The sequence below is a fragment of the Macrobrachium rosenbergii genome, unplaced genomic scaffold (assembly GCF_040412425.1).
Source record: "Macrobrachium rosenbergii isolate ZJJX-2024 unplaced genomic scaffold, ASM4041242v1 13908, whole genome shotgun sequence".
Classification (NCBI taxonomy): domain Eukaryota; kingdom Metazoa; phylum Arthropoda; class Malacostraca; order Decapoda; family Palaemonidae; genus Macrobrachium; species Macrobrachium rosenbergii.
This window is the reverse complement of record NW_027100725.1, coordinates 1,489,162-1,561,250: the sequence shown is the minus strand read 5'-3', so window position 1 is coordinate 1,561,250 and position 72,089 is coordinate 1,489,162. Positions and strand designations below refer to the sequence as shown.

Here is a 72,089-nt window from a genome sequence, read left to right as displayed (position 1 = left end):
TTCCCATTAAACTCATCCCTCCATCCCTGATGAAATTCGACAAGGCTCTCCATTGCTCCAGTATAAGGTAAAGTCCTGATTTGCGGTTCTCTCGAAGTGTCACGTATCTTTAATCTTTCATTGTACTTTCATTTTCTTTTCCGAAGCGCGAATTATCACAAAGACCTGACTCACTTAGCACAGTGTGAATTTTGATGACAGCATATCGTAACAGAATCGAGTTATCTTGGCACTTTCTGTGCAACCCTCGATTCGCCCGAAATCGTTATGATTATCCTTGTGTAACCGCTGTCATTGTGTAACTGCAGACGGTACATCGCCAGCTGTGGAAACATCTGCTTGTCTTGTGCTTCTTGCAGTGGCAAGGCCACTACAATCAATTCTTCAGTATCCCTTTCAAGAGGATTAATTATAGACTCTTCAATATTTGATCCAGTACTAGAATAACTAACCACGTGGCATACTCCTTTTGTATCTGCCTATCATACCCCAGTCTTCTGATTGACGTGTTTAATTGTAAATACATTCCATTTAAAGTAAACCCAAATGTTTATCTGCAACAGTCCCTTGTTCAAGTACGACCTTCAGCCCAAATGTTCTATTTAGTTTCCTACCTCACCTAGCAATTGCAGTCAGATTCTCAAGTTAAGCACCCTGTTCACAAGCTAGATCCCCGGATTGGACCCTGAACAAGGAGTACAGCAAGTAGGCCAGGTAAGAACGTTATATATATATATATATATATATATATATATATATATATATATATATATATATATATATATATATATATATATATATATATATATATATATATATATACCTTTTCAATTCATGACATCCCACGACAACTTTGCAGTTAAAGACACCATTCGTTTGACATCAACAAGAGTTTGTACACTTTTATTTTTTACTTCATATATTATGTGTCAAATTATTTTCAAATATAACCATTAATTGTTATATATCTAATAAGTAGGACAATATTCGTATAAAAAAACATAATTAAAGAAATATTAAAACGAAATCTTTTCTAAAGTAGGGTCACAAGGCTACCAAATGATAAGTAAAATAATATTTACATTGGAATTTCACATTAACAGCCCCCAAACATTCTTCATGGAAATATAGCTAAAATGATACTCTAGTTTATTCCATGGACTTAGAGTTTATCCAGCATTATCACTGACCGACTTATGTTAGGGGTCACTTGACAATGAAACTGCCAGTGAACAGAAAAACGGCACTGGAGGCAGGCAGTCTCGGCAGTGTCTATGTTTTCCTCTTTCCTTCCAGGTATTGTTGGGGTCCTTTAGCGATGTCCCCCCATAAAAGAAAAATGTTTTTTTGTGGTCAATCACTATTATTGTCCAGTCCTTGAATCCTAAATGAAGTTGAGTGTTTTTTAAGATAGAAGTGATTACATTATAAATTGCTGTTTTACCAGTCAAGTTTGCTCTGCCTTCTCCCTCTAACAGTAAAGGCCAAAGTGGCATGATTGATTTTTTATTTTATTTGAAAATAATATTTCCAGGTATGTAGCATTTTAAGCACATGCTTTTTTTCTGGCTAACGGATAAAAAAAAATATATGCTGTAAAAGAGTATTGTCGTGCTTAATGGTTTTGATTCTATTTCTAGTGTTTGGGCAGTTTTTGGGTATAAGTATATAATGCAAACGTAAGATTAAGAATTAAAATTTATTACCCTTTCTCAATATTAACGTCATACTTAATATTCACAAGATAAATCTTTTAGTATCTTGTGTTTTCAAGTTTAGGATAACAGTGAAATTCAATTTTATTATGCCTTGAAGGTCATAAATAACTGACTTTTTAAGGAAATTGGAACACTCAGGGTACGCACGTTTCCAGAAATGAACAAAAAACCAAATCGTAACAGCTCCATAAAAAAAAACAACTTAAAAACCAGGACCAGCATTCGGAAACAGACGCATCAGTTATCATTATACCGCCATGTGATAAGAATATTCATGGGAGGAACAATGTAATGCGCCAGCGGTCTTGTGGAGACCTTGTCACGCGTTGGCTAATTGGAACATGATTTTCGTTTTCCTCAGGTTTCAGTTAGTCAGTTTCCTAAAACAATTATTAGCTTCTCCTGGAAATTTCATTATGTTCCAATTATAATTCATATTTTGGGATAATGTTCCTGTTTCTCGTCTAGTGCTAGTAATCCGACTGTCCGTTTTATTATCAGATATTGTCATACTATGGCCATTAAAACTTTCAGTATTATGGGATGCTATATGCTTTGTGAATTCGATGGTTATATATATATATATATATATATATATATATATATATATATATATATATATATATATATATATATATATATATATATATATATATATACATATACACACACAGTACAAGTATATGAAAAGCTCATAGATCACAGGTATTTTAAGAATTACAATACACAGTAGATTTTTTATTAATAAGTGTGGCTAGAGGCATTGGTTCCTCATTAGACAAGTGGGTATCGTTCTCAGCTAGCACTCTGCTGGTCCCACGTTCGATTCTCCGACTGGCCAATGAAGAATTAAAGGAATTTATTTCCGGTGATAGAAATTCATTTCTCGTTATAATGTGGTTTGGATTCCACAATAAGCTGTAGGTCCCGTTGCTAGGTAACCAATTGGTTCTTAGCCACGTAAAATAAATCTAATCCTTTGGGCCAGCCCTCCCTAGGAGAGCTGTTAATCAGCTCCTCAGTGGTCTGGTTAAACTAAAGTCTACTTAACGGCATTGGGAAGAACAATGAGAGAATGTTTAGCTGGTGCCTGAGGCACATCCTGATTAGTAAAACTGTATACATGTCGAATCTGTCGGATATTCTTGAGACACGAGAACATTCATATGTGTGTTTTTTGGGGGGGAGGAGCCCCAGGACATGAAGGTATTAGGTATGAAACAAATTGATAATTTACACAAAAAAAGTCCCTATAATATCTAGCAGGGGCTCTTTCATGTGTAAATTATCAAAATGGCTTGCAGACCTATTATCACCCTTTCTAGGAACCTTCTCATCCTTCCACGTCAAACATCCAGAGGATTATATGAAAAAATTTAACAGTTTAAATATCCCCTCTAATAACATCAAACTGCTCAGCCGAGACATCGAGTCATTATTTACCAAAGTCCTGATCGCTGACGTGTTGTCTTTTCTAAAGAGGAAGTTACAGCCATATGAAGACCATTTTCCTCATGGCATAGATAAAACTCTAAAACTAATCAATCTCTGAGTAACTAATAATGTGTTTTCTTTCAATGGTAATTTTTACAAACAAAAATTTGGCAGTAGCATGGGCAGTCCCCTATCCCCGCTTCTAGCAAACCTGTACATGGAATATTTTGAAACAGAAATTTTGTCGCCTATCAAACCTCGCAATATTATCTGGCTTAGATACGTAGATGATATTTTTACTTTCTGGGACAATAGATGGGAAGACTTCAGTGAATTTTTTGATATACTAAATTCGCTAGTCCCGACCATAAAATTCAAAACAGAATGGGAAAAGGAAGGAAAACTGCCGTTCTTAGACGTACTAATCATAAGAGAACTGAACAGTTATGCTTTCACAGTATATAGGAAACCCACTTAAGCTGTTTCTTACAGTCATTTCCTTAGCTACCACGATGTCTCCGTAAAGATCATGGTAGGGTGCAACCTATTCCTATGGGGACTTAAAATATGTTCAAATGGATACCTAGATAAAGAATTCAACACAATACGTCAACACCTAACGCAACTGCTCTATCCACCGCACATTACCGAGAAGGTTATTAGCAAAGTGAATAAAATATACTACAGGGGTCCAATTCACAACAGTCAAATAGATTTTAATGCCAAAATAAAGCTTCCATATGACCAAAACATCCAAAATGCTACAGAACATCTCAGGTCGAATAATCCTTTTATTTTCCATTATCCCAAATCCATCAGGAGCTCGCTCATTAATGTATACTTGAATAAAAAAAGGGGAAGAAGCAGGAGTTTACAAGATTCCATGCAGCAATTGTAATGAGATTTGCGCGGGGGAGATGGGTATCTCCATCTCGCAAAGAATAACAGAGCACAAAAGATCAGTGCGTTATGCTTCAGAGAGTTCAGGGATTTTCCTACATATTAGGGATAAAGGCCATACCATAAACTGGAGTGGGGCAGAGCTGGTTTTCAAAGTGGCTGTCCGTACAAAAGGAAAATGCTGGAATATGCTATCATCAATAAAGCCAACAATGTGAACCTGTCAAGAGGACATTGGAAATCGGATGACATCGATGAGTTAATCCTCAGGCTTCTTCTTAAGAAGGTGTTTTAGAAAACACGATCACCAGATGCATTGCAAGACATGAGGTAACAAAGCCAAAATCACAAGGGAGTACTTTTATTTCCATCCTTCCTGGGTCAATGGCCACCTGCATGCCAACGAAACTTACTGCCACACCTACATATGTTTAGTATATATACCCTTGTATCTATCATCTGTCCATATTTTACCAGTGAACAGGGGCACAGAAGGAAGTGCTCGAAATATATGGTTGAAACATTCATACAGTGTTTTATGGGCCTTTTTATCTTCATATTGCACTGTTGTATTACAGTAAAAGACACACATGCATATATATATATATATATATATATATATATATATATATATATATATATATATATATATATATATATATATATATATATTTATATATATATTATAATCAACAATAAGTCGTGCACAGCGCACCTCCCGCCCCCTCACCTAATTTACCCTTTGTTTATTGAGAACCGCATGGCCGATCGTATTTGACCTAGAAATCTGAGCCTGGTTATCAACATTCCGATCTGTCCTTCTTTTTACCTGGAACAGATATTGAGATGACACGGATAAAAAAGGGCAAAGAGAGGAGACTTAATGCCGCTCCCTTTTAAGAAGCTTAGCCCAACTAAGCGTCGTAAACGGCCTTTCTAAAGGCAAATTAAGCTGCCTGAATTGTCTTACCTCCGCAGGAAACCTGGGAAGAGGCCACTGAATCGTTGAACACCTGGCCAGTGACGAATTGGTTACACACAGCTCCTACCCCTGGCCGCGTGCCTTAAAAGGAAGAGAAGCAGTTAAGGAGTTAGTTAGTCAGTTGTTGGAGCAAGAGTCATGCAGTAACCGTCCTCGAGTGACAACCATATACACTGGCGAGCGGTACCCTTTGCTGAGAGCCGAATTCTCCCCCGTCCGACTCCAGACTCCAGTCATCCTCGAGGGCACCGCCATACGTGTGATCGTCCCTCGTCCTTCTTCGTCAGAGACCCGCTTCCCCTATGGTAAAGTGCGAATGAAGACTTTCAGTCACGACAGTTTACCTTTAGAAAGTTTGGAGTACCAGCATTTCACTTCTGTCCTTGTGCCAGTTCATCCAGTGCCATTTCCAACGTCCGGTGTTCGAGCGTAAAGTGGTCATTCATTCCTCGAGTCTTTGGCACCCTCAGTGCAAACTTGAGTCATATTCGGTGTTATATTGTTCCTTTACTGGCGTGTAATGTGTAAATCTCTCTTGCAGAGGGACCTATTCGCAGTGGACTCATCTTGGGCTGTGCCAGTGGAAGGATCTTCAGGCGTTGCAAGCCCTTTATCAAGTTACTTATCCATTTTCCCTTCAAATGCTTGCTTTTGTAAATATAATTCTTTAATTTATCCCAAGTGTTTATGCAACATTTCCTTATGAAGTAGAGCCTTCAGCTCCTAAATTCTCCCCTTTTTTATTTTTTTTACGATTTCCCTTTACACAAGTCAGAACTCCAAGGGCAATTAAATAAAGTTTCTTTTGTCAGCCTGTGAAATACCATAAACCCAGGGAAATACGTAAAAATGGCGACCTTGCCAGAATCTCGTTTTGCAGTTGCATTTTCCCTTGCTTCATTGCATTTGCAACTCGCCAGATCAGCTATTAGCAAAGCTAAGCTGGGTGCGAGACAAATTCCGAACCTGTTACCAAGAGCGCAGACCAGGATACTTCCATGTAAATAATGTGTTTATCTTAGCAAAATTTTTTTTTACAATCGTGACTGTTCCTAGAAATTAGAAATAGGGACGCATGTATTCACTGAGAGAAGAGAACCGCTGTATTAGATTCATTAATGCATGCCTTTCAGGATAGGTAGTTAGGAAACAACCAGTGATAACCATCCTTTGCTTCGAGGAATAGTGTGAATTTCCTCTGTGTTAAAATCTTTGCCACATTTTTTGCTTCGAGGAATAGTACGAAATTCCTCCGTGATAAATTTTACTTCGCATTTTGGATTAGCGAATTATCTAGGCGCGAATAAATTCCCACGTGGGACAGGACGAGATCAGCTTGCATTGCTGAAATACCTCTCTCAGTTTAGTTAAAACTCGAATTAGGTGTTAGTAAAGCGAAATTTGAACTCCGCTTCTAGGGAAAATTACTAGGTCAATTTTACTGTTATCCTCTCATCCTGGGAAATTCCCTGGAGTCACAGACGGTCTATAAATAGACGGGTTCATTCACACAGAATCTAAAAATAACTCTGGTGAGGGTCAGGTGACCTTCACCCACCCCCCGCCCATGCCCGCGTGTGTACCCTCTTTTTCTCTCAGCAAAATTTTTTTTTTTAGGTTTTTCCTGTTAGTAATTTCTAAGTCCTAAGGGACGAATCGTATTTCAAGTCCTACGGGTAAACCAAATAAAATTCTATGTCGCAAGAGGTGAGAATTTCTCAACCAAATTCCAAGTCCTGAGAGACTCCTAATAAAATTCTATGTCGCAAGAGGTGAGAATTTCTCAACCAAATTCCAAGCCCTAAGAGACTCCTAATAAAATTCTACGTCACACGAGGCGAGAATTTCTCAACCAAATTCCAAGTCCTAAGAGACTCCTAAAAAATTCTACGTCACACAAGGCAAGAATTTCTAATTCCTATGGGAAAACCAAATTCCAAGTCCTAAGAGACTCCAAAAAAATTCTATGCCCCAAGAGGTGAGAATTTCTAATTCCTACGGGAAAACCAAATTCCAAGTCCTAAGAGACTCTTAAAAAATTCTACGTCGTAAGAGGCGAGAATTTCTAATTTCTGCAGGAAACCCAAAATCAAGTCCTTTTGAGACATTATATTAGTGTATTTCACACACATCTAAGCCCTTACGGGACTGATCATTCTAGTTCATTAGAGCAACGCCTTAATTTCACGCCACAGCCGGCCAAGTCAGAGCTTGACATAAAATCCAGTTACATCTTCCGAGAAATATTAAACTTTAACAAAGTCTCCTCAGACTTATTGATCAACTATCTTATTCAGACAGATCCATTCTCCTGCAGTCTGAACAACTGAGTGTTTCAAATTCCTGCAATTGAGTCTTTTCAGACAACCGGAGTCTTCTCAGACATATCTGATTCGCTAGAGAGTCCAGTCCATATAACCATTATTTCAAGATGGCTAATACCAGAGCCCAACAAAACGAGGACTTCAAATTCTACATGTCCGCTGGAAAGGACATGGGACTATCAGGGCAAGCTCTGAGAAACTGGGTTCAAGAGCGAGTGGACGATGCCAAGGCGGAGAGAGAGAAAGAATGGGTGGAGAGAGAGAGAGAGAGAAAGAGTTGCCCAAGAGGCAGAGAGGGAGAAAGAACGTGAAGAGTGAGAGAGAGAAAAAGAATTGCCCAAGAGGTGGAGAAAGAGAAAGAATGTGAAGAGAGAGAGAGAGAGAGAGAAAGAATTGCCCAAGAGAGATGAGAAGAGTTAGAACGTCAAGAGAGAGGGAAAGAATTGCCCAAGAGAGAAGAGAGAAGAGAGCATGGTAAGAATGAGAGAGAGAACGGGAAGATCGAGAGCGACAGCGCCCATGAGCTCCAGATGTTAGAATGACAGAAAGCCAACCCCCGCCCCCCCTCTGGCGGCGGGAATGAGTGCCCTCAGCCAAGCTCACTCGTTCATGCCAAAATGGACTGAGTCCGAACCAGAAGTATGGCTTGAAAGGGCCGAACGAGTCCTGGAGTGCTGCAACCTCTCCCCCGCGGAACTCTCCTTGGTTCTCACTAAATTCATGGGAGGGAAGGCACTCGTTGCCTACCACGCCCTTTCGGCAGAGGATAGGGGAAACTGGGAAGCCGTACGCCAAGCAGTTACTAAGGCGTACGAGATTACCCCCGAGTGGTGGAGGAGACGTTGGAGAGAGCAGCCTAGAGAAGCAGGCCAGACTTGGTCCGATTGGGCGTACCATTCGGAGCGGGCGTTAGCCAAATGGCTCGAGTCCGAAGGAGCCACTAGTGCCACTGAGGTACTCGAGAGATTTAAATTTGAGCATTTCCTGCGCTACGCCCCTCCTGCCCTCGCCACTCATGTAGTGGAAAAAGCCCCAGCAACACTCAGCGAGTGTTGCCAGATAGCAGACATGTGGGAGACTCACCACCCTCAGGAAGGATCCATGGGGCGGAAGATACATCCCCCGCCCCTCCTTTATCAAATTCCCACAAAAATGGAAACTCGGGCAAGCCCTTAACTTGCCATTATTGCAAAAAGACGGGGCACTCAACTGAGCAGTGCCGAAGCAAGAAAACAACGCCTCTCTCTCCCGGACAACCACCCAATAACTCGTCTGCGCCCTCCACATGGCCAGCTTGGAAAGATTTTATCCAGGCCTTTTGCATGGCATGCAAGGTTTATGGCCATTCTCCCACATGGGTGAAATGCCCAAACAATGCTAAATCAAATACTCCCGCCATCGCCTTGGCCGTCACAAACTCCAAGTCATGAGGCCCTCCCGCTGAAGGCCCCATATATGTGGCCCCTCCCAGAGGCAGCAAGGCGCGCGCCGAGTCACGGCATCCGAGGACTCGGGCGCACAAATCTCCCTCATATGTACGGAAAGAGTTCCCTATGGAGCTATCATCAATAGACGAAAACTCGTCACGATCGAGGGAGTAAATCAGTTTAAAATGATACTCCCTATGGTCCAATTGAGAGTTACAAGACCTCATCAGTCAAAAATTTGCAATCTTGCAGTAGCAAGCCATCTCCCCGGAGGCTATGACGTCATCCTGGGACAGGGCTTTCTGTATCTGTCTTGAGAACAGACTGGATGATGAGGATTTAACATTCAATTGCTGAGGGATGTTACCTGACTTTGTATTGGCATAGCCACTAGAAGGATTTCCAGTTGTAATGTTCCTGAAATTTGGATGAGATCTGAAACCTGTGCGTTGTTGGTTCTGGTACTTGACATTATAATTTCTTTTGCTAGAAATTATATTAAAATCTTCGCTCAATGTAGCAGCTTTGTCAAGTTTTTTAACCTCTCTCTCTCTAAATAGGCTCTTATGTGTTCAGGAATTCCTCTAAGATATTGTTCTAGACTACTAACTCCTCAAGTTCGTCCATAGATTTAACTTTAGCAGCCTCCAACCATCGTTTAAAACATCTTCTTACTTTGTAAGCATAATCCAAGAAAGTTATCTTGTCATCCTTTCTCAAAGATCTGAATCTTTCATTATAATATTCAGGGTCATCTGGTAAATTTGTAGCACATTATGTTTGAGTACCTTGTACTCTTTACACTGATCAGCTGATAAGGCTAAATAGGCACTTCTTCCTTTACCAATGAGAACACTCTGTAACAAGACCGACCATTTATCCTCTGGCCATCCCATACCTGTAGCTACTTTTTCAAAGTGATCAAAAAACTCATCTGGAGCTTCTTCTGTAAATTTTGGAATTAATTTCTGCACTCTTACTACATCAAATACAGGGTCTGAATTACCTTGAGTAGGGTTAGACGGTGTTACAAGTAATGTGGATCGAGCTTTTATTAACTCCATCTCCCTTTCATGTCTTGCTCTTTCTCTCTCCTCTTTTGCTCTTTCTCTTTCTTCTTCTGCTGCTTTTTCTTCTTCTCTTTCCTTTCTTTCTCTTTTCTCTCTATGTTCTCTTTCTCTTTCTGCTTGCATTTTCTCTCTTTCAGCCTGTATCCTCAGCTTAATCAAATTTTCTTCTGCTTCTATACGTCTAAGTTCTGCTTCTGCATCACTTTTCTCTTTCTTTTGTTCATTGTTTATCTGTAAATTCTGCCTCAGCTGCATTCAACAATTCTTGCGCCTTACCTAACTCTTCATCTACTTTACCAGAGTCCATCAATGCTTGGATTGCAATATATTTGATTTGTGCCTTAATCATACCACTAGACACATTGCCCCCACATGCTGCTGCTAAAGCAATCCACAGTGCCTCTCCTATCAAAATATATCCCTAACACCACCAGTATAAACCATAAACCAGAGTGATATTTTGTTTTGTTCCACGGGTCTCTGGGCACCAAACAATATTATGTCACGATGCGTATCAAGTACCTGGTTATTACACAACTAATCTCAAGATTCAAAAATATACCTCACTTCAGCCAGATACCTGAACTCTCAAAACATTAATTGTTACGACTGAGTACTCTAAAGGTAACAGTGATCCCTTAAGAAAAACTTAATTACTTGAAAAATCAAACTAAGTCTATCAGAATATGTGTGAGGTATCAAAAATTAAACTAGAAATATTCTAGAGTAGAAGGGCATCACTCCATCAAAAAACTCTAACTGTTTCCCTGGTCTTAATTCACTTTAGCAAAACTAAAAGAACAAAACATGTTTATCACTTTGCCTTATGCACACACAATCAATCCTATTCACTGGTGATCAATAAATGAAACTCTGTTTTTCTAAAAATGTTAAATACAAAAATTTATTTTCAGATTCAAAGTTTATAACTAGAATTCACAATTAATTAGAATTCACAATCTGAAAAATTTACTATTAGTTGAAAATAACACAAAACTCAATGTATTCTTGAATTAAATTATGAAACAAAACTAATTCACAAAAACTTTATCAGGAATTTAAATTAATCAAGTAAAATTTAAACTATCAAGAATTACTCAAGATTTAAAAAGAAAATCTCAATAAATGAAATCAAGTATGCAATGTTAAATTAAGTATGCAATGTTAAATTAAGTATGCAATGTTAAATTAAGTATGCAATGTTAAATTACCAAGAAATATTTACAATGCTATGTAAATAAATGTTACATCACAAACATAAAAAAATGTGAAAATATAAAGAAATTGTAAATAGAAAAACACACAAAAATACACATAAGATTTATCAATAATGATTTCACTTGTTCAAAATTTCCTAACTTATCATACCACAACTTCTTAACTTATCATACCACAACTTGTGAAAACCTCTGTAAATCACTTGCTGCAGCTGCGTTACACAATACACACTTTTTTACCAGGCGCCGTTACGAACTAAATAACTTTGCTAAATTCAGATCTCAAAAGTTAATGTTAAAAGTGACCACAAAAAATTACGTTAAAAGTAATCTCTTCCTAATTAGGAATGAGAGAGAGAGATGGAACCAAATCGACTGGTCTCAGAAATCAGAATGAAACAAATTTTAGGATTCCAGTAACAGTGAAACAATTACGTGATGTCATTAAAGCATTTTGGGTGTGAGATACTAAAGAAGCTTCTAGAAGCAGGGAAGTGACGTCATTAAAGCATTTTGGGTGCGAGATACTAAAGAAGAAGCTTCTAGAAGGAAAGTTACGTCATCCCAGCAAAACGTTTTGAACGCAATCTTACAAAACATGACGTAATTGATCAGGACAGGTATTCTTTCTCTCCAAGTGGCATACGTGACTCGAACAACGCATGTAACAACATGAAATCACTCGTCTTGAGCCCGTATGGGACGAATTGGCGTTTGTTTTGCAAATCTGTCATCGCTAACCCAAAACAAAGCGTTCCCTCTTGTCTCAACTGATGACAACTGAAATGAAACAAGCCCTGGTGGACACACACACGTGTTCACATACTACGCTTTTACCAAGAAAGATATTCGTTCTAAATTACGTTACTATTAAAATTGTATTAACAATTCTAAATTACGCTATCAAGTAATCATTAAGTTCTTTTGAGATCTGATGCCAAACTAAATATGACACTTCAACAATCATTATCATTAAACATAACACATGAAAAAAAAGTAAATATGTCAAAATTATAGGAGGATATACATATTACAAAGGCAACATCATGAATATATATATATATATATATATATATATATATATATATATATATATATATATATATATATATATATATATATATATATATATATATATATATATATATATATATATATATATATATATATATATATATATATATATATATATATATATATATATATATATATATATATATATTTTCATGATGTTGCCTTTAATACGTATATCCTCCTATAATTTTGACATTTACTTTTTCATGTGTTATGTTTAATGATAATGGTTGTTGAAGTGTCATATTTAGTTTGACATCAGATCTCAAAAGTACTAATGATTACTTGATAGCGTAATTTAGAATTGTTGTTATAATTTTAATAGTAACGTAATTTAGAACGAATATCTTTCTTGGTAATAGCGTAGTATGTGAACACGTGTGTGTGTCTACCAAGGCTTGTTTCATTTCAGTTGTCATCAGTTGAGATAAGAGGGAACGCTTTGTTTTGGGTTAGCGATGACAGATTTGCAAAACAAACGCCAATTCGTCCCATACGGGCTCAAGACGAGTGATTTCATGTTGTTGCATGCGTTGTTTGAGTCACGTACGCCACTTTGCGAGAAAGAATACGTGTCCTGATCAATTACATCATGTTTTGTAAGATGCATTCAAAACGTTTTGCTGGGATGACGTAACTTTCCTTCTAGAAGCTTCTCCATTGTATCTCGCACCCAAAACGCTTTAATGACGTCACCTCCCTGCTTCTAGAACTTTTGTATCTCGTACCCAAAATGCTTTAATGACATCATGTAATTGTTTCACGTATTACTGGAATCCTAAAATTTGTTTCATTCTGATTTCTGAGACCAGTCGATTTGGTTCCATGTCTCTCTCTCTCTCATTCCTAATTAGGAAGAGATTACTTTAACGTAAATTTTTGTGGTCACTTTTAACATTAACTTTGAGATCTGAATTTAGCAAAGTTATTTAGTTCGTAACGGCGCCTGGTAAAAAGTGTGTATTGTGTAACGCAGCTGCAGCAAGTGATTTACAGAGGTTTTCACAAGTTGTGTAAGGTAACGTGAAATTTTACTTATTGATACCATGGTATGATAAGTTAGGAGGTTATGGTGTGATAAGTTAGAAATTTTGAACAAGTGAAATTATTGATAAATCTTACGTGTATTTTTGTGTGTTTTTCTATTTACAATTTCTTTATATTTTCACATTTTTTTATGTTTGTGATGTAACATTTATTCACATAGCATTGTAAATATTTCTTGGTAATTTAACATTGCATACTTAATTTAACATTGCATATTTAACATTGCATACTTAATTTAACATTGCATACTTAATTTAACATTGCATACTTAATTTCATTTATTGAGATTTTCTTTTAAATCTTGAGTAATTCTTGATAGTTTAAATTTTACTTGATTAATTTAAATTCTGATAAAGTTTTTGTGAATTAGTTTTGTTTCACAATTTAATTCAAGAATTCATTCAGTTTTGTGTTATTTTCAACTAATAGTAAATTTTTCAGATTGTGAATTCTAATTAATTGTGAATTCTAGTTATAAACTTTGAATCTGAAAATAAATTTTTGTATTTAACATTTTTAGAAAAACAATGTTTCATTTATTGATCACCAGTGAATAGGATTGATTGTGTGTGCATAAGGCAAAGTGATAAACATGTTTTGTTCTTTTTAGTTTTGCTAAAGTGAATTAAGACCAGGGAAACAGAGTTTTTTGATGGAGTGATGCCCTTTTACTCTAGAAGATTTCTAGTTTAATTTTTTATACCTCACACATATTCTGACGAACTTAGTTTGATTTTTCAAGTGATTGATAAATAAGTTTTTTCTTGATGATCACTGTTACCTTTAGAGTACTCAGTCGTAACAATTAATGTTATGAGAGTTCAGGTATCTGGCTGAAGGATATTTTTTTGAATCTTGAGATTAGTTGTGTAATAACCAGGTACTTGATACGCATCGTGACATTATATTGTTTGGTGCCCAGAGACCCGTGGAACAAAACAAAATATCACTCTGGTTTATGGTTTATACTGGTGGTGTTAGGGATATATTTTGATAGGAGAGTGACCACATAGTTATTTTTTGCTTTGTATTGTGAATTATTTAGTTGAGTAACTTAGAGAATATGGCTCTGTTCAATGTTCAGAGGTTTTTAGCAGCTCCTTCCATCCAAGAGTTATCTGAATCCAACCTGACTAAGGCACAGTGGATTGCTTTAGCAGTAGCATGTGGGGGTAATGTGTCTAGTGGTATGATTAAGGCACAAATCAAATATATTGCAATCCAAGCGTTGATGGACTCTGGTAAAGTAGATGAAGAGTTAGGAGAGGCACAGGAATTGTTGAATGCAGCTGAGGCAGAATTTACAGATAAACATGAGCAAAAGAAAGAGAAAAGTGATGCAGAAGCAGAACTTAGACGTATAGAAGCAGAAGAAAATTTGATTAAGCTGAGGATACAGGCTGAAAGAGAGAAAATGCAAGCAGAAAGAGAAAGAGAACATAGAGAGAAAAGAGAAAGAAAGGAAAGAGAAGAAGAAAAAGCAGCAGAAGAAGAAAGAGAAAGAGCAAAAGAAGAAAGAGAAAGAGCAAGACATGAAAGGGAGATGGAGTTAATAAAAGCTCGATCCACATTACCTGTAATACCGTCTAACCCTACTCAAGGTAATTCAGACCCTGTATTTGATGTAGTAAGAGTGCAGAAGTTAATTCCGAAATTTACAGAAGAAGCCCCAGATGAGTTTTTTGATCACTTTGAAAAAGTAGCTTCAGGTATGGGATGGCCAGAGGATAAATGGTCGGTCTTGTTACAGAGTGTTCTCATTGGTAAAGGAAGAAGTGCCTATTTAGCCTTATCAGCTGATCAGTGTAAAGAGTACAAGGTACTCAAACATAATGTGCTACAAGTTTACCAGATGACCCCTGAATATTATAATGAAAGATTCAGATCTTTGAGAAAGGATGACAAGATAACTTTCTTGGATTATGCTTACAAAGTAAGAAGATGTTTTAAACGATGGTTGGAGGCTGCTAAAGTTAAATCTATGGACGAACTTGAGGAGTTAGTAGTTCTAGAACAATATCTTAGAGGAATTCCTGAACACATAAGAGCCTATTTAAGAGAGAGAGAGGTTAAAAAACTTGACAAAGCTGCTACATTGAGCGAAGATTTTAATATAATTTCTAGCAAAAGAAATTATAATGTCAAGTACCAGAACCAACAACGCACAGGTTTCAGATCTCATCCAAATTTCAGGAACATTACAACTGGAAATCCTTCTAGTGGCTATGCCAATACAAAGTCAGGTAACACCCTCAGCAATTAAATGTTAAATCCTCATCATCCAGTCAGTTTTCAAGACAGATACAGAAGACTAATGTTGTCTGCTACAAGTGTGGAAGAGTAGGACACTACAGTCGAGATTGTTATCAGACACAACAGCAGACCAAACCAGTTGGTCAAGTGGTTAAAGGTAACCAGGTGAAGCAAACTACGAAGAGCAGTGTGGGAACGACTGAGACTAAACAAGCAGAGTGTTTAGCAACCAGTGGAAATGTAACTTCAAGCAGTGAGTGGCTGAGCAGCTTGGAGGCTTTTAAGCCATATATCTATGAAGGTACGCTGACAACTCAAAGAGGAAGTGTGCAGGTACCAGTCAAGGTATTACGTGATACGGGGAGTAACCATAGTGTGGTAGTTCGTGGTGCTCACCCACAGTTGGAGAAGAATCTCACCGGAGATTCAGTTATTTTGAAGGGTATAGGAGGAGAAGAGGTAACTCCTATATGCCGCTTGCATTTGTCCTGTGAATTGGTGACAGGAAATGTTGATTTTGCTGTAAAGGACTCACTAGCTGTTGAAGGTGTACATGTTTTACTGGGTAATGAAGTTGGTAGTGTACCATTTGTTCCTTTTCCTATAGTGACAGACAAACCGTTAAGGGTTAGTCCTATGGTAGATTTAGAAAAGAAAAACCCCCACCTGTTTCCAAGTTGTGTAACTACCAGGAGTATGAAGAGAACTATGTCTGCAAGTGAAAATACTGAGGATTTACCTGCACCAGAAGAATCAAGTGAAGGATCTTTAAGATTAGAAGAACTGTTCCAGGAAAGTGAAGTTTCCCCTAGTGTTAGTAGTGAAGAGATTTCCCAAGAAGAAGAGGATCCTGTTGTTATTGAAGAGACTCCGAGTAGTCAAAGAGTTCCTGAAGATAGTAGTGAAACTGTAGAAGCAGAGTTAGCAGATGTGGAGAGTTCAGCCCTTGAAGTTGGTCAAGTGTCAAGAGAGAAGCTAATGAAACTGCAGAAGAGGGATACAACGTTGGCTGATTTGTTCTTCAGAGTTGTTGATCAAGAAGAGATGCAACAAACCTCTACCTGTTATTATCTAAAGGAAGGATTGCTAATGAGGAAGCATCGACCTGCAGATATACCAGGAAATGCTGAATGGGGTGAATATCATCAAATTTTGATTCCATATCCATTGAGAAAACAAGTTGTAGCAGTAGCGCACGAGTCTGGACATATGGGAATCAGGAAGACTGTTGAGAAGGTTATGAAGTATTTTTTCTGGCCTGGACTTCACAAGGACGTTAGCAAATTTTGCAGTGTGTGTCACACATGCCAGATAGCTGGAAAACCGAATGAAACCATTCAGAAAGCACCCCTACATCCCATAGAAGTTAGAGGAGAACCCTTTAGCAAGGTAATTATAGATGTGGTTGGGCCACTTCCGAAAACAAAGAAAGGAAATGAATATCTATTAACATTAATGTGTCCAGTGACTAGGTATCCTGAGGCGATTCCTGTAAGAAGTATAAGTGCAAAGGTAATTGCTGAGAAGTTGGTGGAGTTTTTCTCCAAGTTTGGAATACCAGAAATTGTGCAAAGTGATAGAGGAACGAACTTTACTTCAAAATTATTCCAGGATGTGATGAACTTGTTAGGAGTAAAACAACAGTTATCAACTGCTTATCATCCAGAGACTCAAGGAGCCTTGGAAAGGTTCCACCAGACATTGAAAAGTATGTTAACTAAGTATTGTAATGAATCAGGAAGAGAATGGGATGCTGGTTTACCTTTAATGTTATTTGAAGTTAGGAATGCTTATCAAGAAAGCATGGGATGTTCACCAAATGAAATGATTTTTGGTCGAGACATTAGAGGTCCATTGAAGATTCTTGCAGAGAATTGGGAAGAAAATCAAGAGGAAATCCAAGGAGAATATGTGAAGAACTTGAGGAAAAGATTAAGAGAAATTAGAAAATTCTCTTTAGAAAATTTGAAAATAAGTCAAGAGAAAATGAAAAGGAAATATGATGCTAAAACTAAGCTAAGAAATTTTAGTATTGGACAGCAAGTTCTAGTGTTCTTACCAGTGAAAAGATTTCCCCTTACCAATAAGTTTCAAGGTCCTTATAGGATAATAGAGAAGTTAAGTGATCAAACTTATGTGATTGAAACACCAGGAAGAAGAAAACGACAGAGGAAGATACATGTGAATCTTTTGAAACCTTACTTCTCAGAGACTAAAACTGAAACAGTGTCAATAACACAAACAACTTCATCTACAGAGGACGATGACGGCTACGAATTAGGAGCTGAAAACAAGATGAACAATTCTTCAATATTAGAAAATTTGGAAGATAAACTAAAACATCTGAGTGTTGAGCAAAGTAGTGAATTAAGTGAAGTTATTCAAAGTTTCCTGAAATTTTTGCAGATGTACCTAGGTGTACCAATCTGACAAAGCATGAGATAAAGATCAGAGAAGATGGAAAACCTTTTAAAATGAGAGCTTATCGCTTATCGCCTTTTCATCGAGATGTTTTGAAGAAAGAAGTTGAATATTTGTTGCAGCATGGATTAGCAGAACCCAGTTCAAGTCATTATAGTTCTCCTTGTGTGTTAGTGAAGAAACCAGATGGCTCATTTAGGATGTGTACTGATTATAGGAAACTGAATTCCATCAGTGTGGCTGACAATTATCCCTTGCCTCTTATTGATCAATTACTTGATAATATTGGGCAAGCCAAATTTGTTTCAAGATAGACTTGTTGAAAGGATATTATCAAATTCCGTTAGATGAGAATGTTAAGTTGCTGTCAGCTTTCATTACTCCTTTTGGACTGTATCAATACACTGTTTTGCCGTTTGGTCTGATGAATGCACCTGCAACATTCCAGCGAGTGATGGATCAACTACTAGGATCAATAGAAGGAGTAGGTGTATACCTTGATGACATTGTGATTTATTCTAATACATGGGAAGAACATCTGAAGATATTAAGGAAAGTGTTCAAGAAACTTTGGGAAGCAGGACTAACAATCAACTTACAAAAAGTGAGTTTGGAAAGGCAACTGTACAGTACCTAGGATTTGAAGTTGGAAAAGGCCTTCTCGCTCCTATTGACGCTAATGTAGAAGGTATCTGTAAGGCTACCCCTCCTGCTACGAGGAAACAGCTACAAAGATTTTTGGGCATGGCTGGATTTTATCGCCGCTTCTGTCCAAATTTCTCAGCCGTAGTAGCTCCCTTTAACTGACTTAACCAGTCCTAAAAGAAAGTTTGATTGGACTCCAGAATGTCAAGAATCATTTGAGAAGGTTAAAGCCATATTAACTTCAAGACCAGTGCTTCAAGCTCCAGACTTCAATAAAAAGTTCGTGATACAAGTTGATGCATCCGACTGTGGAATTGGAGCTGTTCTACTTCAAAAAGATGACAACAGAATCTTACATCCAGTATGTTTTATGTCTTCAAAGTTGAAAAGCACCAGAAAACATACTCAACAATTGAAAAAGAAACATTAGCATTAATCACAGCATTGAAAAAGTTTGAAGTGTATGTGAACCGACCTAGGAATGAAGAAATTTTAGTATTGTCGGATCACAACTCAATCTCATTCATCAATAAGATGAAAAATAATAATATGAGACTGACCAGGTGGTCTTTATGCCTGCAACCATATAATGTAAGTGTTAAATACATTTCAGGAAAAGATAATGTCATAGCAGATTATTTATCCCGTTGTGAATCGTTGGATTCAAACCCGGGATAAGTAATCTTCTCGGGGGAGGAATTTCATGATGTTGCCTTGTAATACGTATATCCTCCTATAATTTTGACATTTACTTTTTTCATGTGTTATGTTTAATGATAATGGTTGTTGAAGTGTCATATTTAGTTTGACATCAGATCTCAAAAGTACTAATGATTACTTGATAGCGTAATTTAGAATTGTTGTTATAATTTTAATAGTAACGTAATTTAGAACGAATATCTTTCTTGGTAATAGCGTAGTATGTGAACACGTGTGTGTGTCTACCAAGGCTTGTTTCATTTCAGTTGTCATCAGTTGAGATAAGAGGGAACGCTTTGTTTTGGGTTAGCGATGACAGATTTGCAAAACAAACGCCAATTCGTCCCATACGGGCTCAAGACGAGTGATTTCATGTTGTTGCATGTGTTGTTTGAGTCACGTACGCCACTTTGAGAGAAAGAATACGTGTCCTGATCAATTACGTCATGTTTTGTAAGATGCGTTCAAAACGTTTTGCTGGGATGACGTAACTTTCCTTCTAGAAGCTTCTCCATTGTATCTCGCACCCAAAACGCTTTAATGACGTCACCTCCCTGCTTCTAGAACTTTTGTATCTCGTACCCAAAATGCTTTAATGACATCATGTAATTGTTTCACGTATTACTGGAATCCTAAAATTTGTTTCATTCTGATTTCTGAGACCAGTCGATTTGGTTCCATGTCTCTCTCTCTCTCTCTCATTCCTAATTAGGAAGAGATTACTTTTAACGTAAATTTTTGTGGTCACTTTTAACATTAACTTTGAGATCTGAATTTAGCAAAGTTATTTAGTTCGTAACGGCGCCTGGTAAAAAGTGTGTATTGTGTAACGCAGCTGCAGCAAGTGATTTACAGAGGTTTTCACAAGTTGTGTAAGGTAACGTGAAATTTTACTTATTGATACCATGGTATGATAAGTTAGGAGGTTATGGTGTGATAAGTTAGGAAATTTTGAACAAGTGAAATCATTATTGATAAATCTTACGTGTATTTTTGTGTGTTTTTCTATTTACAATTTCTTTATATTTTCACATTTTTTTATGTTTGTGATGTAACATTTATTCACATAGCATTGTAAATATTTCTTGGTAATTTAACATTGCATACTTAATTTAACATTGCATATTTAACATTGCATACTTAATTTAACATTGCATACTTAATTTAACATTGCATACTTAATTTCATATATTGAGATTTTCTTTTTAAATCTTGAGTAATTCTTGATAGTTTAAATTTTACTTGATTAATTTAAATTCCTGATAAAGTTTTTGTGAATTAGTTTTGTTTCACAATTTAATTCAAGAATTCATTCAGTTTTGTGTTATTTTCAACTAATAGTAAATTTTTCAGATTGTGAATTCTAATTAATTGTGAATTCTAGTTATAAACTTTGAATCTGAAAATAAATTTTTGTATTTAACATTTTTAGAAAACAATGTTTCATTTATTGATCACCAGTGAATAGGCTTGATTGTGTGTGCATAAGGCAAAGTGATAAACATGTTTTGTTCTTTTAGTTTTGCTAAAGTGAATTAAGACCAGGGAAACAGTTTTTTGATGGAGTGATGCCCTTTTACTCTAGAAGATTTCTAGTTTAATTTTTTATACCTCACACATATTCTGACGAACTTAGTTTGATTTTTCAAGTGATTGATAAATAAGTTTTTTCTTAAGGGATCACTGTTACCTTTAGAGTACTCAGTCGTAACAATTAATGTTATGAGAGTTCAGGTATCTGGCTGAAGTGAGGTATATTTTTGAATCTTGAGATTAGTTGTGTAATAACCAGGTACTTGATACGCATCGTGACAATATATATATGTAATTGTAATAGCCACAATGCCCTCTTAACTTCCTCAAATTCTCCGCGCTTTTTGGGATACGCTTGTCACTACAAAGCCTTAAGATCCAAGAGCAAGGAAACATACCTGTCATTTTCAGATATATATATATATATATATATATATATATATATATATATATATATATATATATATATATATATATATATATTGTTACGTGTGTGTCTTGGCTGATCAGTTATTGGTTAATTTACGTAAAGTTTCACGGCCTTGCATGCCAAGAATACACGTAACCTGCCTCTTGAAGCCACGAGTTAGCCTCAAAGACAGACGTTAATTAATCAAAGGTCACCAGTTAAGGGTAATTAACCTTAACAAAGAATGTTCAAGGAATAAAGACTTTATGATAAACGTCACCAACTGCGGATGCAGAAAAATCTCTACTTGTTAAGATGCTATTAAATGCAAAAAAAAACACAGAGTATTAAAAATGACTTGCTTGCCTAAATCCCCAAAACTTACTGGGATAATTCGGCGTTCTCTTTTGTTATTATATTTTCCACGGCAAAAACGTCCGTCCGCGTAAGGAGTGGCTACTGGGACAATGAAATGGATTTGTGTGGTTCGGATGGGACCAAATTTACGTTACTGAAAAATGTATTTCATGGTAAAATTACTATTTCCGTCCGTTCGCTATTTCACTGACACGGTGTTTTGAATGATTCCCGCTATATGAAAACAATAACGATCGGATACGTTACCGACACGATTACTAAATTACTTTGTGTACAGGAAATGGGCTCCGCGGATTCGGCCTTCGAATCCATTACTTGGACGACTTAACTCGAATGGTCCGAACGCGGTAAAAATGCCCTTTCTCACAACGTTACAAATTATGACTCGCTCTGTTTTCAATGCACCCTCTTACCTACGCTAATTCTCACTATACCTGTTATTTTAACTATTCTTCTTATTGCTTATTATTATGCCTGGCTCCTTGTTTGGAAGAGTAAAATGGAATTCAATATCTGACTTTTATCTTTGGAATTAATGTAATTAATTTCCTTTTCTCCAGATTCTTTCTCTAAAATTTACTTTAGATCCTGGCAAGGTCGCCAATGTTACGTGTGTGTCTTGGCTGATCAGTTATTGGTTAATTTACGTAAAGTTTCACGGCCTTGCATGCCAAGAATACACGTAACCTGTCTCTTGAAGATACGAGTTAGCCTCAAAGACAGACGTTAATTAATCAAAGGTTGCCAGTCAAGGGTAATAACCTTAACAAAGAATATTCAAGGAATAAAGACTTTATGATAAACGTCACCATCTGCGGATGCAGAAAAATCTCTACTTGTTAAGATGGTATTAAACGCAAAAAAAAACCACAACGGTTTCCCCAAACAATGAGTGCTAGGCATAACGAATACCAGAGTATTAAAAATGACTTGCTTGCCTAAATCCCCGAAACTTACTGGGATAATTCGGCTAACGCTAAACAATATAATAATTTGACTTAATCTAGACTTCGTATCAGCGGTTACCCTAAATGGTGGCTGGAGAATGAAACAAAGAAAGATTGGGAAATACAGAAAGAGGATAAAAGAATGGACGAAGTTTCGAACAGCACACAGACTTTACCTTATGGACGAAGCCTTGTCGCGCATACAACGGACGTGCTGAAGTTCGTGTAGTGTTTCTTGCTCCACCATTCACTAATAAAATAATAGACAAAGGCGGTGACAGAGTCACCTTCCAGACGTCTGCTCGAGTCGGCGGCTAATTTCTCTGCCTGTTCTCTGACTGGCCTAAGTCAAAAACAGGCCTACTGTCATGCCCTAGGCGTCTACGCTCTGTTAAAACATTCGCCAAGAGAGACAGGTAGAAAGGAAAAAAGGACTTTAGGACCACCTATTTTTAAGGCTGATATGGAAATTTTCCTATAGGGGGAAATGCCTAAATGTTACCTATCCTTTCTCCACGCGAACGTTACAATTTAAACTTGCCTACGTGATTTGGCCGCTACAACGGACATTGGTTCCTCGGATAGAACTACAAAGAAATACATTGAGGGTGAACAGCAGTAATATTTATAAATATATATATATATATATATATATATATATATATATATATATATATATATATATATATATATATATATATATATATATATATATATATACATATCCACACACACACACACACACACACACACACATATATATATATATATATATATATATATATATATATATATATATATATATATATATACAGTATATATATATATATATATATATATATATATATATATATATATATATATATATATATATATATATATATATATATAATATATATATATATATTACAGCTGAACAGACCCATCCTCACCATCATAGCCAAGTGGGCAAGTGGATTTTTATTGCTTTTTTAGGCTAAAATATAAATGTAGAATCTACTGGTCACTTTTTACCACATACATATGTAATTGTAATAGCCACTGGAGTATAAATTCGATTTTGTAAGTGTACAAGGCGTCAATTATAACTTCATGAAATCTATCAAGATAGTATTTATCAAAAGCTTTTAATCCTGATCTAAATTATACACATGAATGTTGTCATTCCATAATGATAATAATAATAATAATAATAATAATAATAATAATAATAATAATAATAATAATAATAATAATAATAATAATAATAATCGCTTTTATATAAAAGGAAAATGATATTTTAACAGCATATTTCAAGTGAAAAAAAAATAGGAAAGAGTGAATTTTTAATCAACCTCATTTTCATTCTCTGAGTTTTAAAAATTTGAAAATTGAAATTTGTTACCAAGTATTTCTATAGAGAAAGCAGGAATTCCGCCCACCCCCTCAAAAAAAATAAATTAAAATAAAATATAATATAAAATCTTCTCATTTCACTTGGAATGGCTTCGTAGAAATCCTTTCCCCGATGAAGAGCCCAGTTTAGTGTGTGGACCTTTTTCTCTATTTAATCCAGTTATTATACTTTAGATTGTACATGTTAAATACGGCTAAAGTGGCATTTGATTGTCTAGCTTTGCAATCAACGACTGAGTTTAAAATAAAGCACAAGGTCTGGACTTGACAAAATCCTTTATTAATGCATGGTCGTCCTGAAAGTGATCATATATCTGATTAAGATATGTTATTTGCATTTTGTCTTATGCTATACGACGAGTCGCTAAATAATGGTTATGAAACGAGTTGGGGATGTATTACAAAAGCAAAATCACAGTTATTCAAATATATCATGAGTATAATAGCATATATTACGATATGTAGAATATATATATATATATATATATATATATATATATATATATATATATATATATATATATATATATATATATATATATATATATATATATATATATATTTCAGAAAAATATGGCTGCTACAAGTTTTAAAGGACACATATATGCATTTCATAGCTTCAATGCTTTAAGATGTGATGAAAGAATTTATGGAGTCAGATGGAAGTAGGTCGAGAGACTCGAGGTAAAATCTTTGTGTTCAACAATATTGCCGGTCAGGTGATCTTCCGAAGTGTTATGTATATTCGTGAGTACGTGCGTTAATTTGATCTAGATTACGCCAAAATCTGCCCTAAAAGTGAGTTTGATCGTTCATTAACGTGATAGAACTGCAGTTGTCTAGACGTAGCTTTGGAGAGGATCCAGGCTTTAAATCGGCAGATAAGGTAGAGTTTGAAATCTCTGTTTTTATGGGAGAAAATTGAACTTGTGATTTTTACTATGATTTTCTAATCATTATGAACTTTTGAACTGGTGTGGGAGATTTAATATGAATATTCATACCTCTTTTATATTATTGTTTTGTCATGTTACGTTTGCCATATCTTGGCTATGCATTTTACACTTTCCATTATTGTGTTTTGCATTTCATATATTTTTGGGAGTCTTCTATCATGTTTAATTCTTCCGACAGATGTCTGTGGACAGATGTCGGTGGACAGAGTGGATAGTGTGGACTGTTTCGAATAACATGTGGTAGACTGTTTTTTTGACATGACTAATTATTGATTTGGGGAGTATGTGTGAGTTTGGATATTTTCAGGCTATTAGCCATAGTGAGACTTCTTTAATCAGAAGTGTTTTGCAGTTTAGAGTTTAGTTATCTAACTCGATATTTCATTTATTATGCATTTTAATCTTTGCTTTGTTTTATTCATTTCTTGTTGGGTTATTTGAATAATAAACTTATTTTTGTAGAAACTATTGCGTTTCTTTAAATAGTCCATTTAATTGATTTGGTGAGAATGAGTGCGATTCGGGTGGGTGAACTTCGGAAAAGATGAGAGAGAGAGAGAGGCGATACACGGAGAGAGAGAGAGAGAGAGAGAGAGAGAGAGAGAGAGAGAGAGAGAGAGAGAGAGAGAGAGAGAGAGAAAAAAATAGATGTAAGTGTTGTCGTGAGAGAACTTTCATACGCCTCCGTTTAACATGAAGAAGAAAGATCGTAGAGCACGTTACGTTACACTTTCAAAAAAGTGTTAATTCTGTCCTGGTTACATATACATACATACACACACACACACACACATATATATATATATATATATATATATATATATATATATATATATATATATATATATATATATATATATATATATATAGTGTGTGTATATATATATATATATTTTATTTATATATATATATATACAACATATATATATATATATATATATATATATATATATATATATATATATATATATATATACATATATCCATATACAGTATATACAGGGTGTTTCGAAATTAGAGGCCCACCCCCTCTACAGCATAAACTAAAATTGATATGGACAAAAACAAAAGTAATTCAGAACAGGTATTTATTTAAGTTTCTCTCTGAGTATTTAATATTTTGTGTGGCCTCCATCTGCATGTACCTCTGCCTGCATTCTTGAGGGGTATGATTCAGCAAATCACAAAAAAGCTGGCACTCAAACTCCATTTCCTTGAGCACTTCGGTCACCTCTCTTCGCAGGTCGTTGAGGCTTGGTATACCGTCATAGTTCACTGTGCACACTTCAAGATACTACCAATGTTTTCACACACATTATGGTCAGGGGAGCTACCTGGAAATTCACTTGACGAGAAGAAATCGATACCACTGTTTCGAAGCAGCTCCTGTGTCTGAAGAGCCTTAAAACATGGTGCCTTATCATGCAAAAATGTGACATCTTCAACAGATAACACATTTTCAGGATCTTTGAAGAAAGGAAATACTCCACCAGTAAGCACAGTTTATCTGAGGTATTCGCCATTCCATGACTGTCCTTTTTCTTTGATGATCCACATTAACCGTTTGGCTGTGAAACAGAGAAAAATTCCCAAACATTCAGGAAATATTTATATAACTATATAATTTGTTTTCATGTACAAATCGTAATCATAGTTTCAGTGATAGGGCATCCAATCCACACTTCCAATGATATTGAGTCTTCTTTTCAGAATAATTTGCTTAAATAAATCGAATTTTTTTCTTGATTTTACAAATCGTCACTTTTTGTAGGTGGTGCGGAGTCGGGCGTCCTCTTCAGGGCCAGTGAGCATCCAGAGGCCCCGCAACCCCAGTTTATTCACCAGCCTAGGCCTCCTCCAGCAGTCACTTTTGGTAGGTGGTGCAAAGTCGGGCATCCTCTCCAGGGCCAGTGAACCAGCGGCCCCCAACCTCTGTCAATTCACCAGCCTTGGCCTCCCCTGATGGTCGCTTTTTGTAGGTGGTGCAAAGTCAAGCATCCTCTCCAGGGCCAGTGAACGTCCAGCAGTCTGCCAACTGCTATCAATTCGCCAGCCTTCGCCTGCTCCAGCATTCACTTTTTGTAGGTGGTGCGGAGTCAGGCATCATCTCCAGGGACAGTGAACGTCCAGTGGTCCCCCAGCCTCTGTCCATTCGCCAGCCTTGGCCTCCTTCGACATTTGCTTTTTGTAGGTTGTGCAGATTCAGGTATCCAATCCAGGGTCAGTGTATGTCCAGCGGCCCCCCAACCACTGTCCACTTGCCAGCCTTGGCTTCCTAAGGCGGTTGCTTTTTGTAGGTGGTGCATAGTTGGGCATCCTCTCCAGGGCCAGTGAACATCCAGTGGCCCCCCAACCACTGTCCATTCGCTAGCCTTCGCCTCCTCCAGTGGTCGCGTGTAGGTGTGTGGACAGTGATCTCTCCAGGGCTGTTGAATGTCCAGTGCCCTCCAACGCTGTCCACTTGCCGCCTTGGCCTTCTTCAGCCTTAGGTGGCAAGGGATGTCAGGCATTTCCAAGGCCAGTGAACATCCAGCGCCCCGCTAACTGCCGCTCGGCCAACCTTGGGCGTGTGCATGCTTCCTCCGATGTGGTGAGATTGCTCATGGTATGTGCTAGGCTAGCGAACGTCTGGCGTGGCCCCCAACTGCTGTTCGCTACCCACTAACTTTGGGCTGTCTATGCTCGGGTGGTGGCGAGAGCTCGGCCTAAGGACAGCGTTCCAGCTACAAACGCCCAGCGCCTCAACCAATGTCGCCACCGCCACCTTAGCGCCCGCGTTTCCGCATGGTGGCGGAGAGCCTTGGCCTGATGGTCATGTGCCAGGGCCAGCAAACATCCAGCAGCCCCCCAACCGCTGTTTACCTGCCAACCATGTGTGGTAAATGCTCTCCAAGTGGTGCCAGGGCCAGTGAACGCCTAGTGGGCATTTGCCAGGCCCAGTGAACGTCCAGCGGCCCCCCAACCACTGTTCACCACAACCCATGGTGCATGCTCCCAGTGCGGAGAGGTTGGTGAAGGGCATGTGCCAGGCCAGCTTGGAACCGTCCAGCATCCTCAACTACTGCCCACCCACCAACTCGTGTGCGCGATTCAGGTGGTGGCGGAGAGTCTCAGCCTAGTGGGGTGGTGGCGGAGAGCCTTGGCCTGATGGTCATGTGCCAGGGCCAGCAAACGTCCAGCAGCCCCCCAACCACTGTTTACCTGCCAACCATGTGTGGTGAATGCTCTCAAATGGTGCCAGGGCCAGTCAACGCCCAGCATCCCCCCAACCGCTGATCGCTGCCAGCCTTGGGCAGTATGTGCTTTCCGGGTGGTGGCGGAGAGCCTTGGCCTAATGGGAATGTGCCAGGGCCAGCAAATGTCCAGCGGGCTCTCGATGCTGTTTGTTCGCCAAATCTTTGGCGATGCGTTTCCAGTGGTGGTGAGAGCCTTCGCTTAGTGGTCATGCCAGGCTAGCAACATCCAGGCAGCTCCCTTAGCTGCGTTCACTGCCAATCGTGGGGAAAGTGTGTTTCCAAGTGGTGCCAGGGCCAGCCGAACGCCCAGCGCCCCCCAACCGCTGTTCACCCGCGAATGGACGGTATGTTTCCTGTGTGGTAGAGAGTTTTGCCTAGTGAGTATGTTCCAGGCCATGAAGTCCAGCAAAGGAGAGTTCTGGCCTAGTGGGTAAAGGTGCCAAATGAGAACGTCCAGCCGTGCCCCCACCCGCTTGCTTGCCCGCCAACCTTAAGCATGCGGTTTCCAGGTAGTGTGAACGTTACCTGGGTGGAGGCCAGCCAGCGAACTCCAGCGCTCAAAACATGCTCACCTGCCAACCGTAGGTGGTGCGTGCTCTCCAGTTGGTGGCGGAGAGGCTTGGCCTAGTGGTCATGTTCTAGGGCCAGCGAATGTCCAGTGAGCCACCAACCTTGGGCAGTGCCTGCTCTCCAGGTGGTGGCAGAGAGGCTCAACCTAGTGGACATGTTCCAGGGCCAGTGAACGTCCAGTGGCCCCCCAACTGCTGTTTGCCCACCAACCCGCGGTGTAAATGCACGGGCAGAGAGGCTGGCCTAGTGGGCATGGATCCGTGCCAGCAACATCCAGTGCCCTCAACTGTTGCTCACAACTGGGTGAACCAGTTTTCGTGTGGTGCGCCAGAGGCTCAGCCTAATGGGCATGTTCCAGGGGTAGCGAACGTCCAGCCCCCCAACCGCTGCTTGTCCACCAACCTTGGTCGGTGCATGCTCTCCGGGTTGTGGTGGAGAGCCTTGGCCTAGTGGACATGTGCCAGGGCCAGCGAACGTTCACCCCCTCGACATGGGACCACCTTGACGTGGTGAGGGGGCTCTTGAACCCAGAATCTGTTCCCGGTTTGGAGTCAAGAGTCCATATGCGTATAGTATTTGTTTGGATTAATTTTGTATTCTCTTAATTTACAAAATTCTATTGGACCTGATAAATAGGAAAGGTATAGCTGGAATGTCATATCCAGCTAAATAGTGGTAAACTGCAGGGACCACTAACTGCCCGATAATATTCAGACCTGAGAGTTATCAGATTGATAGCTCAGAGGCAGAAGTATTCTTTCGGAATAGACCACGGATTCCAGGGGGGTCTGGTTCTAGGGATAGGACTCTCAGCATTCTGTCCGGTTTGCCCATGATATGATTAAGATGGGGACGATTGTATCTTTGAAATACTCTCAGTCCTTAGTAAAGTGGTATCCCCTGTGGGGTGGTGGGTAGGAGCGACATTTGGGGGAGTCGCTTTCACTTGTGCCATTGGTGGAAGAACAAAACCCATGAAAGGCTGATGATATCTTTAAGGTTTTGATTTATTTGTTTTTTTTTTTTTATTTTTTTATATACTAAAATTTCGATCACTATGCTCAGTAGTGTTGCATTTAATCACCCTCGCCCTTTGATTGGCAGCGACTTGGCACAGTTGGGACAAACCGCTGAACCACCTCTGATAACCTTCTCTGAAAAAACAGAAAAATACTACTGTAATTGGTACTGAACCTACGCTTCCAGCAAACAAACCCAAAAGAAGTAAATATCGTTTGACCCAACCTGACTCACTTCAATGCTTTGGGAGTGGAAGTTGGTCGCTGCTTTTAACCTTAGAAACAGAACAGAAAATATATCAGCTTAAGGTTAAAGTTAGAGGAACTACCTATTAACATATTTAAATGACAGTAAAACGTCGTTAGACAGATAGAGAAAAAGACGTGGCTTATGGATGGTAACTAAGAGTCAATCTGAGGTTCATATGTCTATAACAGCAATAGATAACATAAATGTAAAAATTAAAATCATGACACTATGAATAGCATTGAGGGTACCATTGTGCTTCCTGAGAGCAGTGACGAACCAATTGAAAAGAATATTCTCTTGGGCTCTCCTAAAAAAAGGTATCCCAGATTCCAAGATTGTAAAGTATATAATATACCAAGTAAAACAAAAAATAAGCAAAATGTTAAAATCACAAAATAAATTTGATGGTCAAGATCTACCCTAAAGAATAAAAAGGTTTAGTCAAACAGAGAAATAAGGCCCTATGCCCCAAAGCCACTACAGTGTCAAACCATAGTAAATATGGGCATAAAAATAATTGTCGAAACGAATCGTGGATTGTGGATCTGAAGAACGTGCCGCACAAATGGAACCGCTGTAGCAACCAAATGTATAAACTGTGGGCAGAATCATCATGCAAGATCCAAAGAATGCATGTATTACATTTACAATACGGAATTGAAAATGCTACAAGAATGAACAGGGATGTCTATTAGAGAGGCTAAATTAGAAATGAAAGTGAGAGGAATTCAAGATCCTGCTAAGAAACTTACATATACCTCAATAACAAGAACTAATAATGAAACAAAAATACATACAGACAGAAGTAACAAGACGCAGGAAAATAAACCTCAAAAAGAAAATAATGCTTTACAGAAAAAACTAAAAGGGTAAAGACTCAAGAAACAGGCACAAGGATATGGGTAAAATTTTATCAAACTCATTTGAAATGTTAATGCAAATATCGCAAGATGATGAGACTACTACAGAGGAAACAGAGGAAAGCCGTATGAGTGGAATTTAAAGATAAAAAAAAAGCCTTTGGAGAGAACACACCCAAAAACGAAAAAAACCAACTGTAGCCTAGAGCAAACATCGGTTAAAACCAAAGACAAAGGAAGTGAAGAAAGAACAAGAACAAACTAAGAATATACTTTTATTCTAAAATGAGAGTAAACCCAGGATACAGATATCCAAAACACTGAAGTTGAAAATACAAATACTATGCTGGAGGAGAAGAGGTTACTCCACCAGCTATGGGTAAAAAGAGCAAATGAAACGAGGAATACACATGAAAACACATGTGGATGTAATGATTGTTTTGTAGAAAATAATAATAACGAAAAACATAACAAAGATGGTTTAACAACACATAAGAATGGCGGAAATATGAAAAAGAAAGCATGATTTGAGTACCCATGAAAGGATGCATGCATTGAGCACTTAGTGAGGTATTATAAAGAAAAACAAATGAATGTTTTATAAGTTATTGTGAAAAAATCCAAGTTGACAATATAAAAAAAGAGAAAAACTTGACCGCTACAATAAAAATATTTTCACAGTTATATTATACAATGGGAAATATAAATGGTCTGCAGACCAGATTAAGCACCTAGGAGAAGTACAACAATGTTAAAGAATATGAACCAATGATATTATGTTTACAACACGTCAACAAAACATTATCAACAATGGGTAAATATACCTCTACATCTACATCTATAGAGAGAGGAACAAAGAAATTTAGGTACTGTTATAAATGTGCATAACAAAGATAAACAGAATAAAGCACCCAAAATTTGCCGATTCGCAAATATCAAGTATTAGACAATGAATAAAAACAATAATTATGTGTAATTTATATACAACCAACCCATTGTAAAAATTATGACTGACAAACTTAAAGAATTACTTAATAATGCTAAGGAACCTATATTATTAGTAGACTTTAATGTCTACAACCTGATGGGACTGTAATATACAGACCAAATAGAGCAGGAAGCAAAATAGAAGAATTCATAGATTCATATGGACATGTGGTGTATAAATGGTAACCTTCAATTAATTTTTAATTTCTATGTACAACAACATAGTTGATAGATTGGACTGGAATACAAAGGACGACTTGCATACAAGTGATCATTTCCTTAACATAATTTCATTATTGCAAAAAATATTCCCACCAAGCATGTCCCTCAAGTATAACATTTATAAAGCAGATTGGAGCAATATGAATTCCATATGAGCATATCTCACCATTTGAATAATTATGACCATAATGAAACTACATTTTTGTTGATTTCATTAAAATGTTGCTCATAAAGCAATACCAAAATCCAAATCTCATCCACAAAACACAAAGTCCCATGGTGGTCTGAAAAACTAATAGAGAATTAATAAAATAAACATCAAATTGGAATACAATAGATAATTTGAATAGAGTCAGTAAAATAAACAAAACATTACCGATATTAGTTGAACTACAAAAATTACTATATTATAAGAAATTGATACATCAATTTATACAACAAAATATCTGCAAAATTTAAAAAGAGAAGTAATTCAAGGAAGAATTCATTTCATGGAGGAAATATAGACAGATCTCTCTAATAATACTCCCATACTAAAAATATGGGAAAATTCAGAAAATAAATGGTACCTAATGTTAAAACCACCTAGACATGCCATAATAAAAGATGGGAAAAGAATACTTGATCCTAAAGAAATAAGTAATGTAATATGAGAAAATTTAGCAAACGTAAGTAGTGACAAAAATTTGGATGAGCATTTCTGCACAAAGAAAAATAGTATTGAATTAATAACAATAAATTTATAAACAATAGAAGATATATATTATAATAGAAAATTTAATATAGAAGAGTTGGAATTTGCTCTGTTGAACATCAATAAATCTGCCCCTGGAGGTGACAGTATTTGTTTTGAAATTATCTGCCAATTAGCACCTTTGACAAAGACATACTTATTAGAGTTTTATAACCACTTATGGCTTCTGAAATTTATTTCCTGATGAATGGCATAGCTGCAATTATTCTTATCCCCAAACCTGGAAAAGATCCCAGTAATGTAAATACTACAGACCAATTCCTCTTCAAGAAGCGTTATGCAAATTACTAGAAAATGGTAAATACTCAGCTAACATGGCACATTCAAGAATAAAATTTTGACTTTCACTCATTCTGGGTCAGGTACAGATCTACACTGGATTCTTACCCAACTGAATATTCACATATGGAAGAGATTTGAACGAAAACAAATTACTATGTACAGTCTTTTTTTGACATTGAAAAAGCATACGATACACATGGAGATATGTAATACTAAAACGCGCATAAAAACAGCATCCATGAGCATTTACCTACTTTTTATCCAAAACTTTCGACAAATCGCACTTTCAAGTGAGAATTGATGATACGTCGTGGGCACATTTCCATTTGAAAACGGTGTTCCAAAAGGAAGTGTCCTTAGTGACACACTGTTTACTTTAGCAACAATGATATCATTAATAATCTACCGAAAATTGTAATTAACTTGCATATGGATGATTTACCATATACCGTGTTATCTGTAGCAATCTCACATAAACATAAAGCAGCTTAATCATTAATAAACTAAGTAATAAAAATAGATGAATGGGCCTCATCTGTAGGCTTTAACTATAATAAAAACAGATGAATGGCCTCATCTGTAGGCTTTAAATTTTCCATACAAAATCAAGCTGTGGCCGTTTTATTAAAAATAAAAGTGGAAAAAAGGGTGAACATATGATTTAAAAAAATCCTGCCCATAGTATACCAATTGGCCAAACAGCAAAATTTTTGGGATTAGTATTCGATACTCACTTGAACTGGAAAGCCCACATAACATACGTAAAATCAAAATGTAAAAGAGCATTAAACCCACTAAAAAAACTATCGAACGCCACTTGTGGTTATAGACATGCCCTTCACTGGTAGCTAAACAGTGTTGCTCATCACGATTGGCGGAAGCGAAGCATGCTCAGCATCTGACGCAGCGCTGAAAAAATTTCAGGACCCTGTTCACAATGAAGGCCTTAGAATATGCTCAGAGCATTTAGATCATCAACAAAATCATCTCTACAAGTTGAATGTGGTGAACTCCTCTCTCTCCACAGAGACAGTATCAATGAAAAGTGCTCTAAGAATTCAAACAAGTGATTCTCAACAAAAATTATTTGAATTATGAGGCATTTATAAATAACCATCCTCCACCTTTCCCAGTTAGAGCGAGAAGATTGTTTGAGTTGCTGAATATAAATATACAAGTGTCTTTGATAGTAAAATCACCTCATCCCTGGACAATGAATAAAATGAGAATTTGTACACACCTGAAATAGTGATCAAAAAGTTACCCATATACGCCAGAACACCATAGACAACATACAATAGAGCATCAATAATGTTGTGATTTTTAGTGACTCAAGAAGTGCTATAGAAGCTATGCAAAATTGCAAATCAAAAAATAATATTGCACAACAAATAAATTATTTCTTTCCATAAATTATATAATAATGGAAACAAATGTGAAATACAAGGATCCATGCCCATGTAGATCCAAGGAATGAAGATGCAGATAAAGCAGCCAAAGAAGCAACCCACATGACAAGATCAAATGTCATCCTGCTACTGATTATGTGTAACACAATAATAAAGGTGGGTATCATAAAACAAATGGTAATATTATTATGACTGAAGAACCTGAAAATAATAGATTAAAACAAATAAAACCTAAAGTTGAAAGATGGAGTTCATCATATCAGAGAGAGAGACACACGCACAAGTAATTCTAACATGTCTCAGAATAAGCCATACTTGTGTGACACATGGACACTTAATGAGCAACCCACATGGCCTGGCTCCCGGGAGTGCTCAGAGTACAAGGTGATGATAATTCACAAATATGAGCCTGTGTGAGTGTACAAATATGACCAACAGTGTAGGTCAACTTTTGGAAACAAACTAATAAACGAAATTTTGTCAGAATCTTCATTTTCAATTGTTCCGATTTGTTGTTCATGAGAACTTGTGTTTGATAGATATAAAATATAAAGATAAGTAAATAATAAACACAAAAACATAGCATTTGCTGAATAATTTAAATTACTTTTTTTAAAACATATTTAACTTATGAATTTTTAATCCACCTTTTTTAGTATGGAAGCACGAAAATTAATTTATTGTGTGTATGTAAGGCAGCATGAGAACATGCCTGGTATTTTTATCCCAATCCTTCGTCAGCCCTATGAGATGAAGTCACCATAGTGGTCTTGTTAAACTACTTAATACTGCTACAGTGAATGTCCAGTGGCTCAACCGATGTTCACCGCCAACTTTGGGAGGAGCTTGGTGGTGCTGAGAGGTTTCTGGCTCAGTGGGCATGTTCCAGGGCCAGCGAACATCCAGTGGCCCCCTAACTGCTTGCCCGCCTACCCTGGTCGGGCAAAGGTGGTTTCTGGCGGCCCCGGGAGGCTCACAGCCTAGTGGGCATGTGCCAGGCCAGCAAACGCCCAGCAGCCCTCAACCACTGTTCACCCACCTCACCTTTGGCTGGTGCGTACTCTCTGGCGCGTTCTCGGAGAGGCTTGGCCTTGTGGGCAAAAGAAGTCAGCGAATGTCCAGCCGCCCCGCAACCCCTTTTTCCCAGCTTGGCCGGCGCAGTTTCTGCAGTTCGAGAGGCTCAGCCTAGGGCATGCCAGGGCCAGTAAACGTCTAGCAGCCCCCCAACCGCTGTTCGCCTGCCACCCTTGGGCAGTGCATGCTCTCCGTGTGGTCCTGGAGAGGCTCAGGCCTAGTGGGCATGTGCCAGGGCCAGCAAACGTCCAGCGGCCCCCCAACCGCTGTTCTCCCACCACCCTTCGCTGATGCGTCCTCTCTGGGTGGTCTCGGAGAGGCTCGGCCTAGTGGGCATATGCCAGCTGCAGCGAACATCCAGCGGCCCCCCAACCGCTGTTCACCCGCCAACCCTAGGTGGTGCGTGCTCTCCAGGTGGTCTCGAAGAGGCTCACAAATGTCCAGTGGGCCCCCTACAGCTGTTCACCCGCCAACCTTGGTTGGTGCGTGCTCTCCGGGTGGTTTCAGAGAGGCTCAGCCTAGTGGGGATGTGCCAGGCCTAGTGAACATCTAGCGGCCCCCCACCCACTATTCGCCCGCCAACCTTGGCCAGTGCGTGGTCTCAGGGTGGTCTCAGATAGGCTCGGCCTAGTGGTGCATGCTCTCAGGGTGTTCTCGGAGAGGCTCAGCCTAGTGGGCATGTACCAGGTCCAGCGAATGTCCAGCAGCCCCCTAACCACTCTGGGGGGGTGAACAGTGGATGGCAAGCACCAGCCCACGTGGTCTCAGATTGGTTCGGCCTAGTGGGCATGTGCCAGGGCCAGCAAACGTCCAGCGGCCCCTCTACTGCTGTTCGCCCGCCACCCTTGGCCAGTGCATGCTCTCCGGGTGGTCTCGGAGAGGCTCACCCTAGTGGGCATGTGCCAGGGCCAACGAACATCCAGCCACCCCCCAACCTCTGTTTCCCAGCCACCCTTATCAAAAAGGTGTTTCAGGCGGCCCAGAGAGGCTCGCCTGGGTATAAAAAGTGACCAGCTGAACACCAGCCACCCTTGGCCGGTGCATGCCTTCCGGGCAGTCTCAGAGAGGCTCAGCCTAGTGGGCATATGCCAGGGCCAGCGAACTCCCGCCACCCTTGGTTCGGTGCGTGTTCTCCAGGCAGTCTTGGAGAGGCTCAGCATAGTGGGCATGTGCCAGGGCCATTGAATGTCCAGCCACCCCCCAACCGCTGTTTGCCCGCCACCCTTGGCCAGTGCATGCTCTCCGTGCGGTCTTGGAGAGGCTCAGCCTAGTGGGCATGTGCCAGGGCCAGTGAGCATCCAGCCGCCCCCAACCCCTGTTCGCCCGCCACCCTTGGCCAGTGCGTGCTCTCTGGGCGGTCTTGGGGAGGCTTGGCCTGGTGGGAATGTGCCAGGGCCAGCGAACATCCAGCCCGATCGGCTGTTTGCCCACCACCCTTGGCCGGTGTGTGCTCTTCGGGCAGTCTCGGAGCAGCTCAGCCTAATGGACAAGTGCCAGAGCCAGCGAACAACCAGCTGCCCCCCAACTGCTGTTAGCCTGCCAACCCTGGGCGTTGCATCCTCTTCAGGAGGTGGCTGAGATTCCGTGAGCCTTTGTCTGTTGGGCCTTCATTCTGTTTCTTTTGCTGTCTTCAAATTTTCTTTTCTAGAGCATCTTCTGAGGCGATCCCTGAAAAGCATCTGCAAAGAGAAATAGAAAAATACAATTAGAAACACGGGTGGGGGAAAGGACTGTTAGAAAGAAAGAGATTGGGAAAGAGAGAAAGATAGAATAGTCAGAATTGAAGAGGAAGATTTCAAGCACATACACAAAATTATTCATACTCGTACATCCACCCACCCTCCCTCTTACCTACCCATACCTACCTACCCCCTCATATACACCCACTTGCATACACATAAACAATTGAGCGCGCTCACATATCACACACTCACATACACATAGACACAAACATGCACGGTTCAGTCCTCTTCATTACATTGAGTTGTTGGGAAGAATTCTTTCTCTTTCTCTCCATCTCATTCTTGGCATCCTCTCCCATACGTAAACTGGGACACTGCAGCCCTTTAGAAACTCCTTCTTTCAAGCGGTTGGTCTTCACTATTACCATTTATTTCCACGGCATCTTTTTCCCATCTTGTGCTTCTCTTTTCCTTGGGATCTCCCGGCCGCTGGTGCTGACAAATTTGCTTTCTCCCGATCCCTTTCGTAATATTTACGACGTATCGTTTAGCTGTATGTCGCGCTCCTGCTGAACAGCTCGCGCTGGTTGATGTACTGTATACTTTATTTTCAAATATGTCCTCTGGGGACTTTTGAGGAGGAGAGGGATTCGGGCTTCGAATCCAGCTTCTTGGGGCTTCACAGGACCTCTCGTTAGTGTTATAATGGACCGTTTGTTTTAAAACGAATATTAATGTGACTTTGTGCATGCATGCTGAGATACCCCTAGAGTGTTTTCTTGAATTAGAGATACTATTGTTTGGGTTTTGTGTAAAGTAAAACATTTGTGTCCATGTCTAATTCGGTTTGTGTTGTGTAGTTCACTTGATAGGTTGCCCAAGGCCCAGATGTACAGTATATGTTTACTGACTGAGACAACACACTTTTTATGTTAAAGATTGCAGTTTTATGCTCTTTCTGTGGCCTTGAAATTATCTAATCTTTATTTACATTTCTTAATAGGTAAGGTTATTGGCAAGTCACTTATCTGATTTTTTTCCATTCTGTATATTACAACTTGTTTTGGGAAGTGGAACCAGAGACCTGTTCTATTTGGGAAAATGAGGGTAATGAATTGGGATTGACTGGAGAAAAACTAAATGAGTTTATCAAGGTACAGGTTAATCGAATAGCTGAGATAAAGAAGGATGAGGAGGATAAGGCAAGAGAGGAAAGAGAGGTCCAGAAACAAAAAATGTTAGTAAAGGATGCAGCCAGAAGAGATAAGCAACTAGTAGAAGAAGCAGCATGGAGACGAACATGAGTTGGCCGAACTCAAACTAGTCTCAGAAAGAGAGGCGAGAATGTTGGAAGAAGTAGCTAGGTATGGCAGCTAAAACGCTTGATTTAACTAATGCTTTGCATGCTTCAAATTCTAGGGAAGCTATTAAGATTCCAAAAATGCCACCTTACTGAGAAGGAGATGACATAACCCCATTTATTATTCGTTTTGAGAAAATGACGAGAATATTTGAGTGGCTTGAAGATACTTGAACAACACTTCTAGGATTGCTATTGACAGATAATGCAGTAAAAGTCTATTCTGGTTTACCAGACAAAGTGTTATCTAATTATAAGGAACTTGAGAAAAATATTCTTAAATCCTTTAGAAAAACTCCAGATCAGTATATGAAAGAATTTAGATATATAAAAATGCCGCCTTATTCGCTTCCTATCAGTTTGTAACCCTACATATTGTCTCTTTAACTATTGGTTAGACAGTGCAGCTCTAGAGAGAACCTATGTGAGTATTAGAGATTTCATGGTGTTAGACCAATTTAAAACACTTATGCCTACCCCAACAAGGACCTTCTTGAAGGAGTATGATGTTGTGGAATCCATAAGATGGTAGATCTGGCACTCATAAAGCGCACTCTAGTGAAAAGAAAAACCACTTGCCTAAAGTTAGTGGAGACAAAGGTAAGGAAAGCTTAGTCAAAGTTGAAACCAATAGTTACAATTCTTCTTGTAGTCATCACAATAGAAGCTCCTATTCCAAATTTTGTTTGTTTTCAGTGTGGTGAACATGGCTATGTAAAAGAATAAGTGGCCAGATAAGACAGTTGAACACAAGGTTAGCAAATATTTTACAGACACTGGCGAATTGAGATGCCCATTGACCTGTGGAGCTAAGATTTCTTCCATTTTGAGAGGTTCAGGTTGTACAGGTGTTGTGGCAAGTCAGGATATCTTGCTAAACCCCAATCAAGTTTTGTTCCTTCTTCGTTGGAAACATGCGAGGGGCACTTTGCCCAACTAAAAAGTTTTGGTTGCAATGCGTAATACCTCTAATGATGCTGTGAAAGTTAATGTTGTTATGAGACTGGAGAAGGTGAAAAGGTAAACAGTAGCACCCACTTCTTGTGCCTGGTGTTGAACCATTGAAAATTTCATTGGAATAATGATATGTGTGTGTGTGTGTGTCTGTATGAGAGAGAGAGAGAGAGAGAGAGAGAGAGAGAGAGAGAGAGAGAGAGAGAGAGAGAGAGAGAGAGAGAGAGAGGATTAGACAGTAAACTTCCGTTATCATAATGGTGCGAAGAGGAAAAAATGGGAAGATATGAAGGATAAACATTCATCACTAATAATTTTTTTATTTCTTATGTATGTAAGAGAGAGGTAATTATATAGGAATGATTTAATTATTATGGAAAAATGGGAAAAGAGGCGAAGAGTAAATTATTATCATAATATTATTGACGTGTGCCTTATATCTAGGTATGAGATAGAGAGAGGATTATACGGTAAAATATAACAGCTTTGATAATAGTAGTTTATAATCCTGTAAACTACCATTGCCATGGTAATGTGTAAGAGTGAATGAAAGAGAAAAGAGAAGCAATGGGTAAATTATCACAAAAATAATGTGTATAAAAATGTGATCTTTGTGTGTGAGAGAGAGAGAGAGAGAGAGAGAGAGAGAGAGAGAGAGAGAGAGAGAGAGAGAGAGAGAGAGTGTGTCATCATAAAGGAAACTGATATAATCGCAGGGATGGTGTATGTGAGCAATAAAAAGTAAAAAGTATCATATAACAATAATAATGATGTGTGCTTGTGTGGGTGTTTGTATGAGAGACAGGAAGGCAGAGACCTCTGCGCAGTCGAGTTTTCTGTACAGTGTATAATCAAGGCCACCGAAAATAGATCTATCTTTCATTGGTCTTGGTATAATGCTGTATGAGCCACGGTCCATAAACTTTCAACTACGGCCCGGTGGTTGCCTGTCCTATATCGTTGCCAGAAGCACGATTATGGCTAACTTTAACTTTAAATAAAATAAAAACTACTGAGGTTTGAGGGCTGCAATTTGGTATGTTTAATGGATGATCAACATAGCAATTTGTAGCCCTCTAGCCTCAGTAGTTTTTGAGATCTGAGGGCGTAAAGAAAAATTGCGGACGGAGATACAAATCCGGTACCATAGTCTTCCTTTACAGATAACTAGAAATGAAGAAAAGGGTAAACTTTATCACATGGTATTTCGTTTGGGTTGTATACGAAAGCAGGAGAGTGTGAGAAGATTTTCTATCTTGAAGTACAATTACTTTGGTAATGGTAGTTTACTGTATAATTCAGTAAACTATCATTACCATAATAATAGTAAGAACTAACAATAGGGGAAAGTAGAGGTTATTGTAATGATTTGATTATATGATTATGATATGAGAGAGAGAGAGAGAGAGAGAGAGAGAGAGAGAGAGAGAGAGAGAGAGAGAGAGAGAGAATTAGACAGTAAACTTCCATTATCAGAACAGTGTGTAAGAGAAAAAGTGGGAATATAAGAAGTCAGTGCTAAACATTCATCAAAATATTTTTGAGTGCCATTTGTATATGTAAGAGAGAGATAGAGAGAATTATACAGTAAATTATAATTTGTAATATAATTGTAGTTTACTGTATAATTCGATAAACTACCATTAACATAGTAATGGTGCTTAAAAGCAAAATGTAAGAGAAAAAGAAGTAAAGGGTAAATTATCATCACGACAGTAATACAGAGATTGAGAGAGAGAGAGAGAAGAGAGAGAGAGAGATTATAATGTCAACTGCAGTAACAATATTGATGGTATAAGGTCGAAAAAGAGAAAAAGTGAAAAGGGTTAAACAGACGGAAATGTATGGTTGAAATCCCGTTCTGCCAGAGAAAGAAACGAGACGCTTGCTTTGTTCTGTCCACTCCGATGGATGACGATTGACGAACACACGAACACACACGTGTTTGGAAGAGAGTGTTGGGCTCTTACAAATACTCTCCCCCAAGACGTGGGTAACGTCTGATTGTTTGGAAGAGACGGCGTCAGGGCGGCGGGCCCATTTATGTTCCCCCAAGCGATATATCGATGCGGAAATTGTCTTATATATATTGTAGTTGGCTCGAAGGGCTTGGGCTAGGGGGAGAGGGAGGAGGCTGAAGGGCGGCGCCGGCCAGCAGGAGCTCGAGGAGGATGGGAGCGGGTTGAAGGGTGATGTTGAATGATCCTTCGGTGGTCGGCTTGAGGGCTGAAGGATTACGGCGGCTGATCCTTGGTAGCCAGCTCGAGGGGGGCGGCAGCAGGCTGAAGGATGACGTTTATGGTCCTTCGTTACTCAGCTCGTCCAGTACGAGTGCAGGGCCGGCTTCAGGTTTCCTGGAGGAGGCATCCAGGGCTCCAGTGGTGGGTTGGGTCATCTCGGAGGGTCGGACTTCTATTGAGAACTGAGGACCGGCGGGAAGCAGCGAGGCGGCGAATGGTCAGTCGGCGCGTGGGTCGTCATCTTGGGTCGGCCTGGTCCTTCGGGTCACTCCGGGGTCACCAGTGTAAGGACTGGGGTTTGAGTGACATACTGGCTGGGTGTTAACTAGTTTATTGGTGTTTCCTTACTGAGATCAGTGTACATAATCTTCGAAGATGTTATTGACGCGTGCGAGAGGTAAGGTAGCGTCTACACACAGACAGGTAAAACAGAGATACAGACTCAGACATCTGTGTTTGTCGGCAGACAAACAGATGGCGATATTGATAGACATGATTAACATACAGTGATGAAACATATATCAATGGAAAGGCCAGGAAATTCTACATATGGCCAGTTGCATGAGATTCAAGACAGATTACTGAATACAATACAGTAGCATAATATATGTGAAATGGAGAGACCTTTGGCATCTTCACAAACAGAAACACACGTACAGTTTGATACAGAACATTTGTTGGAACATTATGAGTACATGATTAGAATGCTTCCATGGCAATGCAAGTAGTGGTGATTGTACATACATTAAGACAACAATGCTTAGGGAGAAACAAACGGAAATATTGTATGGTCGAAATCGCGTTCTGCCAGAGAAAGAAAACGAGACGTTTGCTTTGTCCTGTCCACTCCGATGGATGACGATTGACGAACACACGAACACACACGTGTTTGGAAGAGACAGCGTCGGGCTCTTACAGGTTTATTTCTAAGGGCAATGATAACATGTGACCGTTGTAAGATAAATAAAGAAATAAATTACATTGATAAAAGCTTTGATACATTAGCATACCCGGAATGTTTCAGAAAAAGGGCACTCAACAAAGCTAGGAGGATTTTTTACAGGGAAAATGCAGAGAGTACATGGAATACAGAAAACAAGAAAATAGTTCCCTCCCTTATATGCCTAAAATGAAACAAATTACATCAAAAATGAAAGAAATTAAATATAAATTTGTGTATACCTTTGAAAACACCGTAAAAAACAAAGTATGTAAAAATAAATTGGAAGGAGAAGACAGTAATGCAGAAGATATAGGGGGAGTATACATAATTAATTGCAACAATTGTGGAGACAAATATGTGGGTGAAACAGGTAGAATCCAAGAACACAGGAGGGCAGTGCAGCTCAACTCTCAGGGGAGCGCTATAGCTAGGTATTGTTGGGAAAAGGACCATAGGATGGATTTTAACAACAGTAGGCTTATATACAAAAGCAATAACATTAGTCATAGGAGGGTAGTGGAAGGGGCACTCATCAGAGAGATTAAAGTGATAGAAGGAAACAAAGGATTTACCTCAGAAGATCCCATAAGCCGATCTTTAATATTAAAAGAAACTAAGATTGACCCTTCTGACCTGGAGGTTAGGTCTCCTGCCCAACAGACCGATGGTGACTACTCACATACCACAAGGGTTAATACCACTGACCATCAGATCAGGATATCAGACCGACAGGAGGAGATTAACAACTCTCAAGAGAATGGAAACCAGGCCAGCCATCATATAAATGACAGCACGGGGAGAAGAAGTTCCAGAAGATTGCTGGGCCTTGAACCAGCCTGACTACCTCATCTCTTGAAATGTTATGTATACTTAGTTTAACCAGACCACTGAGCTGATTAACAGCTCTCCTAAGGCGGTCCTGCCCGACAAAACAGAGACTATCACTCCTACCTGGGTATGGCCACCCTACAGGCCTCCTCACGAGCAAACTTGCTCCCAACAGCAGCTTTAAAGGCGTCCTGGCAAAAGAGCCCAAGTCACGATTCAACTCCTGTTGATGGCGGAGAACAGCGATGCCATCAACACCATGGGAAAATCCTTCTCACCAGGGTAACAACAGGTAAGACGTCGCCTGTGACCGAAGTACCTGTGAGCCACGAGAGTAGGAAGCTCACGTCGCAGGTGAAAGGAGAGCACCCACGAAGGAAGACGTAAATCCAAAATAGTTTTAAATAATTCAAGAAAATATGCAAAAGGCGCCAGCTGAGTTAATCCAGGGAGAAGTTAAACCCGTACTGATTGGGCCTCGACATTCCAGCCAAATGTCGACCACCAGCGTCCAACGGCACTCGAAAAATAAAATAACAAAACAATCATTAACATGATAGTTAATAAACGTAAACAAGCGGGGAGGAGGCGTCAAAAACTGTAAACAAATATTGAAAATCACTTAACCCTTAACTTCTACAAAGCACTGGCGTTCCTTAAGAATAATACTTAAAACTAAAAAGAGACAAGGCTGATCTAAATTTACTTAAAAGCCAAAAATAAAGGGAAAAATTTACGTTAACCTAATACCTTCCTCCCCAAAATAAAAAAAAAAAAATATTCTAAAAGAAATTTTTTTTTATTAGACCATACATAAACAAAAATCCTGGAAAGGAAAAATATTAAGGACAACCACAAATAAACTACAGGCTCACGAACAAAAAAGAAAAAAAAACCTGAAACCTAAAATAAAATTGAAATTAATATAATTACCAAAACTTAAAACTTGGCATACCAGAAAAAGACTTAACAGCCTATCCATCAACGAGAAACATGTCAAAGTAAACCAAACTCAAACTATTACACAAAATAGTTATCACCAAAGACACTGAATGTTTCCAATTCAGCCAGTAACACTGAATTTACACAGAACAGACCCTACCATATTGGCCTACCTGTGGTAACTGCCCATATTTAGGTCACTACAGGTTATACAAAATAATAGTGTCTCAAATTTCAAGACAACTTTCTCAATGGTCGAATATCTCTTTTCGGCCGCCATCAACTTCCGACTGAAGTAAGACGTGGGATGAACTTCCCATCTTCTCCACGCTGAAATAACACTCCTCCAATTCCCACATCACTGGCGTCAACAGCCACAATGAACGGCTTCTGAAAATTTGGGGAGGATAGAATGGGGTTAGTCATTAGTATAGATTTTAAACTGTTAAATGATTCCTCACACTGAGTCGTCCAAAGAAACTTACGACCCTTTTCTAAAAGCAGGGTCAAAGGTGGAGCAAGGTCAGCTAAATTTCTAATGAACCTTCTGTAATACCCAGTCACACCTAAAATTCTTCTGACCCCCCGTATATTAACAGGACTCTTAAGGTTCATAATAGCCTCAAGATTCGCTTGCTTAGGGGCTACTTGACCCAAACCGACTTCATGTCCCAGATAAATTACCTTTGCTTTCCCAGATTCACATTTCCCAAGATTTACCACAAGACCTGCATTTCTCAATGCATTCAAAACTTTCCTTAACCGTACCAAATGTGTATCCCAGTCATCACTATAAACTACTAAATCATCTATATAAATAGCAGTACCATCTAGACCACAAATCACTCTATTCATTAACCTTTGAAAAGTGCATGCCGCATTTTTCATACCAAATGGCATTACTTTGCACTCATATAACCCAAAAGGTGTTACAAATGCAGAAATTTCTCGGGCCCGATCAGACAAAGGGACCTGCCAATAACCCTTTAACAAATCTAACTTGGAAATAAATTTGGCAGACCCAATTCGATCAAGGCAGTCATCAATCCTAGGAAGTGGGAAAGAATCACTTTTGGTGTGAACATTCACCTTACGGTAGTCCACGCACATCCGGAAGTTTCCATCCGACTTCTTAACCAACACAATGGGTGAACTCCATGGACTGACCGAAGGCTGAATGAGGTCGTGATCTACCATATATCTTTATTTCTTTTTCTACAATATCCTGCTTGGTGGGGTTCAACCTGTAAGGACTTTGCTTTACAGGAGTGGCATTTCCCACATCCACATCATGAACCAACAAATTAGTTTGACCCGGTGAATCCTAAACACATCTGAAAACGAATGAATTAGATTTAACATATCCTTTTTCTGAGTACCCTTCAAATGCTTTAACCCTTCTTTAAGACCTTCAAAACTTTGCAGATTATCCAACAAAGCATCTGAAGGTACCTGACCTAATAAATCATCAAAATCATCTACTGACACAGATGTATCTACAACTACAGGTTCTTCATATACAATAGCCAGGGGTCTACATTTTTACAGTGATAAGATTTTAATCTATTAATATGGAACACCTTACACTTACGCCGAGTTCCTGGAGCTTCAATCTCATAATTAACATCAGATAATTTACGTAAAACCTTCCATGGACCCTTATACCTAGGCTCTAAAAAATTATCAGGGTCCATGCTGAGAACCAATACCAATTCACCCGGCTCAAAAGAACGGGTTTTAGTCTTCCTATCAAAATTTTGCTTCATTCTAACCTGGGAAGAACTTAAATTTTCCTTGGCAAACTCCCAAGCCATATTCAACCTATTTCTCAAACCATCCATAAATTCACCAATTTTCATTTTTCCTTTTTGCTCGGACCTAAGAATTTCACCCAGAACCTCCAACGGACCCCGTATCTTATGCCCAAAAATTAACTCAAAAGGGGCTACACCTGTAGACGCATTTGGGTGATTACGAATAGCAAAAAGGGCGAATGGGAGAGCCTTATCCCACTCGTTTCCTTTTCCATAACAATACTTCTTTATAATTGTTTTAAGGGTCTGGTGAAACCTCTCCACCACCCCTTGACTCTCCGGATGATAAGGTACGCTGGTAATGTGCTGAATGGCCAGTTCAGCACATTTACCCCTAAATACCTTACTCGTGAAATTCGTACCACAATCGGTCTGAATAACACGAGGGAGACCATACCTAGAAAAATATTCAACCAGTTTATCAAACACAATTTTAGACGTTATACTCCTCATTGGAAAGGCCTCTGGGAACCTAGAAGCTCGATCCATAATAGTTAAAATATACATAAACCCAGTTTTTGTTTTGGGCAAAGGCCCAACCACGTCAATGACCAGCTCCGAAAATGGTTCCCCAATAGCTGGTATTGGATTTAAAGGAGCTTTAGGAATCGGTTGGTTGGGTTTACCCATCACTTGACATATTTCACAGCTTTTCACAAATTTCTTTACCGATGATTTCATACCAGGCCACCAATAATTCTCTGCCAATTTCTTAAAAGTTTTCCCCACTCCAAAATGACCTGCAAAGGAATCACAATGAGACATATTTAAAATAAATTCATGAAATCTGGAAGGTACTACAATTTGCTCAAGTCTTGAGGTTTGATCCAAATCATCCACAGAAGGACGACTCACCCTATATAATAAACCCTAATTAAAACAAACTTAGGTCTTGTTAGATCAGACTCATCACCCAATTCAAAGTTGAATTCTTCCTTCTGGGCTTTTACAAAAACATGTCTATCCCAATCAGGTTTCATAAATGGAATATCACAACTACTACTAACATTACAACTATCTTTTACGGACCCGGGTCTCTCTACTTCTACATCCAAATTACATAACCTTAAATCACCTTCAGTGTCATTGCTAATTAAATCACCAGCCCTTGCCAGCAGCACGGGTAGTCACAGCTACAGGGTAGGCATGTATCGAGAGAATTGGGAATAATTCATTACCTTTTTCATCCAACATATCATTACCCAGTATACCATCAATATTTGGTACAGGAAGTATATCCACAACCGCTAATTCAGTTACCCTGTCGTATCCAGGAAAAACTAACCTGGCCTTCACCAATGGAGCTGATAATACAGTGTTTGGGAAACCACTTAATATCACAAAATTACCAGTAGGTTTAATCAAATCCCTAAGCGACTGCTTCAAAAAAAGAGAACGAGCGGACCCAGTATCTCTTAAAAATCTTACCGAGCAAACCTTATCATCATTTACAATTTTACCAGGCCAAATATACTTATTATACTTGAGTCACAAATTTCCATCATCGGGTTTCACAACACCGTCCTTACCACTAACATTATTACCAATCCTATTCTTACAGGCATCATTCGGTTCCGAAACAAAAACAGGAGACTTTACAGGGCCATTTGCAACCAGAGACACAGGACTATACGAATTGTTATTCTGCTGAAGGTATTTCCTTCGAGCGTTACATTGAGCCTGAACGTGACCAACCTTATTGCACCAGTAACAAGTTACATCACGTAAATTCCTATTATCATTGAAATTCCTGTTATTAAAATTTACAAAATTACCCCTATTACCATTATTATTATTTTGGGAATTACTAATCACCCTGGAACCCTGAGACACCAAATTTCTTGAACCCTTATTTTGATTGAAAAATCCAACATTGTTTTGGTTCCTGTTAAAAGATAAATTGCTATTATTATTCCTAAATGATGGATTATTAGAATTCCTGGAAGAAAGTCGATTATTATTACTGTTATCAGGTGACCTGGGATCGGGATTATTATGACTTCGTGCTTGGAAATCCCTAGACTCTGATTTATGGGTTAGCACAAACTCGTCTGCAATTTGGGCTGCACGATCTAAAGTGTCAGCCTTAACCTCTTCTAAATGCACCCTCAATTCTCTCCCGCAGGCTTTCTTAAACTCTTCCAGGAGGATCAATTCTTTCAGAGCACCTACCGAAATTACCTGCCTACTCTTCAACCACTCGTAAAACTGTTCCCTCTTCATTCGAGCAAACTCCACAAAAGATATAGTTGGAGTTTTAACCGAATTTCTAAATTTAAGCCGGTAGGCCTCGGGCACCAAATCATACGCTTTCAAAACTATGGACTTAACCCTATGATAGTCCCTAGCCACCGAATCGTCCAAAGCATTGTATACCTTTATAGCTTTGCCCACCAACCTACACTGGATAAGCAAGGTCCACATGTCAGCCAAGGCCAAGACAATCGAGACGCTACCCTCTCGAATGCCCTAAAGAATTCTGGGACATTTGCCTCGTCAAAAACCGGCACCAATTTGAGTGCCGCACTCATGTTAAACCTCTCGCTAAACATGGGATTAGGGAGCTAACCAAGTTATCACTTCCTGTCAACCTTGCCATTTCCAACTTTATCTGAGCCATTTTTAATTCATGCTCCTTCCCCTCTCAGCCTCTTCAAACTCTACTTTTCTTAATTCGATTCTCTTACTTATCAGTTTGAACTCAAAAGCCTCTTTAGACTCCGCCACAAGAGGTACATTTTCTTCCACAGCTTCATCAGAAACAAAAAGGATTATTAGAACGATCATAAGTAGGGTTAACAGGTCCTTCATACAAAATCCCTGTACGAGGAGGATCTTCGAACAAAGTCAAACCTGCAGCAATGCTCACTTCCTCACCTGAAACTGATGTGTTTCTCAAATTCACTTTCATTCTCACTCTCATTTACATTTACCAAATTCGCAGCCTCACCAAACTCCTGATCTACCTTTTGCCTAACTAAACTCAAAATTTGTTTACGAGTATCTGTACTCCTGAACGTAATATTCAAGTACCTCGCACAACTAACCAAATGGGCTTTGTTTAACACCGACAAATACCTCAGGCAATCTGCCGATCCCAAAAATTCAGCAGGTGAAAACTCAAAATCATCCATATTTACTACTACTGGGGTCAGGTATCTTACTACAGAAATAAATATTGCCAAATTAGTCTCCCACTGCCAAAATTACCGGTCAATATACTGACTGTGTCTTTTACCAGAATCTGGCGAGGTCGCCACATATGTTACGGCTCTTTTGCTGAGACCATAACTTCCAGGCTCAATACAGAAAAGACATGGGCTCTGGTGTAGACGTTTTCAGACACAGACAGAAATATCAACCAGGCAACAATGAAAAAACGAAAAAAAAAAACTTAACAATATTTATTACACAAAGAACTGAAATTGAACACAACAAATTTTCCTTAAGGAAATTACTTCCAACAAAAGTACAAACAATTTTTAGCACTTAATAAATGAATACTGTTCACGTAATACTCCTAAAGCTAAATACTAATTCCCTAACATAGACTATTACGTAGGTAATCAAAATTTATATTGTAAAAGAAAAGCCGGCTATTAATCATCAACCTCTACCTAAAATTATACTAAAGGAAGAAGGAAGGAGAAGATCATAAAACAAGAAATAAAACCTTAAATCTCCTACCTAACTTTATAAAGCTAAACACAAAGATAGTTATAATAAGTTGGGAAAATGCAATGCCTCCAAACAAACTTACAAAAGACAAACAAACGCAACGGATATGAACACTTAAAAAAAAATACAAAATAATATAAATTACACCTGAAATAGTTGTAATAACATTTCAGAGCTGTCACGCCCAAGAAAGCAGTTACGACGCACGAGGAAAAAACACGGAGCTGTATCTAAGCTCTCACTCCGAAGATGAGGGGCCAATCAAAAGGTGTCCTGCTGTAATCCTCATGAACACACGCACTAGTGTTGTAGCAATTGTCCACAAAATATCCAGGACAAACAATAAACGGCACATTACCTGGTGATATCCACCCTACTGGCCACCTCACGGGTTTGCGAAACCCACAGTGCAGCTGCTGGAGACAAATGTGTAGATCCAGGAGACTCCCTGAGCCATGTCAGGAAGCGGAACAAAATAGCGAAGATCCACTAATCAGAGGACACCTCTGATATACCAAGGCTATGTTGGTCCTTGGAGAAATCCAAACAGAAGCCGAAGGAGTGCAAGTTTTAACACTCAAGAATACGGTCACAACGTCTCCAACCAAGCAGTCTGCAGCAATATTGTGGGTCGCTCCACTAACCCGAACTCCCCAAGATACACACCCCTCCTCTGACGACACTTTGGGTCCACGTCACACGCCCAAAAATAAAAATATAAAGAGCGTCAAAAATAGCACTATCACTTAAACACCTGGCGGGGAGGAGGAGAAACAGCACTTCCAAAAACAGCTGAAGGCTAAAAACAAACCCTTCACAAAAAACTTAAATTTAACCTTAAAACTAAACTTAATTTAAGGAAACTAGTAACTTAATTTAAACTTTATTAATATAAAATGAAAGCAATTTCCTTAAGAGCAAAATATCAAGAAAAAAAACTACGTTAAACCTGATACCTTCCTCCCCGAAAAAAAATTTATTTAAAAAAAAGAAATTTTTAATTATATAATTCCACAAACAACTTAAATCAAAAATGTGTTCCTAAAAAGGAAAATGACCAACATCAACACTGCTAATAACATTTTACCATAAATCCTAACCATCACCTGCATTAAATCGACCATTTCATAAAACTAAGCTAAACTCATACAAGCCATTCCAGTCAACACACTTTCATACAAAACCTGCAAGAAATATTATTAGGCTACAATCAAACTAGATACCAAAATGACAACTTCTAAAGCTGAAAAAGAAAAATTAAGTATCAGACCAAAAAAAACATTAAAGGTACAAGTTTAAGTAATGTATTGTCCAACATATGCGTTTGAAGAGAGTTGAGTTGGGGCAGGAGACATGAGCTCAGAAAAATTCAAACCAACCCTCGAGCAAGTTATATCAGTTACAAGCTCTGTGCTAGACTCGCAACACTCAGCATTTATAGCATAAAAATAATAAAAGCTGAGAAAAACTTAATGCTCATGTAGACATACAAACCAAAATATACAAGAGGGGTGTCATCCAATATGGCTACGAGCTGTGGGCTAGTCTCGCAACCTCCAGTCTTCATAGCGTAAAAATAATGATGGCTGGACCGGACGACAATTAGTGACTTCAGCACACCCCACAACCCAGATCAACTCAACCTCGAGAAAGGGCATCAGGTATCTTATTTTCGGAACCTTTCACGTGCCTGATGTCCAAATTAAACTCTTGTAATTGCAAGGCCCAGCGAAGGATTCTTTGGTTAGCCCCCTTCATACGCTCGATGAAAACCAAAGGATTATGGTCCGTCCATACCTGTATGGGAAAAGCAAAATTAGTTATATAAGGCTTAAAATGAATCAGTGTTCGGACCAAAGCCAGGGCTTCTTTCTCAATGGTCGAATATCTCTTTTCGGCCGCCATCAACTTCCGACTGAAGTAAGACGTGGGATGAACTTCCCATCTTCTCCACGCTGAAATAACACTCCTCCAATTCCCACATCACTGGCGTCAACAGCCACAATGAACGGTTTCTGAAAATTTGGGGAGGATAGAATGGGGTTAGTCATTAGTATAGATTTTAAACTGTTAAATGATTCCTCACACTGAGTCGTCCAAAGAAACTTACGACCCTTTTCTAAAAGCTGGGTCAAAGGTTGAGCAAGGTCAGCGAAATTTCTAATGAACCTTCTGTAATACCCAGTCATACCTAAAATTCTTCTGACCTCCCGTATATTAACAGGACTCTTAAGGTTCATAATAGCCTCAAGGTTCGCTTGCTTTGGGGCTACTTGACCCAAACCGACTTCATGTCCCAGATAAATTACCTTTGCTTTCCCAAATTCACATTTCCCAAGATTTACCACGAGACCTGCATTTCTCAATGCATTCAAAACTTTCCTTAACCGTACCAAATGTGTATCCCAGTCATCACTATAAACTACTAAATCATCTATATAAATAGCAGTACCATCTAGACCACAAATCACTCTATTCATTAACCTTTGAAAAGTGCATGCCGCATTTTTCATACCAAATGGCATTACTTTGCACTCATATAACCCAAAAGGTGTTACAAATGCAGAAATTTCTCGGCCCGATCAGACAAAGGGACCTGCCAATAACCCTTTAACAAATCTAACTTGGAAATAAATTTGGCAGACCCAATTCGATCAAGGCAGTCATCAATCCTAGGAAGTGGGAAAGAATCACTTTTGGTGTGAACATTCACCTTACGGTAGTCCACGCACATCCGGAAGTTTCCATCCGACTTCTTAACCAACACAATGGGTGAACTCCATGGACTGACCGAAGGCTGAATGAGGTCGTGATCTACCATATACTTTATTTCTTTTTCTACAATATCCTGCTTGGTGGGGTTCAACCTGTAAGGACTTTGCTTTACAGGAGTGGCATTTCCCACATCCACATCATGAACCAACAAATTAGTTTGACCCGGTGAATCCCTAAACACATCTGAAAACGAATGAATTAGATTTAACATATCCTTTTTCTGAGTACCCTTCAAATGCTTTAACCCTTCTTTAAGACCTTCAAAACTTTGCAGATTATCCAACAAAGCATCTGAAGGTACCTGACCTAATAAATCATCAAAATCATCTACTGACACAGATGTATCTACAACTACAGGTTCTTCATATACAATAGCCAGGGGGTCTACATTTTTACAGTGATAAGATTTTAATCTATTAATATGGAACACCTTACACTTACGCCGAGTTCCTGGAGCTTCAATCTCATAATTAACATCAGATAATTTACGTAAAACCTTCCATGGACCCTTATACCTAGGCTCTAAAAATTATCAGGGTCCATGCTGAGAACCAATACCAATTCACCCGGCTCAAAAGAACGGGTTTTAGTCTTCCTATCAAAATTTTGCTTCATTCTAACCTGGGAAGAACTTAAATTTTCCTTGGCAAACTCCCAAGCCATATTCAACCTATTTCTCAAACCATCCATAAATTCACCAATTTTCATTTTTCCTTTTTGCTCGGACCTAAGAATTTCACCCAGAACCTCCAACGGACCCCGTATCTTATGCCCAAAAATTAACTCAAAAGGGGCTACACCTGTAGACGCATTTGGGTGATTACGAATAGCAAAAAGGGCGAATGGGAGAGCCTTATCCCACTCGTTTCCTTTTCCATAACAATACTTCTTTATAATTGTTTTAAGGGTCTGGTGAAACCTCTCCACCACCCCTTGACTCTCCGGATGATAAGGTACGCTGGTAATGTGCTGAATGGCCAGTTCAGCACATTTACCCCTAAATACCTTACTCGTGAAATTCGTACCACAATCGGTCTGAATAACACGAGGGAGACCATACCTAGAAAAATATTCAACCAGTTTATCAAACACAATTTTAGACGTTATACTCCTCATTGGAAAGGCCTCTGGGAACCTAGAAGCTCGATCCATAATAGTTAAAATATACATAAACCCAGTTTTTGTTTTGGGCAAAGGCCCAACCACGTCAATGACCAGCTCCGAAAATGGTTCCCCAATAGCTGGTATTGGATTTAAAGGAGCTTTAGGAATCGGTTGGTTGGGTTTACCCATCACTTGACATATTTCACAGCTTTTCACAAATTTCTTTACCGATGATTTCATACCAGGCCACCAATAATTCTCTGCCAATTTCTTAAAAGTTTTCCCCACTCCAAAATGACCTGCAAAGGAATCACAATGAGACATATTTAAAATAAATTCATGAAATCTGGAAGGTACTACAATTTGCTCAAGTCTTGAGGTTTGATCCAAATCATCCACAGAAGGACGACTCACCCTATATAATAAACCCTAATTAAAACAAACTTAGGTCTTGTTAGATCAGACTCATCACCCAATTCAAAGTTGAACTCTTCCTTCTGGGCTTTTACAAAAACATGCCTATCCCAATCAGGTTTCATAAATGGAATATCACAACTACTACTAACATTACAACTATCTTTTACGGACCCGGGTCTCTCTACTTCTACATCCAAATTACATAACCTTAAATCACCTTCAGTGTCATTGCTAATTAAATCACCAGCCCTTGCCGCAGCACGGGTAGTCACAGCTACAGGGTAGGCATGTATCGAGAGAATTGGGAATAATTCATTACCTTTTTCATCCAACATATCATTACCCAGTATACCATCAATATTTGGTACAGGAAGTATATCCACAACCGCTAATTCAGTTACCCTGTCGTATCCAGGAAAAACTAACCTGGCCTTCACCAATGGAGCTGATAATACAGTGTTTGGGAAACCACTTAATATCACAAAATTACCAGTAGGTTTAATCAAATCCCTAAGCGACTGCTTCAAAATAAGAGAACGAGCGGACCCAGTATCTCTTAAAAATCTTACCGAGCAAACCTTATCATCATTTACAATTTTACCAGGCCAAATATACTTATTATACTTGAGTCACAAATTTCCATCATCGGGTTTCACAACACCGTCCTTACCACTAACATTATTACCAATCCTATTCTTACAGGCATCATTCAGCTTCCGAAACAAAAACAGGAGACTTTACAGGGCCATTTGCAACCAGAGACACAGGACTATACGAATTGTTATTCTGCTGAAGGTATTTCCTTCGAGCGTTACATTGAGCCTGAACGTGACCAACCTTATTGCACCAGTAACAAGTTACATCACGTAAATTCCTATTATCATTGAAATTCCTGTTATTAAAATTTACAAAATTACCCCTATTACCATTATTATTATTTTGGGAATTACTAATCACCCTGGAACCCTGAGACACCAAATTTCTTGAACCCTTATTTTGATTGAAAAATCCAACATTGTTTTGGTTCCTGTTAAAAGATAAATTGCTATTATTATTCCTAAATGATGGATTATTAGAATTCCTGGAAGAAAGTCGATTATTATTACTGTTATCAGGTGACCTGGGATCGGGATTATTATGACTTCGTGCTTGGAAATCCCTAGACTCTGATTTATGGGTTAGCACAAACTCGTCTGCAATTTGGGCTGCACGATCTAAAGTGTCAGCCTTAACCTCTTCTAAATGCACCCTCAATTCTCTCCCGCAGGCTTTCTTAAACTCTTCCAGGAGGATCAATTCTTTCAGAGCACCTACCGAAATTACCTGCCTACTCTTCAACCACTCGTAAAACTGTTCCCTCTTCATTCGAGCAAACTCCACAAAAGATATAGTTGGAGTTTTAACCGAATTTCTAAATTTAAGCCGGTAGGCCTCGGGCACCAAATCATACGCTTTCAAAACTATGGACTTAACCCTATGATAGTCCCTAGCCACCGAATCGTCCAAAGCATTGTATACCTTTATAGCTTTGCCCACCAACCTACACTGGATAAGCAAGGTCCACATGTCAGCGGGCCAAGACAATCGAGACGCTACCCTCTCGAATGCCCTAAAGAATTCTGGGACATTTGCCTCGTCAAAAACCGGCACCAATTTGAGTGCCGCACTCATGTTAAACCTCTCGCTAAACATGGGATTAGGGAGCTAACCAAGTTATCACTTCCTGTCAACCTTGCCATTTCCAACTTTATCTGAGCCATTTTTAATTCATGCTCCCTTCCCCTCTCAGCCTCTTCAAACTCTACTTTTCTTAATTCGATTCTCTTACTTATCAGTTTGAACTCAAAAGCCTCTTTAGACTCCGCCACAAGAGGTACATTTTCTTCCACAGCTTCATCAGAAACAAAAGGATTATTAGAACGATCATAAGTAGGGTTAACAGGTCCTTCGTACAAAATCCCTGTACGAGGAGGATCTTCGAACAAAGTCAAACCTGCAGCAATGCTCACTTCCTCACCTGAAACTGATGTGTTCTCAAATTCACTTTCATTCTCACTCTCATTTACATTTACCAAATTCGCAGCCTCACCAAACTCCTGATCTACCTTTTGCCTAACTAAACTCAAAATTTGTTTACGAGTATCTGTACTCCTGAACGTAATATTCAAGTACCTCGCACAACTAACCAAATGGGCTTTGTTTAACACCGACAAATACCTCAGGCAATCTGCCGATCCCAAAAATTCAGCAGGTGAAAACTCAAAATCATCCATATTTACTACGGGGGTCAGGTATCTTACTACAGAAATAAATATTGCCAAATTAGTCTCCCGCTGCCAAAATTACCGGTCAATATACTGACTGTGTCTTTTACCAGAATCTGGCGAGGTCGCCACATATGTTACGGCTCTTTTGCTGAGACCATAACTTCCAGGCTCAATACAGAAAAGACATGGGCTCTGGAGTAGACGTTTTCAGACACAGACAGAAATATCAACCAGGCAACAATGAAAAAACGAAAAAAAACTTAACAATATTTATTACACAAAGAACTGAAATTGAACACAACAAATTTTCCTTAAGGAAATTACTTCCAACAAAAGTACAAACAATTTTTAGCACTTAATAAATGAATACTGTTCACGTAATACTCCTAAAGCTAAATACTAATTCCCTAACATAGACTATTACGTAGGTAATCAAAATTTATATTGTAAAGAAAAGCCGGCTATTAATCATCAACCTCTACCTAAAATTATACTAAAGGAAGAAGGAAGGAGAAGATCATAAAACAAGAAATAAAACCTTAAATCTCCTACCTAACTTTATAAAGCTAAACACAAAGATAGTTATAATAAGTTGGGAAAGCAATGCCTCCAAACAAACTTACAAAAGACAAACAAACGCAACGGATATGAACACTTAAAAAAAAACAATACAAAATAATATAAATTACACCTGAAATAGTTGTAATAACATTTCAGAGCTGTCACGCCCCGAAGAAAGCAGTTACGACGCACGAGGAAAACACGGAGCTGTATCTAAGCTCTCACTCCGAAGATGAGGGCCAATCAAAAGGTGTCCTGCTGTAATCCTCATGAACACACGCACTAGTGTTGTAGCAATTGTCCACAAAATATCCAGGACAAACAATAAACGGCACATTACCTGGTGATATCCACCCTACTGGCCACCTCACGGGTTTGCGAAACCCACAGTGCAGCTGCTGGAGACAAATGTGTAGATCCAGGAGACTCCTGAGCCATGTCAGGAAGCGGAACAAAATAGCGAAGATCCACTAATCAGAGGACACCTCTGATATACCAAGGCTATGTTGGTCCTTGGAGAAATCCAAACAGAAGCCGAAGGAGTGCAAGTTTTAACACTCAAGAATACGGTCACAACGTCTCCAACCAAGCAGTCTGCAACAATATTGTGTGGGTCGCTCCACTAACCCGAACTCCCCAAGATACACACCCTCCTCTGACGACACTTTGGGTCCACGTCACACGCCCAAAAATAAAAATATAAAGAGCGTCAAAAATAGCACTATCACTTAAACACCTGGCGGGGAGGAGGAGAAACAGCACTTCCAAAAACAGCTGAAGGCTAAAAACAAACCCTTCACAAAAAACTTAAATTTAACCTTAAAACTAAACTTAATTTAAGGAAACTAGTAACTTAATTTAAACTTTATTAATATAAAATGAAAGCAATTTCCTTAAGAGCAAAATATCAAGAAAAAAACTACGTTAAACCTGATACCTTCCTCCCCGAAAAAAAAATTTATTTAAAAAAAGAAATTTTTAATTATATAATTCCACAAACAACTTAAATCAAAAATGTGTTCCTAAAAAGGAAAATGACCAACATCAACACTGCTAATAACATTTTACCATAAATCCTAACCATCACCTGCATTAAATCGACCATTTCATAAAACTAAGCTAAACTCATACAAGCCATTCCAGTCAACACACTTTCATACAAAACCTGCAAGAAATATTATTAGGCTACAATCAAACTAGATACCAAAATGACAACTTCTAAAGCTGAAAAAGAAAAATTAAGTATCAGACCAAAAAAAAACATTAAAGGTACAAGTTTAAGTAATGTATTGTCCAACATATGCGTTTGAAGAGAGTTGAGTTGGGGCAGGAGACATGAGCTCAGAAAAATTCAAACCAACCCTCGAGCAAGTTATATCAGTTACAAGCTCTGTGCTAGACTCAAAACACTCAGCATTTATAGCATAAAAATAATAAAAGCTGAGAAAAACTTAATGCTCATGTAGACATACAAACCAAAATATACAAGAGGGGTGTCATCCAATATGGCTACGAGCTGTGGGCTAGTCTCGCAACCTCCAGTCTTCATAGCGTAAAAATAATGATGGCTGGACCGGACGACAATTAGTGACTTCAGCACACCCCACAACCCAGATCAACTCAACCTCGAGAAAGGGCATCAGGTATCTTATTTTCGGAACCTTTCACGTGCCTGATGTCCAAATTAAACTCTTGTAATTGCAAGGCCCAGCGAAGGATTCTTTGGTTAGCCCCCTTCATACGCTCGATGAAAACCAAAGGGTTATGGTCCGTCCATACCTGTATGGGAAAAGCGAAATTAGTTATATAAGGCTTAAAATGAATCAGTGTTCGGACCAAAGCCAGGGCTTCTTTCTCAATGGTCGAATATCTCTTTTCGGCCGCCATCAACTTCCGACTGAAGTAAGACGTGGGATGAACTTCCCCATCTTCTCCACGCTGAAATAACACTCCTCCAATTCCCACATCACTGGCGTCAACAGCCACAATGAACGGTTTCTGAAAATTTGGGGAGGATAGAATGGGGTTAGTCATTAGTATAGATTTTAAACTGTTAAATGATTCCTCACACTGAGTCGTCCAAAGAAACTTACGACCCTTTTCTAAAAGCTGGGTCAAAGGTTGAGCAAGGTCAGCGAAATTTCTAATGAACCTTCTGTAATACCCAGTCATACCTAAAATTCTTCTGACCTCCCGTATATTAACAGGACTCTTAAGGTTCATAATAGCCTCAAGGTTCGCTTGCTTTGGGGCTACTTGACCCAAACCGACTTCATGTCCCAGATAAATTACCTTTGCTTTCCCAAATTCACATTTCCCAAGATTTACCACGAGACCTGCATTTCTCAATGCATTCAAAACTTTCCTTAACCGTACCAAATGTGTATCCCAGTCATCACTATAAACTACTAAATCATCTATATAAATAGCAGTACCATCTAGACCACAAATCACTCTATTCATTAACCTTTGAAAAGTGCATGCCGCATTTTTCATACCAAATGGCATTACTTTGCACTCATATAACCCAAAAGGTGTTACAAATGCAGAAATTTCTCGGCCCGATCAGACAAAGGGACCTGCCAATAACCCTTTAACAAATCTAACTTGGAAATAAATTTGGCAGACCCAATTCGATCAAGGCAGTCATCAATCCTAGGAAGTGGGAAAGAATCACTTTTGGTGTGAACATTCACCTTACGGTAGTCCACGCACATCCGGAAGTTTCCATCCGACTTCTTAACCAACACAATGGGTGAACTCCATGGACTGACCGAAGGCTGAATGAGGTCGTGATCTACCATATACTTTATTTCTTTTTCTACAATATCCTGCTTGGTGGGGTTCAACCTGTAAGGACTTTGCTTTACAGGAGTGGCATTTCCCACATCCACATCATGAACCAACAAATTAGTTTGACCCGGTGAATCCCTAAACACATCTGAAAACGAATGAATTATATTTAACATATCCTTTTTCTGAGTACCCTTCAAATGCTTTAACCCTTCTTTAAGACCTTCAAAACTTTGCAGATTATCCAACAAAGCATCTGAAGGTACCTGACCTAATAAATCATCAAAATCATCTACTGACACAGATGTATCTGCAACTACAGGTTCTTCATATACAATAGCCAGGGGGTCTACATTTTTACAGTGATAAGATTTTAATCTATTAATATGGAACACCTTACACTTACGCCGAGTTCCTGGAGCTTCAATCTCATAATTAACATCAGATAATTTACGTAAAACCTTCCATGGACCCTTATACCTAGGCTCTAAAAATTATCAGGGTCCATGCTGAGAACCAATACCAATTCACCCGGCTCAAAAGAACGGGTTTTAGTCTTCCTATCAAAATTTTGCTTCATTCTAACCTGGGAAGAACTTAAATTTTCCTTGGCAAACTCCCAAGCCATATTCAACCTATTTCTCAAACCATCCATAAATTCACCAATTTTCATTTTTCCTTTTTGCTCGGACCTAAGAATTTCACCCAGAACCTCCAACGGACCCCGTATCTTATGCCCAAAAATTAACTCAAAAGGGGCTACACCTGTAGACGCATTTGGGTGATTACGAATAGCAAAAGGGCGAATGGGAGAGCCTTATCCCACTCGTTTCCTTTTCCATAACAATTCTTCTTTATAATTGTTTTAAGGGTCTGGTGAAACCTCTCCACCACCCCTTGACTCTCCGGATGATAAGGTACGCTGGTAATGTGCTGAATGGCCAGTTCAGCACATTTACCCCTAATACCTTACTCGTGAAATTCGTACCACAATCGGTCTGAATAACATAATGGCCATGGGGCAAGTCCACATTTCAGGGCCAAGACAACCGGGTGGCAACACGTTCAAAAGCCTTGAAAAACTCGGGGACATTTCTTTCATCAAATACAGGCACTAACTTTAATGCCGCTGAAATTACCGCGAGGAACTGACCATATTTGCGCCCTGCAACCTAGCCATTTCAATATTAAGGTTAGCCATCTCTACCTCATGACGCCTCGTCCTCTCGTTCTCCTCAAACTCCAACTTCTTTAGGTCAATCCTTTTGCATAATAAACTTAACTCAATACCTTCTTTGGACTCCCCCAAAGGACGGACAGGAGCCAGAGAATCACCTGGCGCAGGGTTTGCGGGAGCTACAAAAGGGTTGGTAGAAACATTTTGTTTCTTAGGCAAATTTGCAGGGCCCTCAAAAATAATTCATGTCCGTGGAGGATCATCAAATAATGTTGCACCTTCTCTCACACTAACTCTATCATCATCATCAATCTCTCCCTCAAACATACTACCCTCATGCTCTGAGTCACTAGCACCTGCAGTCTCATTTTCCCTAATCAAATGTTCAGCCTCAGCCAGATCTTGAGGAATTTTACTTTTAACGGCTACCAACAACGTTTTTTTTTGTATCCACAGCCACCGGGCACAACTTACTAAATAATCCTTACTTAGAAACGGGCAGCAGACCCTAAAAATTCTGCTGGGTCAAACACAAAATCCTCCATTGTAATGAAACTAGCTGGGGAGAAAGGTAACAACTTAAACAAAATATTGTTAAATTAACCAAGTGCTGTTTCACAGACCAAAACACTGATTATACCTGAGAACAGTGCTGTCACAGTCGCCAGATTGTTACAAGCCTCGGGGTTGTTATGCAAGTTCTTAAGTTATATTTGAATTGTTATCAGTAATAAATGTGACTCAGTGCTAAAGGTCAGCGAAAACAAACACCCAAGAAAACTTAACAGTATTTAATACTTAATCAATACAAAATTTAAACCAGCCTTGCGGGATACTTCCCAAAACGTTAATAACAATCGAAAATGGCAAATACCAGTCCTTTACAAATCCCATAGGATTACGTATAACTAATAAAAATAAGCCCTATCACAGTAAAGAAAAATTAACAAATAAACGATTGGATCCAACACTTTTGCTGGCCAGACCGGAACACAGTTACCTAAAGCTAATAAAAGTAAGTGAAGGAAGACAGAGAATAAATAGCAAGAAAACACTTAACCTCCTACCTATCAACACAAAACTAAATTTTCAATGTACAAACCTTTAGAAGACAATATAATTAAATGATAACATATAATAATAATTTAACAATAATCTCACATTTAGAGAAACCAAACGAAGCAATATTGAAGGCCGTGATCTAACTGCTACCTCTGCTGCCAAGAGAGGTCACTCTCACTAGGCGGTCCTGCCCAACAAAACAGAGACTATCACTCCTACCTGGGTATGGCCACCCTACAGGCCTCCTCACGAGCAAACTTGCTCCCAACAGCAGCTTTAAAGGCGTTCTGGCAAAAGAGCCCAAGTCACGATTCAACTCCTGTTGATGGCGGAGAACAGCGACGCCATCAACACCATGGGAAAATCCTTCTCACCAGGGTAACAACAGGTAAGACGTCGCAAGTGACCGAAGTACCTGTGAGCCACGTAGAGTAGGAAGCTCACGTCGCAGGTGAAAGGAGAGCACCCACGAAGGAAGACGTAAATCCAAAATAGTTTTAAATAATTCAAGAAAATACGCAAAAGGTGCCAGCTGAGTTAATCCAGGGAGAAGTTAAACCCGTACTGATTGGGCCTCGACATTCCGGCCAAATGTCGACCACCAGTGTGCAACGGCACCCGAAAAATAAAATAAAACAATCATTAACACGATAGTTAATAAACGTAAACAAGCGGGGAGGAGGCATCAAAAACTGTAAACAAATATTGAAAATCACTTAACCCTTAACTTCTACAAAGCACTGGCGTTCCTTAAGAATAATACTTAAAACTAAAAAGAGACAAGGCTGATCTAAATTTACTTAAAAGCCAAAAATAAAGGGAAAAATTTACGTTAACCTAATACCTTCCTCCCCAAAATAAAAAAAAAATTATTCTAACAGAAATTTTTTTTTATTAGACCATACATAAACAAAAATCCTGGAAAGGAAAAATATTAAGGACAACCACAAATAAACTACAGGCTCACGAACAAAAAGAAAAAAAACCTGAAACCTAAAATAAAATTGAAATTAATATAATTACCAAAACTTAAAACTTGGCATACCAGAAAAAGACTTAACAGTCTATCCATCAACGAGAAACATGTCAAAGTAAACCAAACTCAAACTATTACACAAAATAGTTATCACCAAAGACACTGAATGTCTCCAATTCAGCCAGTAACACTGAATTTACACAGAACAGACCCTACCATATTGGCCTACCTGTGGTAACTCCCCGTATTTAGGTCACTACAGGTTATACAAAATAATAGTGTCTCCAATTCAAGACAAATCAAAAATTACTAGAACTCCGAAACCTTGTGAGAATACCAAAGAATAAATACCATAAATCTTAAACGTAGGATGCGTTCATACCCTTTCACACACCTTAAGCTACCGTTTACAAACCAAAGTCTATGCAAACCCATTGGAGAAGTGAGCAGGGTGAGGTACGAGGGAGGCCAGACGTGAACAACCTTATATTCTAGAAAGAGCGTCAGGAATTTTATTTTCAGTTCCCTTTACATGTTTTATCACCAGCGCAAATTCCTGTAGCTGAAGAGCCCAACGCAAAATCCTCTGGTTGGCTGCTTTCATAGGCTCTATGAAAACCAGTGTGTTATGATCGGTCCAAATCTCTATGGGAAAAGAAAAATTGGTTACATAAGGGTTAAAATGTAAAAGAGTGCGGACCAAAGCAAGGGCTTCTTTTCTATAGTGGAATACCTCCTTTCAGACGCCAATAACTTACGGCTGAAGTAAGATATGGGTTGAATGTCTCCTTCCTCATTCCTTTGAAAGAGGACACCACCAATACCTACATCACTGGCATCCACGGCAATAATAAATGGTTTCTGAAAATTTGGGGAAGTCAAAATAGGGTTAGACATTAATACTAACTTAAGCTTATTAAAAGCTTCCTCACACTGAGGAGACCACATAAATTTCTGCCCTTTTTCGAGTAGTTTTGTAAGAGGCTGAGCAAGGCCGGAGAAGTTTCGCACAAATTGTCGATAATGACCTGTCATTCCCAGAACTCTTCTCGCCTCTCTGACATTGCAAGGCCTCTTTAGATTAATAATGGCCTCGAGATTGGCTTGCATAGGTGCCACCTGATCCAAGCCAACCTCGTGACCCAAATAACACACCTTGGCTTTACCAAACTCACACTTAGCCAGATTTACAGCAAGACCAGCGGTTTCTAAGAGCCTCAAAGACTTTACGCAACCGTACCATGTGCATATGCCAGTCATTACTATAAACTACTAAATCATCTATGTAAATTTCAGTACCTTCCAGACCACAAATGACGCGATTCATAAGCCTTTGAAAAGTGCATGCAGCATTTTTCACTCCAAAGGGCATCACTTTACACTCGTACAGACCAAAGGGGGTAACAAAAGCTGAGATTTCACGAGCTCGATCAGATAAAGGAACCTGCCAATAACCCTTCAATAGATCCAACTTTTAGTAATATACTCGGCAGACCCTATCTGATCAAGACAATCGTCTATACGAGGTAAAGGAAAAGAGCCATTTTTAGTGTGAGCATTCGCCTTCCGGTAGTCCACACACATACGGAACTTCCCGTCAGGCTTTTTAACGAGAACTATAGGGGAGCTCCATGGGTTAACTGAAGGTTGAATGAGGTCGTGCTCCAACATATACTTAATCTCCTTATTAACTATATCCCTTTTTACGGGATTCAACCGATAAGGACCTTGTTTAACAGGGGAAGCACTTCCCACATCCACATCATGCTGGAGGAAATTAGTTCGACCAGGGGAATCCTGAAATAAATCTGAAAAGGAAAAATTAAATTAAGTACATTCTCTTTTTGACTAACATCCAAATGTTCTAAACCTTCCTGCAAAACTTCTAAATTTTGTACATTGTCAAAAAGAGCATCTGAAGGTAACTGACACATTAAGTCATCTGAATCGTCAGAAGGTAATTCCATAGCTACGGGCACAGGCCCATACACAAATGCTAGAGGATCAAGACTCTTACAATGATATGGTTTTAATCTACTGATATGAAATATTTTGCACTTACGACTTGTTCCCTGAGCCTCTATCTCATAGTTTACAGACGACAGTTTTCTCAATACCTTGCATGGCCCCTTATACCTGGGTTCAAGAAAATTGTCAGTGTCCATACTCAAAACCAAAACCAACTCTCCAGGCTCAAACGATCGTGCTTTAGCTTTGCTATCAAAATTTTATTTCATAACAGCCTGAGAAGAACTCAAATTCTGCCGGGCAAACTTCCAAGCACTAGACAACCTTTTTCTCATATCCTCCACAAATTCCCCTATTTTCATCTCCCCTTCTACCAGATTCGAGCATCTCGCTGAAAATTTCCAATGGACCACGTACCTTATGCCCAAATACCAGTTCGAAGGGAGTTACATTAGTGGAGGCATTCATGTGATTACTAAGCGCAAAGAGAGCAAAGGGAAGCACTTTATCCCATTCATCATCCTGTTCATAACAATGCTTCTTCAGTGTAGGAGTCAGGTGAAACCTTTCCACCACACCCTGGCTCTCTGGATGATAAGGTACGCTGGTAATGTGCTGAATGGCCAGTTCAGCTCACTTACCCCTAAATACCTTACTCGTGAAATTCGTACCACAATTGGTCTGAATAACACGAGGGAGACCATACCTGGAAAAGAATTCTATTAGTTTTTCAAAAACTATTTTAGATGTTATTTGTCTCATAGGGAATGCTTCAGGAAATCTGGAAGCCCTATTCATAATGGTTAAAAGATATGTAAAACCAGACCTAGTTTTAGGTAGTGGTCCCACCACATCAATAACTAACTCTGCGAACGGCTCACCGATTGCAGGGATAGGGTTTAAAGGGGCTTTAGGGATATTTTGATTAGGTTTTCCCATCACCTGACACGCCTCACATTCCTTTACAAACTGCTTCACAGATGATTTAAATCCAGGCCACCAAAAACATTTTGCCAACTTTCGAAGTTTTCCATACCCCAAAATGGCCTGAAAAAGAATTATCATGAGCAAGACTCAAAACAGATTTATGAAACTGAGACGGGACGACAATTTGTTCAACACGAGACGTTCTGCTCAGATCATCAGTAGGGGGCGACTAATTCGGTACAATAAATCATTCATTATACAAAACCTAGGTTTAGTCAGATCCGTGGTGTCACCTAAATCAAAATTAAATTCCTTTTTCTGTGCTTCAATGAAAGACAACCTGTCCCAATCGGGTTTCAAAACATTATCGATGTTACCATTTTTACTACTGCTATCTACGGACCCGCGCCTCTCTAAGTCTACTTCTAAAGTACTTAACATTAATTTATCATCATCCTTGATTAGGTCTGCAGCCATGGCTGCAGCACGGGTTGTAACGGCCACGGGGCAAGCACGCACGGACAATATTGGGAATAACTCCAGTCCCTTAGTGTTCAGCATATCATTGCCCAAAATACCATCAATACCAGGGATAGAAAGACTTTCTACGTTATCATATCCAGGGAACGACAGGCTGACTTACACCAATGGAGCCAAAACAACCATGTTCGGGATCCCTCCCAGAACAACAAAATTCCCTGAACATTTCCACATACCTTTCAAGGTTTCCTTCAAAACCAGAGACCGAGCCTAACCTGTGTCTCTCAAAAACCTCACTTGAACAGTCTGCGAACCAGATATCAATTTACCTGGCCAAACATACTTATCATAATGGAGTCACAACTCCTTATTACCGGAGGACGAACTACTACTACTACCACTACTATCAGTACTACTACTAACTACCAGATTTTTCTCAACCTTGGGAGGACTAACTATGGACCTGTGGGAAATTAAAGAGACAGGATTATTGCCGTTTCTTTGAAGGTACGTGCTTCAGGCGATACACTGAGACTGATAATGACCTGGCTTATTACACCAGTAGCAAGTGCCCCTAACTCCATTATTCCTGTTATTATTAATATTATTATTATTACCTGTGTTAGACCCAATCCAGATATTTTTGAAAAAGACACGAGCGGGTGGCCCACTCGAGACTTTTCCTGGATTATTATTATTATTAGTTTTATAATTATCAGGGTAAGACACAAAAGTTACTCTCCTTTTTTCAACGTTACCGGGCCTAGCAGATTGAAAATTCAAATCTCTATGCCCAAAATTACTAGAACCAGCTCGGTGGGTTAAAACAAACTCATCGGCAATTTGGGCAGCCTTACTCAACTTAACAGCTTTCACCTCCTCCAGATACACCTTCAACTCTTTGCTACAGATCCTTTTAAATTCTTCAAGAAGCATCAATTCCCTCAATGCCACGAAAGTAACCACCTGACGACTCTTCAGCCATTCACCAAACTGTTCCTCTTTGACTCTTGCAAATTCCACAAATGATTGAGAGGGCTGTTTGGAAAGATTTTTAAATTTAAGGTGGTAGGCTTCCGGGACCAAATCATATGCTTTAAGGACCAGCGATTTGACCTTGTGATAGTCCCGGGCTATTCTCTCTTCCAAGGCATTATATACCCGGATTGCCTTACCCACCAACCTAAACTGAATCAAACAGTCCACATTTCGGGGGGCCAAGACAACCGGGTGGCAACACGTTCAAAAGCCTTGAAAAACTCGGGGACATTTCTTTCATCAGATACAGGCACTAACTTTAATGCCGCACCAAGATTAAATCTGTCACTGAAATTACCACGAGGGGAACTGACCATATTTGCGCCCTGCAACCTAGCCTTTTCAATATTAAGGAAGACGTAAATCCAAAATAGTTTTAAATAATTCAAGAAAATATGCAAAAGGCGCCAGCTGAGTTAATCCAGGGAGAAGTTAAACCCGTACTGATCGGGCCTCAACATTCCGGCCAAATGTCGATCACCAGCATCCAACGGCACTCGAAAAATAAAATAACAAAACAATCGTTAATACGATAGTTAATAAACGTAAACAAGCGGGGAGGAGGCGTCAAAAACTGTAAACAAATATTGAAAATCACTTAACCCTTAATTTCTACAAAGCACTGGCGTTCCTTAAGAATAATACTTAAAACTAAAAAGAGACAAGGCTGATCTAAATTTACCTAAAAGCCAAAAATAAAGGGAAAAATTTACGTTAACCTAATAAGCACTTAAAGAGTAAACACTTAAAGAAAATACTGGAGAAGGATGAGTCAACAACCCAAATCGAGAGAGAGTCAGCAACCTGCAGACATTGCTCTGGGGAAGTTGATGATGAAGGAACTTGCTGTGAAATGCGTGACGCATGGCTCCACTATGAATGTTCACGTATCAAGGTCAAATACACACACATACTTTGGAGTGACAGCATATTGTACATATGTAATAATTGCAAGAGGCCTGGACAAAGAACACACAAAATACTCATTGAAGATGAACTTGAAGAAATAAAAGAAAAACACAGAGATATTAACAAAGTTGATTCAGGATTTGGCTCAGAAAACTAGTGGCGTAATGATCAACATAGGTGGAATTCAAAATAAAATTGACAATGTTGATAAAGATGTAAAGACCATGACAAACATGGACAGAACTTATGCTGAATCACTAAAGACCAAAACAGTGCTTCTGATCAAATCTACAAACGAAGAGAGCACAGCAGCAAATGAACAGAGACAAATTATGAGTAAAATAACGGCGCCTGTTGAACAGATTAAAAGAGGAAGAGATGGACACTTATTTGTAAGATTTCCAGACAGGAAAATCTTAGAAAAGGCAAAAATGGAGATTCAGAATATCAACAATATATCAGTAAATGAAAAAGGTAAACTTAAACCAAAAATAAAAGTAGTCTATGTCCCAAAGGATGAAGATGACATTGTCGATAACATTGTAAAGAAGAATCCATGAATAGGTAACCTCATTTCTGAAAATCACGACCTAAAAATTGTAAAGGAAATGATAGCCAAAGATGATAGTTATAAACATTATATAATCAAATATACACAAATACGAAAGGCTATGTATGATAGAGGTGACAAATTGTGTACATTGTATAGCCGTTGCAAAGTATGTGACTGTTACATGTTCTATCAATGCTATAAATGTCAGGAATTTGGTCATAGCGCAAAAAATTGTAGAAATGATCAAGTTTGCCCTAGATGTGGTGAAAATCACAAATCAGATGAATGTGCTAGCAGCATCTTCAAGTGTAAAAATTGTGTAAAGAGAGGCCATAGTGATACTAAACATAAAACATATGATGGCAATAAGTGCACAGTATATTACACTGCACCAATACTATACAACAAAATACCGCCTGAAGTGAAGAACATACAAGAAAAATGCAATTTTAAAAAGGAATTGAAGACTCTCCTATTATGCATGAACTACGATACTGACGAGAAAACACTGAAAGACATTTATAAAATATAAGAAGCACCTTATTTTGAAAATGTACATAGGCCCACCAGAGAGGGAATTATCCCTGTGCCAGGCTCTACATAAAACCAAAGAAAGTGAAACAAAGTGAAAGTTGGGTTAAAAATTGCTGGTAAGTGGATGAAGGTGGCATTTTTGTGTATCTAAATTATTTCCTATACCGATTTGGAGTTTTTCTAAAGGTTTTAAGAACGACTTTCTTAAGTTCCTTATACCTGTCAATAGTAATCCTAGACGTGTTGCCAAAGTGTTTTCAGGCCACTCATGTAGTGTCACCATTTTCACAAAACGAATAATATATAAGGTTATGTCATCTCTTCACAGTATAAGGTGGCATTTTAGACGTCTTAATTGTTTCACTATTATCTGAAGCAGTTAAAGCATTAGTTAAATCAAGGTTTGTAGCTTCCATAGCTAACTTTTTTTCTTCCAACATTCACCCCTCTCCTTATGAGGCTAGTCTTAAGTTCGGCCAACTCACGTTCATGTTTCATTGCTGCATCTTTTGCTAGTTGCTTATCTCTTGTGGCTGCATCCTCTGCTAACATCCTTTGTTTTCAGACCTCTCTTTAAGCCCCCCTCGATTTGGGACCACCTTGACGTGGTGAGGGGCTCTTGGACCCCAGGAATCTGCTCCTGGGTTTAAGTCCAAGAGTCCCACATGCCATTATATATTTGTTTTGATTAAATTCTGTGGAATTTTCTACTGTTACTAAAATTTATTGGGCCTGATAAATAGAAAAAGATATCATAGCTGGGAATGGGTTTATATCCGAAGCTAAATGTGGGAACTGTGGTAGGACCATCAACTGCCCGATAATGTTCGGACCCGAGAGATATCAGGCGGAACTATTCTTTAGGACTGGACCACTGATTCCAGAGGGGTCTGGTTCAAGGGATAGGACTCTCGGCATTCTATCCGGTTTGCCCATAACATGATTAGGGTGGGGATGATTGTATTCTTGCAATACTCTCAGTCCTAGCAAGTGGGTTTGGCTTACACTTGGGCCACTCTAATCATGTGCCATCCCCCTGTGGGGTAGGGTAGGGGGCAGACCCTTGGGAGTTAGTTCTCTCTTGTGCCATTAGTGGAAGAATAAACTCCATGAAAGGCTGATGATATCTTTTTAAGGTTTTCAGATTTACTTTTTTTTTTTTTTTTTCCTTAATCTTTATGACAAGTCATTTGAGTACCCCTGGACCCTTTGATGGTAGCGAATCGGCACAGTTGACAACCGCTGGAACCTCATCTGACAGTCCTTCTTTAGAAAAGTCAAAGTAAAATCAGGATGTAATAACACTGGAACCATATGCTCCAGTACAGAGGAAACCAATAAAAAGTAAATACCGTCTTGACCAAACCTTGACTCACTTTGGCTCCCTCTTTGGGAGTGGCAGTTGGTCAGGGTTTCTAACCTTGGAAGCTGACCAGAAAATATCAGCACTCAAGTTGGAAAATTATTTATTGAGCAGACACTCTACGACTGAAATGTCTTTTAGACAAATAAAAGAAAAGACTTGGCTTATAGAGGCCATAACAAAAAGTCAATCTGAAAATTATTTACCAATAAAAAATATATATAACATAAATAGAAAAATAAAAAAAATATGATACTGTGAACAGTATTCAGGGTACCATTGTACTTCCTGAGAATAATAACGAGCCAATTGAAAAGAAAATACTGTTAGACTCACATAAAAACAGATACCCCAAAGTACAGGATTGCGAACTATGTGATCTGCCAAGTAAACAGATGAATAAACAAATCTTAAAAATCGCAAAAATAAAGTTTGAGGGTCAAGATCTACCTCAGATAATAAAAATTTTAGGCCAAACCAGAGAAGTAAGTCCCAAAGCCGCTACAATGTCAGAACTGTAGTAAATGTGGACACGAGAAAAAATATTGTCGAAATGAACCTCTGTGCGCATATTGTAGATTTGAAGATCGTGCCACACCATGGAAGTGCAGCGAACCAAAGTGCACAAACTGGGCAAAACCATCATGCAAGATCCAAAGAATGTATGTACTATATATACAATACAGAGTTGAAAATATTGCAAGAAAGAACTGGAATGTCTGTAAGAGAAGCTAAATTAGAATTGAAAGTAAGAGGAATTCAAGATCCGTCTAAGAAACGTACATATTCTTCAACAACAAAAACAAATAATGAAACAAAAATGCATTCGAACGAAATAACGGAGCACAGAAAAGTAAATCTCAGGAAGAAATTAATGCTTTAGAAATAAAAACTAAAACGGTAAAGAATAAAGAAACAGGTACAAATGGGATGGATAATATTTTATCCAATTCATTTGAAATATTAATGCAAAGAGGAACACAGGAGGATGCTACTACGGAAGTAACAAAGGAGGAACTTGACAGACTGGAAATTAAAGATAAAAGAAGGCCATTGGAAAGAATACCACCCAAAACAAAGAAACCAACAATTGTAAGAGAAACATCGGTCAAATTAAAGACAAAAGATATGAAGAAAGAACAAAAACAAGTTAAGAATATACCATTATCTCCTAAAATAATAGTAAAACCAATGGATACAGATATCCAAAATACGGAAGAAGTGGAAGACAACCGTACCTTAGACAACAATG

General features: G+C 38.9%; 1 protein-coding gene across 1 annotated transcript; it reads right to left on the bottom strand.

Annotated features, from left to right (window-relative positions):
- Positions 1-45,745: 45,745 nt before the first annotated feature.
- Positions 45,746-48,679, bottom strand: LOC136838003 (protein NYNRIN-like). The gene is made up of 4 exons (XM_067102866.1): positions 48,220-48,679; positions 47,434-47,559; positions 46,214-46,995; positions 45,746-45,775 (listed from the first exon to the last, which is right to left on the bottom strand). Exons 1-4 carry the CDS (start codon positions 48,677-48,679, stop codon positions 45,746-45,748), a joined length of 1,398 nt encoding a protein of 465 aa, XP_066958967.1.
- Positions 48,680-72,089: the final 23,410 nt, after the last annotated feature.

What these genes read in the sequence shown, in the direction of transcription:
- LOC136838003 (XM_067102866.1), bottom strand. Translation starts at nt 48,679, where the DNA reads ATGTGGACCTTGCTTATCCAGTGTAGGTTGGTGGGCAAAGCTATAAAG. An exon ending in TGATATGTTGGATGAAAAAG is followed by an intron (nt 46,996 to 47,433) that starts GTAATGAATTAT and finishes ATTCCTTTGCAG; the next exon opens with GTCATTTTGGAGTGGGGAAA. An exon ending in AAAATTTAAGTTCTTCCCAG is followed by an intron (nt 45,776 to 46,213) that starts GTTAGAATGAAG and finishes ATTCGTTTTCAG; the next exon opens with ATGTGTTTAGGATTCACCGG.